Source organism: Miscanthus floridulus, chromosome 1, assembly GCF_019320115.1.
Source record: "Miscanthus floridulus cultivar M001 chromosome 1, ASM1932011v1, whole genome shotgun sequence".
NCBI classification, from domain to species: Eukaryota; Viridiplantae; Streptophyta; class Magnoliopsida; order Poales; family Poaceae; genus Miscanthus; species Miscanthus floridulus.
The window spans coordinates 62,280,195-62,352,283 of record NC_089580.1 but is presented as its reverse complement, the minus strand read 5'-3'; the positions used below and the strand labels follow the sequence as shown (position 1 = coordinate 62,352,283).

At 44.9% G+C, this 72,089-nt stretch overlaps 2 protein-coding genes across 2 annotated transcripts; one reads left to right on the top strand and one right to left on the bottom strand.

Moving 5' to 3' along the window:
* The first annotated feature begins 17,591 nt into the window (after nucleotides 1-17,591).
* Nucleotides 17,592-21,990, top strand: LOC136485164 (uncharacterized). Its single transcript, XM_066482103.1, has 2 exons — nucleotides 17,592-18,230; nucleotides 21,137-21,990. Exons 1-2 carry the CDS (start codon nucleotides 17,868-17,870, stop codon nucleotides 21,785-21,787), a joined length of 1,014 nt encoding a protein of 337 aa, XP_066338200.1. The 5' UTR covers nucleotides 17,592-17,867; the 3' UTR covers nucleotides 21,788-21,990.
* A 300-nt stretch (nucleotides 21,991-22,290) lies between these two features.
* On the bottom strand, nucleotides 22,291-33,247 carry LOC136485153 (endoribonuclease Dicer homolog 3b-like). Its single transcript, XM_066482095.1, has 26 exons — nucleotides 32,820-33,247; nucleotides 32,560-32,743; nucleotides 32,356-32,469; nucleotides 31,752-31,886; nucleotides 31,510-31,579; nucleotides 31,078-31,142; nucleotides 30,837-30,968; nucleotides 30,543-30,695; nucleotides 29,614-29,749; nucleotides 29,396-29,501; nucleotides 29,112-29,304; nucleotides 28,880-29,040; nucleotides 28,519-28,734; nucleotides 28,011-28,276; nucleotides 27,248-27,522; nucleotides 26,659-27,167; nucleotides 26,471-26,568; nucleotides 26,148-26,356; nucleotides 25,850-26,059; nucleotides 25,040-25,522; nucleotides 24,673-24,954; nucleotides 24,117-24,443; nucleotides 23,726-23,812; nucleotides 23,556-23,631; nucleotides 23,037-23,148; nucleotides 22,291-22,688 (listed from the first exon to the last, which is right to left on the bottom strand). The coding sequence occupies exons 1-26, from the start codon at nucleotides 33,245-33,247 to the stop codon at nucleotides 22,460-22,462; spliced, it is 5,256 nt and encodes a 1,751-aa protein (XP_066338192.1). The 3' UTR covers nucleotides 22,291-22,459.
* Nucleotides 33,248-72,089: the final 38,842 nt, after the last annotated feature.

Sequence of the window (72,089 nt, the reverse complement as noted above, 5' to 3'; positions counted from 1 at the left end):
CACTGGCGTTTGCATTGCTTGGACAGCAAGTCAAGAAGTTTTCTTTGATGCGAAGGGGGAGTAGGAGTTTCGAATGAATCAATCACAACAACATGATGAGTTGACCAAAAACCCCTGTTCCTCTCTCACATATTAGAAACATGGTAATAAGCCAATAAAATATGTACTCCTATGTAGTACTACTCCGTCCCAAAAAGAGTCGCTATGGGACTCGTGTTGGTCAAATATTTCTAAGTTTAATTAGGTTTATAGAAAATATTAGCAACATTTATATTTCTAAATACATTTATTATGAAAACATAATCAACGATCTATCTAATGTGATACTAATTATGTACCATGAATATTAATATTTTCTTTTATATATTTGGTCAAAGTTAAAAATGTTTGATTTCTCTGGAAGCAAGAATGATTCTTTTTATGGGACTGAGGGAGTAGGGAGTAACTATTTTGCTGTTAATAACCTGCAGTTTACTATACTATATATGCCGGTCACAGGCTCTAGAAAATATTTGGTTCTTTCCTGAGTTCTCTTGATGTTTGGATAAAGATCAAGCATGAAGTAATAATCACTGTTCAAATATATTATTTTACTGCTATCTTCATCCTAAAATATAATGAATTTTAAGTTAAGTTTTATAGAAAATAATATTACCAGAGAGATAAATTATACAATTATATTTTATATTGTGTCTAATGATGCTCATTTGATATAATAGATATTGCATCTCATTTCTTTAAGTTTAGTTAAATTTATATTATTTTGATTTAGAATAATTTAAGATCTATTATATTTCAAACCGAACGTAGTAACTTACCTATTTGGACCCCATAATTTAAAGTTTAGTTAGCTAAAATTAAGGGTTAAACTTTAGCCACTAAACTTTAGACAAGGGAGCTGTTTGGATCCTGTGATAAAGTTTAGATCTAACTCAATAAAAAAGATTTATATATCCAGTCCGCAACCTCTCTTCTCTCTCTCTCTCCCTCCCTATCCAACTCTATCTCACCATATCCTTCGTTCTCTCTTGTTGCATGATATAGGAGGGCGCAATGCTAGGGCAGCAGTGGCAGGCCTAGTGCTGTGCGGGGTGTAGGGCCGCAAGCCCGACTGGGTAGGTATAGCGGTAGTGGTGGCACGCCCTCCTCCCACAACACCTCAACCGTGGTAGTGTCTATGGCGCGATGTCACACCTCGGCGATGGCGTTGAAGCTGCTCTCCCCAAGCACATGTGTCACCGTTGTGCTGTAGAGGGGTGGTGGCGGCGGGATAGGGCTCTAGATGGAAGGGCGGCGGTGGCGGATGGGCGTGATGGTGGGAAGACTGGCACGACAGTGGGGGAAGCCGCGAGCAAGTTGGGTGGCCAGCCGAGCGATGAGGGTGGAGATGAAAAAACAAGGATGAAAATTGTCTTTTTACTAGAGAAAAGCAAAACTTTAGACCACTTTAGTACACTTGCTTGGAGACTCTATTTAGAGTTGGCTAAATTTTACATAATATTTAGACCACCTGCTTGGAGCCTCACGAGATAAAAACTTTAGGGGCTGAACGTTGGGCCATAGGATTCAAACAGGATTAGATGGATAGCAAATCATGGCAATTTAATTCACGAAGAGTCATGCATGACAACTGGTCACAAGTCAGCAGAGCCAACTATGGCCCTGTTTGGAACAAAGATATGCAACCACGCGGTGTGGTATCCCATCCACGGCTTCGTGGTTGCAATATCGGGAATCTACGGTATATTTCATTTTATGATTTTTCTCCTTATGGGTGGGCGGTTGCAAGAATTATGGCCACATGAAAGGTCCTAATATGGCTAGAGGAGGGTGAATAGCCTATTTAAAACTCTACAAATTGACTAGAGCAATTAATTAGTAAAACAAATGGCGTAATATAATTTTGCTCTAGCTCTATAAGGGTTGCAAGCCACCTATCCCAACAATTCTAGTTGCTATGATCACTAGGCACATAACAAGGCTATGTTGCTACTCACTAAGAGCTCTCAAGAAAGCTACACTAAAGAGCTCCACTAGATAAAACTAAACCACAAAGCAAGCTCTCAATTCTAGCTACACTAAAGAGCTTGCTACAACTAGTTTGGGGGAAAGTAAATGGAGTGAGTAGGGTGATTATACCGCCGCGTCGAGGGATGAACCAATCACAATATGAATATGACCAATCATCGGGAGAAATCCAATCACACAAAAGACACAAGATTTTTCTCCCGAGGTTCACGTGCTTGTCGGCACGCTAGTCCCCGTTGTGTCGACCAACACTTGGTGGTTCGACGGCTAATAGGTATCACACACCTAGCCCACCACAAGGGGCATCGCAAGAACCTACCCACAAGTGAGATAGCTCAATGACATGAACAATTTTACTAGAGTTTCCTTTGGCACTCCGTCGGGAAAGGCACAAGACCCCTCACAAGCAACCGATCGAGGCCGGAGATAATCACCGACTCTGCTCAACGATCCTCCAATCACCGGGCCGTCTAGGTGGCGATAAACACCAAGAGTAACAAGCTCACACCCAGCCCAAATCACCCAACTAGTGCCATAAGATGATGCAACTCAATGCAATGCACTAGAGGCTCTCCAAACTCACTCAAAATGATGAAATCAAGTGAACAAGTGAGTGGAGTGTGTTGCTCAGCTTCTAAAGGGTGTGCACAAGTGTATGAAGTGTCAAGAGAGTGGCCAAGGCCGGCCACGCCCTCTATTTATAGCCACACAAGCAAATAGAGCCGTTATACCCTTTGGAGCTGTTTTTACGAGGTCACCGAACATGGCGGTGCCAGGCACCGGACATGGCGGTGACATGCCCAATGGTCGAATTTTAACGGTCACAAACTAGCCATTGGGGCACCGGACAGGGTGGCGGTGACCACCCTACCGAGCCCCCCGTTTTCCCTACTCTCTGGATAAAAAGAGGCGGTGCACCACTGCACCCATGGTGGTGGCCATGGTGGTGCCCCCCCCCCCCCCCCCCCCCCGCATTCGGTGCTCTCGGGTGAAACACGTGAAAGGTCCTAATGGCTAGAGGGGGTGAATAGCCTGTTAAAAATTTCTACAACAACACTTAACAAACCGGTTAGACAATTATGAGGCGAAGCAAGTGTTGCGCTAGTCTACTAAAATAGCAAGCCACCTACCACAATTCTAGTTTATATAGTTTCTATCCACACAATAGCTATGACACTACACTAAGTTAGTGTGCTCTCAAAAGCTAACTAAAGAGCCACACTAACCAAACTAACAAGCTCTCACAACTAGCTACACTAAAGAGCTTGACAACTAGTTTGCGGTAATGTAAAAAGAGTGAGCAAGATGGTTATACCGCCATGTCGAGGAAGGAGCCAATCAATCACAAGAATGAATAACAATGAAGACCAATCACCTTGGAATCAAATGATGACACAATAATTTTTTATCGAGGTTCACTTGCTTGCCGGCAAGCTAGTCCTCGTTGTGGCAATTCACTCACTTGGAGGTTCACGCGCTAATTGGCATCACACGCTAAACCCTCAATAGGGTGCCGCACAACCAACACAAGATGAGGATCACACAAGCCACGAGCAATCCACTAGAGTACCTTTTGACTCTCCGCCGGGGAAAGGTTAAGAACCCCTCACAATCACCACGATCGGAGCCGGAGACAATCACCAACCTCCGCTCGATGATCCTCACTGCTCCAAGCCATCTAGGTGGCGGCAACCACTAAGGGTAACAAGCGAATCCTATAGTGAACCACGAACACCAAGTGCCTCTAGATGCAAACACTCAAGCAATGCACTTGGATTCTCTACCAATCTCACAAAGATGTTGAATCTATGATGGAGATCGATGAGTGGGAGGGCTTTGGCTAAGCTCACAAGGTTGCTATGTCAATGTAAATGGCCAAGAGAGTGAGCTTGAGCCAGTCATGGGGCTTAAATAGAGAGCCCCCATGAATAGAGCCATTGGGCTCCTCACTGCACTGAGCACGGGGCGACCGGATGCGCCGGTCGATGTGACCGGATGCAGGACCCTAGCGTTTGGACGCTCGATGCTTGCCACGTGTCCCCTGCTTCAAACGCTGATCGCTTAATCTCCATGGTCATCAGTACATTTAAGTTGTGGCTGGAAGCGCTGCTTGAAAGTGACTGGACATAGGACCTTAGTGTCCGGTCGTTTCCAGTAAGCTTCCATTCACGAAAAATCACAACCGGACACGTCCGGTCATGCCCGACCGGACTCACCCAGCGTCCGGTCACTTGGCGTCTCCTCTGTGTGCTGCCACGTTAGTAGGACCGAACACACCTCGTCAGCGTCTGGTCACTAAGTGACCCAGCATCCGGTCAAAGACCGACGCCAGCGTCTTCACGCTTCCACTGACCGGATGCACCAGTCCTACCGAGATCAACGTCCGGTCACTTACAGTGACCTCTGTCTTTTCTGTATAGAGCTTCGGTGGCACCGTCGAACTGTCCGCACTCTATGGGCGGACACTCCACCAGTGAAGTTTCTAACCCTTGCTCAAATGTGCCAACCACCAAGTGTATCACCTTGTGCACATGTATGTTAGCATATTTTCACAAATATTTTCAAGGGTGTTAGCGCTCCACTAGATCCTAAATGCATATGCAATGAGTTAGAGCATCTAGTGGCACTTTGATAACCGCATTTCGATATGAGTTTCACCCCTCTTAATAGTACAACTATCGAACCTAAATGTGATCATACTCACTAAGTGCCTTGATCACCAAAACAAAATGGCTCCTACCATTTATACCTTTGCCTTAAGCCTTTTATTTTTCTCTTTCTTCTTTTCAAGTCCAAGCACTTGATCATCACCATGGCATCACCATCATCATGTCATGATCTTCATTTGCTTCACCACTTGGAATGTGCTACCTATCTCATGATCACTTTGATAAACTAGGTTAGCACTTAGGGTTTTATCAATTCACCAAAACCAAACTAGAGCTTTCAATCTCCCCCTTTTTGGTAATTGATGATAACCCTTTCACAAAGATATGAATTGAAATTCAATTGAATCCATGTTGCTTGTCCAAGCATATTTACTATGTGTAAAAGGATATGGACAAGTTTCATGAACTCTATATGGTAGCAATTGCTCCCCCTATATATGTGCTAAGAGTTTGAATTGTAGCTCGCACATATGCTTAAATAGGAAATATAGAAGACATTGTCTACCAAATGATGCTAAGGTATAAAAGATGGACCTTTGAAGCGTGATACTAATCGGAGTGCACCAATATACCATCCTTAGCACCATGGTTAGCTTGATACTACTTAGAAATGAAATCACTAGATAATCTATGCATGCTAGTTTTTCATTTCATCATTTAAACCTACAACTAGCATACACCACACAAGCATGGATATTGAAATTTAAAACTTGTGTCATGCAAGCAAACATATGAAATGCACATTCAAATGCACCATACAAGTTCATGAGCTTGCTCCCCCTACTTGTGTGCTTAAAATTTTAATTGATGATCCTTTTCCTTTGTCATATCTCTCCCACTATGTCAAGTTCTCCCCCTTTGTTGTCTTTTCATTATCTTAGTACACTAATATCTTTGTTTTTCTCCCCATATACTAATATCTTTGTTTTTCTCCCTCTTTGTCATCAATGACCATAAAGGTTCAAATGTAGATAGGTTAAGATTATCAATGTCAATCAATGGGGTGAGGATCATTTTCCCAAATTTGGTTCAATCTAGATCATTTGCCAAAGATATTTAACTCGATTTGATCCAAGGACAAGCTTCTTCACACCTCCAAATAAGGGTTATCTTGTACCATGTTGAGTTAAACACTCAGAGCTCATTTTCTAGATTAAACACTAGGTTTACAAGCCCACAAACATGTCATATGCTACCACTAGACCAAAATAACCATAGAAGCAATAGTGATGCCATATAATCATCAAATTCATTTGATTTTCATGAATGAGCCTATTAAATATGAAAGATGTCTAGATGCACTAAACAAGTCCTTAGCAAGGATGTATGCCATGTCAATCAATTTTTACCTTGAATTGCTCGAAGGAGAGGCATGTCATATAAGTGGGGGGGGGTTGCATCAACACATATTTGAGAAATTCAATATGTTCAACTCATTCCTTAGCTTGCAAAACCTTTTCTCATCCAATGGCTTGGTGAATATATTGGCAAGTTGATCTTCGGTGCCCACACTCTCAATGCAAATGTCCCCTTTTTGTTGGTGATCTCTAATGAAATGGTGGTGGACATCAATATGCTTTGTTCTTGCATGTTGAACTGGATTGTTGGTCAACTTGATTACACTCTCATTGTCACATAGCAATGGCATTTTCTTGAAGTTGATTCCAAAATCACTTAAAGTAGCCTTCATCCAAAGTATTTGTGCACAACAACTACCGGTGGATATGTATTCGGCTTCGGCGGTTGATAATGAAACACTATTTTGCTTCTTTGATGACCATGAAACAAGTGAGCTTCCCAATAATTGACATGTGCCTGAGGTGCTCTTCCTTTCAACCTTGCATCCTGCATAATCCGAGTTAGAGTAACCAACTAGCTCAAACTTTGCTTCTTTGGGATACCACAAACCAACATTTTGTGTATGCTTCAAGTACCTTAATATTCTCTTAGTAGTCTTCAAATGACTTTCTCTTGGCGAGGCTTGAAATCTTGCACACATGCATGAAAGGTCCTTGTGTGGTTTTGGTAATTGAGTGACAACCTAGGTGGACTAATTGTGTTTATGTGAGATACACAGGTGATTAGTCCACAGGTACATATGTGTGAGCAACATATGCCATGAAGGTGAAAATGGCTTGGAGATGTTGCAAAGCTCACACATGTGATGATGAAGGAGCTCATTGCACATGAGACATGACATTGAGTCATGTGATCAAGGTGGAGAAGATCAAGACAAGACTTGGCTTGATGGGCTGGTTGCAAGCATGAAGGGCAAGTCGGAGGCTTTGGAGCGATGGACCGTGTGGCGGTGAAGCTTGAGCAAGACTTGGTGCTGATGGACGAAGGCAACAGTAAAAAGCAAGTGAAGTTAAGATCGATGAACCAATATGATCACATGATGATATGAAGTGGATCATATCATTGTTGATCATGTTGGTGAATATGCAAGGCAAAGGTATAACCTAGGGCATTTTATTCCACCGGTCATAGGTGTGTAGAGAAAGTTGATGACCGGGTTTAGGATAGATGGCCGTACTATCAAGAGGGACAAACTTATTTGCATATCGGTCATCTAAGTGCCACTCAAGTGATCTAACTTTGCATCATTACTAGGATTAAGTGGCATGGCAAGTTGAGTGGCTAATCCTTTGAAAAAGGTTTGTGAAAATGCTAACACACATACACATGGTGGTGTACACTTGGTGGTGTTGGCACATTTATAAAGGAGATGAAGTTGGAGTTGATGTGGATCAACTCAGCGAAGGAACAGAGGCAAGGGTTCGAACTCCACCGGCGCCCTATACAGAAAAGATAGGGTCTCACAGAGTGGACCGGATGCTGGGGTCCTGCGTTCGGTCAGTGGCTACAGAGAGCGTGCAGGCGTCGGTCTTCGACCGGACACTGGCGTTGGAAGTAACCGAACGCTGACAGGGTGCATCCGGTCAGGCTGACATATGGTGAAGTAGGTAACACAGAAAAGTTGGAGAAGGACCAGACGCTGATGCTGCGTCCAATCATGACCGACCGGATGCGTCCGGTCATGACTGGTACCTTACTGGAAATGACCGGACGCTGGGGTTGCTGCGTCCGGTCAGTTTAAGCAGCTACATCCGGTCATCACTTGACCATTGAGATCAAGTGACTGAGGTTGAATGAAGGCGACATGTGGCAAGCATCCATTGACCGAACGCTGAGGTCCTACGTCCTGTCGATATGACCGACGCGTCTGGTCAACCCGAAAAATGCCCAATGAAGGGGTAACGGCTAGTTTAGCCTGTGGGGCTATAAATAGAAGGGGTCTCGGCCATGGTTGGTGCTGAGCACCTCGAAGGACTTTGTGTCCATGCTTGAGAGTGTTTGGGAGCCCTCCATCTCACATATGCTTGATAGTGATTATCCAATTATGTGAGAGAGCGATTCTAGTGCGATTGCATCGTGAGGTTGCATCGAGTGGCACTAGGTGATCGAGTTGCAAGCTGGTGGTACTTGTTACTCTTGGAGTTTGCCACTTCCTAGATGGTTTGGTGGTGGTCTCCGTTGAAGCCCGCAAGAAGCTTGTGCGGTGCTCTAGAGAAGAGCTTTGTGAGGGGCATTGTGCTCGCCCCGCGGGAACCGCGAAGAGCAACTTTAGTAAAGCGTGTCATTGAGCTACCCTCATTTTTGGAGTAGGTTTTTGCGGTGCCCGACGTGCGGGCTTGGCGGGTGATGCCAATTAGCCACCGAATCACCAAGTGAGCGGTCGACACAACAGGGACTAGCGTGTTGGCAAGCACGTGAACCTCAGGAGAAAAATCACCATGTCAACCTTGTTCTTCCCGTTGGTTTGCATCATCATTACACAAGCTTGAAATTACTTTCATATACATTGTGCTTGTGTAGTTGCTCTTGTATTTAGTTAAGCTTGTGTAGCTCACTAGTTACCTTCTTGCTTGTGTAGCATAGAAGTGGCTCCCTTGCATGGCTAATTTGGTTTGTGTAAACTTGTTAGTCACATTGCTTAGTTTGTGTAGCTAAGTATTTGCGCTCTCTAATTTGGCATTGATTGCCTTGTTATTGAGCATTGCTAGTGAGCTTAGGTGGCTTTGTGCTTTTGCTTACTAGCATGTGTAGGAGCTCCCTTTTTGCTTAAAGTACTAGTGGCATAGGTTTGTGTGACCTTACTTCTAGAATTGGTTAGGTGAGCTCTAGCTATCCCGGTACCTTTGTTGCTTAATTAGTATCTTTGGAAGGTGCTAGAGAACATAAATAGAGGGGTGTAGTTTTGGCTAGACCGATAGTTTTAATTCCTCACTTGTTTTTGTTAGCCAACACGATTAATTTTAGAAAGGACTATTCACCCTCCCTCTAGTCCGCCATCTCGACCTTACAATGCATACATTAAACATGACATCTGGTCTTGATGCGGTCACATAGAGTAGGCTTTCAATCATAGACCGATACAATTTTTGATCCACCATATTGCCACTTGCATCACTATCCAAGTTGCCATTTGTTCCCATTGGTGTTCTAATGGCTTTACTATCACTCATGCCAAACTTCTTGATCATGTCCTTGATATACTTGCCTTGACTCACAAAAGTACCATTCTTCAATTGCTTGATTTGAAGACCAAGGACGTAACTCAACTCTCCAATCATGGACATCTCAAACTCATTAGCCATCATCTTTCCAAACTCAACACAAAAATCTTGATTGGTTGATCCAAATATGATGTCATCAACATAGATTTGTAACACAAATAAATCTTTACCAATCTTCTTGATGAAAAGAGTGGGGTCAACCTTGCCCATCATGAACCCTTTAGAGAGTAGGAAGTCTCTCAATCTCTCATATCATGCTCTAGGTGCTTGCTTCAAGCCATACAATGCCTTCTTCAACTTGTACATATGATCGGGCTTCTTGTCATCTTCAAAATTGGGAGGTTGCTCAACATATACTTCTTCATTGATGTAACCATTGAGAAACGCACTCTTAACATCAATTTGATAGAGCTTGATGTTGTGGGCACAAGCATAGGCTAGCAAGATTCTAGTTGCTTCCAATCTAGCAACGGAGGCATATGTTTCTCCAAAGTCAAGACCTTCAACTTATGTATAGCCTTGTGCTACCAATCTTGCTTTGTTCCTTACTACTATCCCATCTTGATCTTGCTTGTTTCTAAAGACCCATTTGATTCTAATCACATTATGTCCCTTTGGTCTCTCTACTAATTCCCATACTTGATTTCTTGTGAAGTTATTCAATTCTTCATGCATAACATTCACCCAATCAACATCCTTCAATGCTTCATCTATCTTCTTTGGTTCAATGGATGACACAAATGAGAAATGCTCACAAAATGAAGCCAATCTTGATCTTGTTTGTACACCTCTAGAAATATCACCAATGATAGTGTCTAATGGATGATCCCTTGTAATATTGGTTGGTTGGAGGATTGAAACTTGATTGCTTGCACTTGCTTGATCATTGGGTTAAGATGATGTACTAGCCACTTGATCTTATTCATTATCATGAGAACCACTTGTGCTAGCTTGATTTGTATCATCTTGCACATTTGAGTTAGAGAGCACTTGCACTTGATCATCTTCATCATCATTCACTTGCCTAGGCCTCAATTCACCAACATCCATGTTCTTCATAGCATTTGAAAGTTGAATGCCTCTAACATCTTCCAAGTTCTCATTCTCTTCTTGTGAACCCTTGGTTTCATTAAATTCAACATTATGAACTTCCTCAAGAGTACCACTATCTAAATTCCAAACTCTATATGCTTTGCTACTGGTTGAGTATCCAAGTAGGAATCCTTCATCATATTTCTTATCAAACTTGCCCAATCTAGTGCCTTTCTTCAAGATATAACATTTGCAACCAAAGACCCGAAAATATGTAATGTTGGGCTTTCTACCATTCAAGAGCTCATATGGTGTCTTCTCTTTCAATGGGTGACAATAGAGGCAGTTGCTACAATAGCAAGCCGTGTTGATAGCTTCGGCCCAAAAAAATTGACTCACATTGTACTCACTAAGCATAGAACTTGCCATATCAATGAGTATTCTATTCTTCCTCTCAACAAGGCTATTTGATTGTGGAGTGTACTTGGCCGATAATTGATGTCTAATTCCAAATTTATCACACAACTCATCAATTCTAGTGTTCTTGAACTCACTACCATTGTCACTTTTAACTCTCTTGATGGTTGTTTCAAACTCATTGTGAATGCCCTTGACAAATGATTTGAATGTTGCAAATACATCACTTTTGTCCACTAGAAAAAATACCCATATGTATCTAGTATAATCATCCACTATCACAAAGCCATATTTATTTCCACCAATGATAGTGTATTGTGTTGGCCCAAACAAGTCCATATGCAATAACTCAAATGCTTTACTAGTGCTCATCATGCTTTTCTTAGGATGTGTTTCCAACTTGTTTTCCGGCTTGACAAGAGCTACAAAGCTTATCCTTTTCAAACACATCTTTCAAGCCTCTAACTAAGTCATGCTTAACCAATCTATTCAATTGTTTTATTCCAACATGACCAAACATTCTATGCCATAACCAATCCATGCTAGACTTAGTGAACAAGTATGTAGATAATTTAGCTTCACTAGCATTGAAATCAACCAAGTATAGATTCTCATATCTAAAGCCTTTGAAGATCAAATTAGAGCCATCTACACTTATGATCTCTACATCATCTACCCCAAATATGCATTTGAATCCATTATCACACAATTGAGCCACGGATAGCAAGTTGAAATTTAAGCTCTCTACTAGCAACACATTGAAAATGCTCATGTCATTGGATATTGCAATCTTACCGAGCCCTTTGACATTGCCTTTGCCATTGTCACCAAATATGATACTATCATAACCATCATTGCCATTGGTGTTGATTGAGTTGAACATTCTTGCATCACCGGTCATGTGTTGAGTGCACCCACTATCAAGAACCCAATGCCTTCCTCCAGCTTTGTAATTTACCTACAAAAGAAGATCAATTCTTTTTTTGTACCCAAACTTGCTTGGGTCCTTGAAGGTTAGTGACCAAGCTCTTTGGCACCCAAATGGCTTTCTTCTTTGAGCCCATCCATGGTTTACCAATGAACTTAGCCTTTACACCATTTGCACCCTTGGTAAGCATATAGAAAGAATCAAGCTTAATGGAGGATACATTAGCATTTTTGCTCTTGTTTTTGCATTCATGCTCTTTATGACCAACTTGCTTGCAACTAGTGCAAAACCGACCATTGTTCTTCACAAAACTAGTCTTGTGAGGAGCAAAGGCTGGCTTGCCTTTCTTAGGGGTATAGTCCAATCTCTCTTTGTAGAGAGAAGCTCTTTGGCTACCCAAGCACATAAGCAAGCGGTCCTCACCACCATAGGCCTTAGCCAAGGTGTGAGTGAGCTTATTGACCTCCTTCTTGAGGGTCTCATTCTCAACCATTAGTGAGGCATCACAAGTGAAACCATCACAACTAGATGAGGTGGAAGTAGAAGTACTACAAGAAGGGTTAGCGGAAGGAACAATGATAGGCATAGATAATGGTTCATCAGTTATATCATAAGTTAAGCCTACATTGCAAGTTTCAACATGCTTCTTTTTATTTTGCTCATCAAGCAAAGAGGAATGAGCCTTTTCAAGCTTTTTATGAGCCTTGCCAAGCTTCTCATGGGCTTCCTCTAGCCTCTCATGAGATGCATTGAGCTCATCAAATGCTTGCTTAAGGGCTTTTAGTTCCTTAAAAAAGCTTTTGCATTCCCTTCTCTTAATGTTAAAGTGTTCTTTAGCATCTTTTAGCATGTCAAATAGTTCATCCTTAGTAGGTTCATCATCATCACTATCACTTTCATTTTAATTTTAATTTTCATTTTCATTTTTTATTATCATGTTCTTCATCACTTCCATCATCACAAATTTGTACCTTAGTGGCCTTAGCCATGAAGCATGATGGAGTGTCGAAGAGAGAAGGCTTCTCATTGATAGAAACGCTTGTAAGTGCCTTCTTCTTGGTGGCCTTGTCATCATCACTATCATCATCGTCACTTGAGGAAGCATCACTATCCCAAGTGACCACATATGAACCACCCTTCTTCTTCTTCTTGAAGGTCATCTTGTCCTTCTTCTCTTTCTTTTTCTTCTTCTTGTTCTTCTTGTCATCATCTTTGTCGCTATTGTATAGGCATTGAGCAACAAGATGATCTTTGCTTCCACAATTGAAGCACCTTCTTGACTCTTCCTTGTTCTTGGATGAAGACTTCTTTATTCTAGCACGGTAGCCCTTCTTCATCATGAACTTTCCAAATCTCTTGACAAAGAGAGCCATCTTCTCATCATCATCATCATCCCATGAACCATCATCTTCACTTGATGTATCTTGCTTTGCCCTGCCCTTGGATGATGTGGCCTTGAATGCCACACTCTTCTTCTTCTCATCATTCTTCTCCTTCTTTTCTTCCTTCTCATCATCATCTCTATATGTATCATCGATCATTATATCTCCTAACACTTGGTTTGGTGTCATGATGTCCAAACCACTCCTCACTAGAATAGTGACTAATGTGCCAAATCTTGAAGGCAAGCATCTGAAGAACTTGTGGGAGAAGTCCTTGTCCTTCACCTCTTCTCCAAGTGCTTTGAGATCATTGACAAGCCTATGAAACATCTCCGGCACACTCTCATTCTCCTTCATCTTGAAGCTTGCAAACTTCTCTTTGAGAATATATGCCTTTGCACCCTTCACGGCTTGAGTGTCCTCAAATGATTCTTCCAACTTCTTTCAAGCCTCATGAGCCATCTCAATGTTCTTGATTTGCTCAAATATTCTCTCATCCAAAGCATCATGGATGGCACTAAGAGCAATGTCATTATTTTGGAGTAGTATTTCTTCAATGGCGGTGGGAGCCTCTTCATCTTTAATCTCAATCTTTGTCTCTACCACCTTCCAAACTTTCATATTGATTGACTTGATATAAGTTATCATCTTAGCTTTCCAATAAAGATAATTTGAGCCATCAAATTGGGGTGGCTTCTTGGTGTTGTTGATTTGAGCTATTTTTACACTAAAGGTTGTTAAGCCTCAAATCACGGTGATCTCGGCTCTGATACCACTTGAAAGGTCCTAATGGCTAGAGAGGGGGGTGAATAGCCTATTAAAAATTTCTACAACAACACTTAACAAACCGGTTAGACAATTATGAGGCAAAGTAAGTGTTGCGCTAGCCTACTAAAATAGCAAGCCACCTACCATATTTCTAGTTTATATAGTTTTTATCCACACAATAGCTATGACACTACACTAAGTTAGTGTGCTCTCAAAAGCTAACTAAAGAGCCACACTAACCAAGCTAACAAGCTCTCACAACTAGCTACACTAAAGAGCTTAACAACTAGTTTGCGGTAATGTAAAGAGAGTGAGCAAGATGGTTATACCGTTGTGTCGAGGAAGGAGCCAATCAATCACAAGAATGAATAACAATGAAGACCAATCACCTCGGAATCAAATGATGACACAATAATTTTTTACCGAGGTTCACTTGCTTGCCAGCAAGCTAGTCCTCGTTGTGGCGATTCACTCACTTGGAGGTTCACGTGCTAATTGGCATCACACGCTAAACCCTCAATAGGGTGCCGCACAACCAATACAAGATGAGGATCACACAGGCCACGAGCAATCCACTAGAGTACCTTTTGGCTCTCCGCCGGGAAAAAGTCAAGAACCCCTCACAATCACCACGATCGAAGCCGGAGACAATCACCAATCTCCGCTCGATGATCATCGCCGCTCCAAGCCATCTAGGTGGCGGCAACCACCAAGAGTAATAAGCGAATCCCACAGCGAACCATGAACACCAAGTGCCTCTAGATGCAAACACTCAAGCAATGCACTTGGATTCTCTACCAATCTCACAAAGATGTTGAATCTATGATGGAGATGAGTGGTTAGGCTTTGGCTAAGCTTACAAGGTTGCTATGTTAATGTAAATGGCCAAGAGAGTGAGCTTGAGCCGGCCATGGGGCTTAAATAGAGAGCCCCCATGAATAGAGCCGTTGGGCTCCTCACTGCACTGAGCATGGGGCGACCGGATAAGCCGGTCGATGTGACCAGATGCAGGACCCTAGCGTCCGGTCGCTCGATGCTTGCCACGTGTCCCCTGCTTCAAACGCTAATCACCTGATCTCAACGGTCATTAGTACATTTAAGTTATGACCGAACGCGCTGCTTGAAAGTAGCCGGACGTAGGACCTCAGTGTCTGGTCGTTTCCAGTAAGCTTCCATTCGCGAAAAATCACGATTGGACGCGTCCGATCATGCCCGACCGGACTCACCCAGCGTTCAGTCACTCGGCGTCTCCTCTGTGCGCTGCCACGTTAGTAGGACCGAACGCACCCCGTTAGCGTCCGGTCACTAAGTGAGCCAACGTCCGATCGAAGACTGACACTAGCGTTTTCACGCTTCCACTGATCGGACGCACCAGTCCTACCGAGACCAGCGTCCGGTCACTTATAGTGACCTCCATCTTTTCTGTATAGAGCTCTAGTGGCACCATCGGACTGTCCGCACTCTACGGGTGGACACTCCGCCGGTGAAGTTTCTAACCCTTGCTCAAATGTGTCAACCACCAAGTGTATCACCTTGTGCACATGTGTGTTAACATATTTTCACAAACATTTTCAAGGGTGTTAGCACTCCACTAGATCCTAAATGCATATGCAATGAGTTAGAGCATCTAGTGGCACTTTGATAACCATATTTCGATACGAGTTTCACCCCTCTTAATAGTCCGGCTATCGAACCTAAATGTGATCACACTCACTAAGTGCCTTGATCACCAAAACAAAATGGCTCATACCATTTATACCTTTGTCTTGAGCCTTTTGTTTTTCTCTTTCTTTTTTTCAAGTCCAAGCACTTGATCATCACCATGGCATCACCATCATCATGTCATGATCTTCATTTGCTTCACCACTTGAAATATGCTACCTATCTCATGATCACTTTGATAAACTAGGTTAGCACTTAGGATTTCATCAATTCACCAAAACCAAACTAGAGCTTTCAACACGGCGGTGGCACCGGACAACCCATGGCAATGACCGAGCGGTGCACCGCCATGCCCGTGGCGGTGTACGCCGGCATGTCCGGTGACCACCCCAAACTGGCCGCTCTCAGCCCTTCTCTATCGAGCCCAGGTGGGCACCGCCCTAGGGGTGGCGGTGCCACCCAAGCACCACCACTAGCTCTCCGAGTTGCAAACTTTTGCGCGATTCGATCCACATCAACTCGAGCTACTCTCCTCAAGCGATGCTAACTCTCAAAGTGTTTTCTCAAAACATATTAGAGTCAAGTTAGCATTTCTCAAATCATTTTTTATAAATATTTTCGCTTGCTCTCCGAAGTGTACTAGGCCTAAATGCAATGGATAAGGTCCAACACCTAGTGGCACTAGATGACCGAATTGTCTAGTTAAGAACCCCTCTTAATATTATGGCCATCTATCCTAAATGTGATCACACTCTCTATAGCGTCTTGATCACCAAAACAAAGTCCCTATTTATACCTTTGCCTTTAGCTCCATAGAGTTTTATTTTTCTTTCGTCTTTTCCAAGTTGAGCACTTGATCATCATCACATGTGGCCATCTCAACATTTCATGTGATCATCACCTTCTCTTGAGAGCCACCATGCTCCATACTTGGATTGCACCAACCTAGCTCATCTTACAACTCATGACAAAGGTTAGTGCTAGGTTTCATCAATTATTTAAAACCAAATTAGGGCTTTCACCACCGTCATGCGTTTGTCGGGATTTTTCTGATTCTCGCTGTGGGGAGCCTAGGAATCCTATTATAATCGGTTCCAAACAAGCCTATAAGAGCAAAGGTATAGCATGTAATCGCCAATAGTTCGATAAAAAGTTGACACGAGTGATATCCGCACGCTAGCCGTGTATTATGTGCGGGCCACATCGATAGTGAAAAAATGCATCCACTTTCTTCTTTACTAAGAGCAAGGTCAATAATAGAGCCAAGTTGTTTGGCTACAAGACAAGTTATAAAAAGCCAAGTTATATAATAAGTGTCTCATATTTGTCTTTAAAAAGTCTCTCTCTCTCTCCTATTCCTCCTTAGAGCGAGGCTAATAATACAACCATCTGCTGACTGTATGAATCCTTACAGCCTACCTATCAGCCCACTCATATACTGGTTATGTCTCCGTAATTAATATCTAGCCCACTTGTCTTTTTCACAGAGTTTCTTGTTTCTTGTGTCCAAGCCGGCTATAAACTTATAGTTCGCTTTTTTTGTCTTCTTTCTTCTTTGCTCCACCTCAGCATTTAGATTGCTTACAACCCATTATTTTATTTGCTCTCACAACCCTTGCTATTTGGGCCACTAATACACATGCTTCCGTGTCCAGTTTAGTGGTTACATGGGAGCCAAGCTCTCATCTCTCTTCTCTCTTCTCTTCTTCACGTCAGCATTAGCTTAGCTATAAACGCATTATTGTACCTGCTCTAAAGAACAGCTTCCATTTCCCAGAGCATACATTCCACCTCGTTCCTGAGTTGCCAATTCCAAAACAATTGTTAACCCGGCCCGGTTCGTTTATAAACATTTTCATTGCCAGCTTGCGCGCAGCGTAGAAAGGAATAGTTTGCGCGGCTAGCTCCTCCTCGCTGGCGCCAGTGTTTGCCCCTTGCGCGCCCGGTCGCTACAAAGCGGTCTCCTCCACGTTTTTCTAATAGGCGACCGTGACTTTTAAAAAAAAAATTCCTCGTCGCCTTAGCTTTCGCGATCGAGCTGCTCTAGCTACTACCTCTACGTGCCAAGGCTGTTCGTTTTCGTTCCATGAGTTGCAATCATGATCCCCGAAGCAACACAGCGTGCTCGCCTCCCTCCTATAGAAAACTGATCGATCTCTGAGTCCTCCTCTTCCAAATCCGATCGATCAGCTCACACATATGACCTAGCGTAGCTGAAATTCTTTATCCGGTCAATTCAAGCCGCCAAGCAAGATTACAAGAGACACAAGAAGCTTCCAAAAAACCTCTGATTACTTACGGCGGTGACATGTCTCCAGTCTCCACGCCGCCGGCCGTCGTCGTCCCCGCCGGCTGGTCACAGCGAGCCATGCTCTAGCTGGTCACAGAGGCGGGGACCACCATGTCTGTGCTCAACGAGGATGGCGCCGCCGCCGACGATTCCGACAGGCAGAGGTGCTCGTGCCTGCCGGCGTTCTGCTTCTGGGGCGCCTCCGGGTCCGGTGGCGGCGCGCAAGCGAAGAGGAGGCGGCGTCGCAGGCCCAGGTCCAGGCTCAGGCTGGCGTGGCCGTGGTTTCGGAGGAGCGGTAAGGGGGACGCAGGCGGCGGCGGCGACGACGGCAGCAGCGAGAAGGGGAAGAAGCGGAGGAGGGGCGGGAGGCGGCTGCTGCTGCTGCTCACGACGTCGCTGCAGCCCAAGAAGGCGCTCGCGTCCGTCGTCTCCGGGGACAGCAGCACCCTACTGCCAGTGCCAGTGCCGGCCAAGGTACGTCTGATCCGCCGATCGATGGTGGAGGGAGTGGAGGTCGATTGATCGCGTCATGGGCGTGATCGGTGCTCGCTCCGTCGTCGTAACTCGTGACCACGAACGACTATTCACCACTGCTTGCTCGATCGATATCGATTGTGTGCTTATTAACTACTTTACTGTTAATATAGTTATTAGTGCTTAACTTTGACGTCGACTGGATATATCAAATATCATCCTTGTCATTTGTGGTGAGTAGGTGTGTGGTTTAACGGGATCGACCGGCGTCGTGGCGTCGTGGGCATGGGCGCGGGGCCAACCGCGGGAGGCTGACCAACGCCGTCGCCGCCGGCCTCTTTCCTTCTCTCTCTGCCGCGCGTCACTGTTGTCACTGTTTTCACGCGACACAAACGCAGAATAAATCTCTAGCATTGCAGCAGCAGGTAGTGAGGAAACGGCAATGGCAAGAAAAAGATACCGATAGATCACTTCAGTGTTTCTAGCTATTTCACGCTCCATTTATTATTTTTTTGTTTCTCGTCTCCATACCCCAATCTATGGGTCCCTTTGGCACCACTCCCATACCACCCTGGCTTCCGCTTCCCATTGGTCCTGCTCCCTCGCGCTCCATACTCGGAGCGGTGCTGTTTGGTAGGGCTTCCATGGCTGCTCCAGCTCCCAACCACGGCGGAGAGGATGAGGGATGGGCTAGATCTACGTGAGAAAGAGCACAATGCGGGGAAAATGGACACAATGGCAATGCTTCTTGTGGGATCGATGGGCGAGGCAACTACTGAGTGGAAGAAGATGGATATGGGGGAGCGCGCGGATCCTGCAGGAAACACCTGATCTAAGTAGGTTGCCGCCTGATCTGAGCACGAAAGTTGGAGATATGAGGTGGAAGGGGAAGGCCATGGTCGGATTCAGTGCGAGGAAGGAGATCGGGGACGGAGAAGACGACGGTGGAGATAGGGATGTGGAGCTGCGGACTTCTCTCTCGCGCAGAGAGGGGAAGTTGAGGGCGTTGGATTTTTTATTTGGCTATGGGACCTAGCTTTATGGACAGCCGGTCCAGATACATCGTGAGTTGCAACTTAGAGCCTCTTTGGCAGGGCTCCTGCAGGGGCTTCAGCTCCGGCTCCTGCAGGAGCTGTGCCAAACACCTGTTTTGGAAAAGAGCTCCGTATGGGGAGCCGGTCAAGAGCTGGAGCCATTTTTTTGCCTGCGCAGGAGAAGCCTAAAAAACGAGCTTCGCGCGGCTCCTTGCTGTGGGTTCATGTCGTCTAGTGCGAAGGAGCCGTTTTGCCAAACATTTTCTAGAACGGCTTTAGCTCCTCCAGAGGAGCTGCTCCTTCAGAGGAGCCAGAGCCAGAGACATTTTCAGACGAGCCAGAGCCCTGCCAAACAGACCCTTAATTATAGACCTCTGCTGTGGGACCCACCTATATAGACCAGTTGGTCCATATACATTGAGCTTGCTCTTAGGTGTCCAATAGATATATAGAGACCTTAATCCATGGTTAGAAATCAATACTCTATTGGATTTAAGCTACGTCCGTACTCTTAATTTGCCGCTAAGCAGCCATAGAATTAATTATGTATATACGCGGCCACACCAGGTTTTTCAATTCAAGCTTTTCTTGGGCGACAGGCCGACAGCAGCAAGCAACGCAATACTAAAATTGTTCTGGTCAGAATTAATCATGCATGTCATTTTCACGCCATGATGCCAATGGCCGCCGTTCATGGCGCGCGGCCAAACTAGCGGACCGGACCGAACCAAGCATTCTCTGTTGTAAAACAACCGGTAACTGGAGCAAGGCATCTTCTTGTTCTTGCCTGGGGCCTGGCCCTTTTGAATACCAATGTTAAAGTCAACTAGTTTAATTAATCTGCAGTTCTTCACTTCTTCAAGTTCGCTAGCTATCTACAAGGTTGTCCATATCACTAGTACTAGTTTAGCATGTTAGTTGATAACCTCTCCAATGATCTGACTATAACATATTATTATAGACTGACTACTATACTATAGCTATTATAGCTTTTATTACTCTCCTTGTCATGTAGCATTAAGCTAATAAAATGTGTCGTTGATCTCTTGTAGCTAGGCCTTGTTTAGATGCCATCCAAATTCTAAGTTTTTTCACTCTCTTTCTATCACATTAATTTTTAGCCGCTTGCATGGAGTATTAAATGTAGGTAAAAAAAATAACTAATTACACAGTTTAGTTGAAAATCACGAGATGAATCTTTTGAGCCTAGTTGGTTCACGATTGGACAATATTTGCCAAATAAGACGAAAGTGATACTATTTATCGGGTTCAAAAAATTTGCAAAGTGAACAAGGCCCTAGTTAACGTGTCATTGTCGGAGACTGCCATAATAGTACTTTCTATATCGATTTGGCTTTGAGATTTTGCACACAGAATGTGTCTAATCTGCTAGCACTAGTTCAAGTTTCTGAAGGGGGTTCGACACTTGCTGACGCCATCACATTACACCATTAGGCACCATCAATAGAGGCTAACACTCTTAGTGGTTATAGTACAGATAAAGTGATCCACATAAACTCGAAAATGTTGAAACTACTATTCACACAATGCAAACTATCACTACTTATAGTTTGTATAGAAACTTTTTGCCTTTATCATGCCTCGTCTTTATTTTCTCTCCCTGTTCTTTTTTAGCATAGACTATCTTCTCTCTCCCAAACATACGTTTTATAAACCACTGTAACAAATATAGAGCACCTACTTTTTTTATCCGATACTACCTATCTCTTAGCTTTGGGGAAGGCCTGGCATTAAGGCAACCACACAACTAGCGCTTTACATGTCATCACACGATTCAGTGCATGCATCAATATTCTCTAACGGTCATCCATGCCATCGCTTAAACGCTCATTGCCATGGCGCACTCCGCAGGTGAGCAGTTACGGCGACGCCAAGAAGCAAAGCAACCGCAGGCCACCACGACGGCCAAAGGTAGATGACGATGCGGCAAGCCGCAGCCGACAACCGCAGGCCTCGGCAACTGCTGCGACTGCGAGCACCGGATGGGCCACGGCGCCTGCTCGTTCTCGGCCGCCGGAGACGACGAGCCAGGCGCCGAGCCCTAGACCAACCGACGGGCCCGCTGCCTCCGGCCGAACCTGGCGACCGCCGTCGAGGCGCCACTCGCTTCGTCAGCCCGGCGACTGCTCCAGCAGCGGCGGCGGCCTGTGGACGGCGGCGACGACGCTGGGCGTGCTCGTGCTCCTCGGCCGCGTCGCCGCCGTGGTCTTCCTATGCTCGTGCCTGTACAGCGCACGCTTCGTCCGGGCCTGGGCTGCCGGCGGCGCCAAGGCCCAGCTGAGAAGCGACGGCGTCGATGGCGTTAGTAGCAGTAGCCGGCGCTTCAGTGACCCGGTGGGGGTGGCCGCGGGCGACAAGGTCGACGTGGCGGAGATGTGCGCCACGGAGGAGTGGAAGAAGAAGGTGGTGGTCATGGCAGGGTTGCTCGACAGGGCCGGCAAGACACCCTCCTCGCGCTTTGGTAGGTCATCACAAGAGGACGCTGTAAATGGTGCCATTTAGTTAGGGCTTGAACGGTTTTGGGGAGACAACGTGGTGTGCTGGTGATGAACTGATGACAGGCTGGTAGCAGTCTTTTGCTTTTATTTTTGTCTATGGTGAAATTGGCAATTTGACACGATTGGATGTTGCTCAATCGGCCCAATGGCTGGCTGGTATGGGATTGTGAGGACGACATTTGTGAGTTCTGGGAACGGCCTAATTGGTTTTGGGGTGGAATTTTTCACCATACGTTACACGTGGGTCCAAATCGTATAATGCAAAATGTTTTGCTTGGCCTATCAAATGAACCGTTGTTTGTATAAGCTTTGAGAAGACAGAAAAGTTCTTATGCCGCTCCCAATATCTGTAGAGCTCTACAGCGTGTTCGTTTCGGCTGAAACGATCGTAGATTATTACTACTGGCTGGTTTGATGCGAGAGAAAAATATTGTTCTGACTTATAATCCACGATCGAGCGAACAGGCTGCTAGCATGACTGCATGAACTCAAGTGTCCAGATATTACTGCTAAGGCAATGAAAGGAGATGTACTACTATACCACTATGCCAGCAAGTATACTTTAACGCATCCTATAGTCACTTGTCATATCGAGTCTCGGAAACCTCTTCAACACAAATCACATTGGGAGCTGAGGGAGATAATACCCTCCCACATTAATCAGTGTTGTCCCCCATTAACTGGCATTACGATCCATGTTGCTTGGCTGTGTCTTGCATATGCAGACCTTGAGTTCTTCAAGTTTCTGAAGCATTACTAGAGACGCTGAATCCTGAGAACTCTTCTTGTCAGTCCGGCGCTCACCTTGAAGTGTAATGACTGTCACATCAGGTATGTGCAAGGTGATAGTTGAAACGAAGCTATTGAAGTTTGTGGTTGTAACCCCATCCAGAACAATAGGAGTCCTGTTGCAGCAAAAGTAAAATAAAAACAAACACCGTGAAAATAAACCAAATGTTGCTTAAATCATCTATCAGAAAATATTCATCCAGAAAAAATCGTTGCTCAGATATATAATTATGCAGATGATTGTTTAGGCTTCATGAATAAATAAACTAGCATCATATATATGAACACTAAACCAGCTAATTTTCTGAAGGTAGTTTTGTTTGAACCATGATTCTTAAAAGGTAAAAGACAAAGAAAGACAAAAAGTTCCTGAAGACCAAATGAGTAAGAATCACCAAAGCTCTTGTGAATGAAGTATCACATTCTTTTACAAGAAAGTAATGTTTGGGGATTATTTGACATACCTAAACCTTTGTTCCACAAATTCAAATTCTGGAATTGGCCACTGCAAACTCTTGCATAGTCTAAAAAGTGCAGTCCGAGGTCCACCTTTATCCATTTTGAGAGGAAGAACAACTGAAATCATATGAAAGGCCATGGCATCTGAGTACTGTTAAGTATTTTGTGGCTGCTAGAACTAGGTACAGAACAAATCTAATTACTAATATTTCCTATTTGATAGCCTGGCCAGTGAGTACCATATACTCCATTCGTTCTAGATCATAGTTCACTCTAGCTTTGTCCTAATTCAAACTTCCCTAACTTTGAAGTTCTAATAAAAATATATCAACACCTCAAGTTCAAGTAAATGCACTATGAAAAATATATTTCATGGAGAATTTAATGAAACTAATTTGACGTTGTAAATGCTGATACATTTCTCTATAAATTTGGTCAAAGTTAGAGAAGTTTAACTTAGGATATAAAACTAAAGTGAACTATAATTTGGAACAGAGGGAGTAATAACCAAAACAGGGCATTACCTGCTGCTCTCACTGAGGAAAGACCTTCTAGGCTAAGACTGCCATTCACGTCAGGACAATCATGCCGTGATTCCAACTACAGAGATGCGATAATATTCATTACTCAGAGAATCAGAATTAAGTTCAATACTTTGATGTGCCATTTTGTGGAAAACTCTCTATAAGCTTACACTTGTCGATTCCGATTGCAGTTCTGAAGAGACAATATCCAATTGCTTAGCCTTAGAGAAACATTGTTTAAGAGAAAGACCCCGTTTCTGCATTCAGGGAAAAAAATTTAAAAACCAATTCTAGAATAGTCCACAAAACATACTCCCTCCTTCCGAAAATAGATAACGCTCGAGAGGCAGATTTTGCCTGCAGTTCAAGCCACCGGTTGGAACCGACATGGATTTCCGACAGGAAGGAGTAGCATCTATTGCCAAAGCAGCGATTACAATAGAATAGAAAGTTACACCCAAGGTGTGTAGTTGGGCTACCCATTAGCATCACAATGGACCTGCCCAACCCCTTGAACTAGACAATTTCTTGATATTTTTGTTTCTGTTTGAAAAGATATACCTTCATGTCGACCAAAATTCGGGCTGCTGCCTTTGCCTTTGCACTTTTCCTATTTCTGTCATGCCCTTGTGCTATCAGCAGTTCATCTCGCAACTGCACTGTCATCTCTATAATTAATTCTTCTCCTTTACTAGTACATTTTGATTTTATGAAGCAACCAAGGTGACTACATAACTCCAGCAACTCCCGATAAGGTGGCAATGCAAGCTTATCAGGGGTAATCATTGGAGAAAGTAACGGTTCAACAATCTTCCAAACCAGATCAACATTAAAATTTACATCTATAAATATTGCACCAGTAATACTTTCCATGATGTCTCCAAGAACCTGTTCAAGGAAATTAAAATTAGCTTTCTAATTTGTGTCCATACTGTTGGCCTTGGAAAGTTCTACGTTGCTGAGTAAAAAGAGATAAACATTGCACAAACAATAAAAGCACAATTTTTATTTGGGAATATGAAGGAGAGCTCCATGTTATTCACTCAAAGATATAAAAACATAATAAAGGAAAATAGGCTGTTAAGCCAGGAACAGAAGTAGAACTAAGTTTTCTAACCTTAGGTGCTTTGCATGTAGCTTGTTGAAGGAATTCATTCTCTTTACCATGGTACTCCAAATTGGACCTGACATATTCTGTTACTTGCTCCAAAAGTATTCCAGATCCATGCTGTAGATGATTATGAATATTGTTTCTTACAACTGCTTGTGCAAAATTCTCATTACTAACCAAAGAGGAACGCAAGTCTGTTAATTCTCCAGGATCAACATCAGTGTGGGTAGCATAGAGATGCCGTGTGATTAAGAGATCCAACACAGAATCACCAAGAAATTCCAGTCGCTGTTACAAATCAGAAATTAAGACATGTATATCAACGTGACTTAAATGCAATAAATCTAATGTACTAAAACTCTGTTTCACTGACCTGGTAACAATAATCAACTCCTAATTCCTGTAGAGATGGATGTGATATGGCTTCAAGCAGAAGGCCTTTGACCGAGAAGTTGTACTTCAGTTTTGCTTCCAGTTCCTCAATATCTTTTAATTTTGATAAATAGCACATTCGAGATGCATTAGAATTAGATTTTGCTTTCTGCACTAGTTCCATATCACACCTGACATCAATACCAAACCACCTAATAACCCAAATTGCAGCAGCGATGCCACCACCAACATAATATGCTCCAACTAGTGCTTCAACACAATCAGATACTGTTTTTGAGCACATCCATCTGTGGCCTCTGTCACATGGTTTTCCCACAACAAAAGATGGATCGTCTCTGATATATCCTCCACTAAGAGGAACAAATGCAGTTTCGATTCCACAGTTACAAGGAAAAGGGCGCAATGATATCTGTCCAGGAGCAACCCAACGACGAGGATCGAATGCAGTATCACGTATGTAACCCTGAAAGCATTAATAGATATACATTCAATAAAAAAAACTAATAAAAAGGAAAGACTTCAAAGAAAAGATGACACCAGTGATAGGCCTATGATACTACAGATGGGTAGCACAGAACAGGAAAAAGTGTAACTGGATTCATCTATTCCTTCTGGACTAAACCCTCTGGAAAATGTCAACTTTTGTTAAACGATGACAAGGAATTATTGGTGTCAGGTGTCACTCTCACACAAAACTGTTAAATTATTATGTAAAGAATATTGACACGTCCAATTATGAACTTCAGCAAAATGACACCACACAAATGGACTTAGGCTTGAAAACATCTACCTGCAGGGATCGCCTTATTCCATGTTTATGCAGTGTCGCATTGCATACCGCCTTGGATCTCATATCAGAGAGATGGCCTTCATGTTTCATTGGATATCTTAGGAACAGGTCACATCCTATTACATATTTCAGTACTGAGTCTCCTAATAACTCCAACCGCTCCAGAGAAAAGGTCTCGCAGCACCTTAAAGTTGTTATAGCTTCCAAAATCTAGCATGAAGAGAAGTCAGATTTCTGATATATGCATTAATATCCTTAACAAATAAAACAATATGTAATATCATGAGAGAGAACAAACCAGAGAACTTGGTATGCGTTGAGTGTAACTAATGTCGCTGCGAAGCTGGCTGGCTAACATTAAAGACTGAACCCGATGCATTACAGAAGGGAGCAAGTAAAATGATTTGAGAATATCAGTTGTGACATCAATGTGGATGAGTAGTTCAGGTGGGACTCGGGCATGAATTTGCTCTTTTTCCACGAGCAGAGAATTGCCAGTTGAACCATCTGCCATAAATTGGATGGAATGTCGTGTAAAAGCAGAGCCAAAGTAACACAATTACTAACTCAAATTATACAACAGAGAAGGGAAAGAATGCTACTATATCGAGGTTACAGTACCTTGGTATTTCATTTTTGAAAAAAGTAAATTGTGTGCATTGTGACTTTGCTTTAACAGCAACAAAGGTTGCCCTGGATGGTGAATAACAATACCGTACCTACATATAGGCGAGAACAGAGAAATTAGTGAGCAAGCATAACAGAGTGGATCAATTCTTGAATTGAGAAAATAAAAAATGAGCAACTACTTTTGATGGTAGTAGTCCACGAATGAAGCAAATGGTGAAGCTTTCCCATTATACATCTCATCGAATGAGTCGTCTGCAGTTGTATCTAAAATCAAATCAAGGACAGAATAGATCCTCCCAGTATGAAGAGATAGCACAACTGAATCTTTGACTGCGGAGAAATGAAGAGATTTATTGGCCAGATGAATGATGTCTTCTCCCTTGTTGCTTCTTTTATGTGAACATAAGTTTTCATAGTTGAGATTTCCATCTTCTAGATACAAATTTCTCAACTGCTCCACTGCACCAGAGCAAGACTCAACGGCTTCCCAGTATATGTTTAGATCATGCTGTATATGTGAAGAGTTCCTCAAAGGCAAAAGTAAGTACATGTTGTCTGAGCCCCATCGTATTTCATGACCTTTTCTGAAAATAAATTCCCTTTGCAGTCCACTCGTTCGGGAACCATGAAATAATCTACCAAATATACCATTGAAGAAGAATTCTTGGAATAATTTTCCTTTACGCAGCTGAAAAAAAACTATGAAAAGTAAGACATTGGTAAACTTAAAAGAATTCTAGCAACAGGAGTTACAGTTTATTGAACAACCTGCTCTTTGTTCAGTTGAATTTTTCCACAAGGAGTTATGGTGGTGTGCACCATTTTATTAGGTATAAGGAAGAGATCTATTTCTGAATGTGCCACATCATCATCAAGTACTGATTCCATTAAGAGAACGAACCCAGCATAAGTTTCACCTTCTTGATCACAACAAAAATCAAATGTGTAAGTATTCAGAATGACAGTTTCACTTTCATGGATCCAGTTTCCAGACAGACCATGAACATTTATCGTTCCATGAAGCTCCTTTCGTTTAGTTGTTCCTGCCAAAATGGTGAAAGGGCAATGAAAAAATATAAAATCTTCTTCTTCAGAAGAAGCACTCACAGATGTTGCTAATACTTCATGGGCATGCTACTGCAAACTAAGTATTCAGTGCATTGCTCATTCAAATGTCAAAAATAACAAATGAGAGAGTAGTTACATAAAGGCGACAGGGTTCAATGGTCTGGAGACATTTTCTTAATAAACAAGTCCACAAAGATAACAACATATATGAAGAGAGTTTCTGTACAAGTAAATATGATGCAGCATGCAAGGCAACAACAGATTCAACCATCACTAGTTCATCAAGTTCTATCCTGGTATGCAGAAGTTTCATGCCTGTTCTGAGTCACAACCACTATAAACAGACTCACTCACTGTACAGTATTTTATTGTTGAAACAGAGCTAAATATATGAAGAGGTGTTCCTCTCAATGAAACATTGATGTAAGCACGAAGCAACACTTGCAAGACATCAGAACCATACCTGGTCCAGAAACACATTTTTTATCTGTTATGTCTGTATCGATATCCATAGGCTCTTCAGTCAAGGGTACTAGATGATCATCGAGTTCTCCCAGCTCGTGCAGTTTCTTGCATGCCTCCAGGCATACAAGCTGCTTGGCTAAATTACATGTACTGCTTGGAGGACCAACTATACTTCGAAATGCAGCATTGGGAGGCATTGTCAAGGTACATTGATATGACCCATCTTTGATACCCACCTCAAAGCAAGGCTTTGGCAAGTAATACCTGGAGAGGAGTACTATCGTGAACCACCATGTTTTTATGCAACGAAAATACAGCAAGATGATGGGGTAGGAGGTGTAGTTATTCCATTATGTGTGACATTTAAGTTTGATCAACTTTTCAGCCCACATGCAAATACTACCCATAACAGGAACAAATACAATTGATAGTTTAAGCATAACAATCATGCTTATGTTGAAACGCAGATCAACGAACACATAAGCAGATTAAAAGCACAAGCATACCTATCTTTAGGAAGCTTCTCACAATATTTATAAATTAGGTTGACACAACATTCTGCGGTGATAGTTGCTCCTGTTGATTCAACATGGTACATGTACTTCTCTTGGAGAGGCAAATCAAGTGATGGGGTATTTGGTTGTTTATGCAGTGCGAAGGTTTTAACATAGTATTCAGTTCGTATTATACGAAATATGTGTTCCTGCTGCACCAAGTTACCCCTGAAAGTTCCAGACAAAGCATATAAGAAAGGTTTAAGAACATGTGAAACTCAGGACAGGAAAAATATTGGTGACCATATAAACTTTTTTATAGCTAAACAGTCCATATCAAAATAAAGTTGATTAAATGCGGCAATCTTTGTACCTTTCAATCATAAGAACATAACTTGAACTGCTTCTTCTGGCACGCCCATGAGACTGGACATAGCTACAAACAGTTCTGGGTAAGTCAAAGCGTATCACACAGGAACAGTTAGGTACATCAATACCCTCTTCAGTGACATCTGTTGTAAAAAGCAAATTCACCTATAAATTGAAATAAAGGTTAGTATATCATTTGAATATTCCAATCAAATTTCACAAGTAAAACATAGTACCTTCCCAGCTCGAAACAAATCCAAAGTAAATCTCTGTACTGCTGGGCTCAAAGCATCTTTTGATGTACTCCCTCCAGTCAAGTATGAAATTGAAAAATGAGAGAAGTTCACATTTCCTCTCATAAACCTTTCAACAGCTTTGGCTGTCATAATTCTTTCTACAAAAATCATGCAAAGAACTTCCTCTGACGAGCTGTGGAGAAAACACATGTAAATGTATGTTTGTACGAACAAAAGACTAAACAAAGGAATAAATAAACATCTTAAGTGGACTAAGGTATTACCCAAATGATTTGAAAATGTTGATCAGTGTCTCCACTTTAGAAGAAATATATCCCCTCTTAGTTAGTTCCGCAGAACCAGATTCTGATTTCATCAGCTCCCCATAACCTATTATAGAACGATGCCATAAGAATTAGAAAGCAAATATTGATCCATAAAAAGCTGTAGTTTCAAAGCTGATGACAGTATAGTAAGAGTTCAGTAAAATAATGCATCATACCCTGTGGCAAAAATTCTTCAATAAAAAATAAAGCTTCTTTGAAATAGGACACCTGTAAGTTGAGGCTCACTTTAGAAAATAGGCAATCTTCAGAATCACCTACAGTATTAATGCTTTCATTATATATCTTCACCACCTGTCAGAGAAATGTAATAAAGAGTTAGCATATAAGCATTCAAATTGTACAAATAGTTACTCTGGTTAATAAGATTGCTATATAAATACATGTATGATTTTCTAGGAGCGAACAACATAGTCCTTCAAAACTGAAAAAACAATCTAAAGAAACGAAATGCTACAGGTGAATGTTCGGAACATAGGATCAGGACCACATATTTTCTAATACAAATGGTATGGTATGGTAATATGGTTTGCAGTGCAAGTGCTACATTATTAAGACTGCCAGGGAAAGAAACAGAGAATTTTCATAAAGGAGGGCAAATGTATTCACTGAGTGGAGCCATTTTTCTTTTGTGAAACAAGAGAAAGGGTATCTTAATGGTGTTCCTATAACAAAGGTGACCTATTAAATTACGCTTGCCAATTTCTTTTTTCTTGAAAAATGCAGGAGAGCTGCGCATCATTATATTAAGAAGTGAAAAAAGGGAAAGAACCCATACAACAAACCCCAGGCCAGCCAAAAGGCATGCCCACACACTCACACCAACTCACGCCAACTCACACAAAACTCCCCCAAACTCTCTGATCCTTAGGATACTTGCCAATTTCTTAATCCAATATATTCCCTGGCTGGGCAAGAGTCAATGGCATTAGTTAACAAATGTGTAGGAATGTAGGAGTCACTAAGGACACATAAACTTATGCAGCTACTAATCAATATCAATAAATAGAATGTAGCACAATGCCAAATGGACATTATAACCCTTCAGGAAAAAAAAGAAACACTGGGTGCTTAAATAAAATAATACCTCCAAGGTAACAATTGGACCAAGAGTATTTAGTCCATACAATATCTTCCCATGGTACCTGGACAAGCTCTTTCTCGACATCTCCAATATACTATCAGTGTCTTCAAATTTATTAGGAGATGATTCTTGTAGACTAACCAATAAACCATCAAACTGCCCAATAGTACAATGTTTAGATATATAAACATATGCGTAAGTACAAGCAGAAAAAGATACTAGGTATCTAGACTGGCTACTAAAAAAAACACATTTTTCTAGTGAATCGGAAGAAATATAGTTGGTTGGTTAAATCACCTCCTCGAACAGCATCTGTAGTTTTGATTCCAGATCATCCAAATCAAACAAGTAAGGATCATAGTATTTATTCACAATTTTTGCACCAGTTGAAAAGCTCTCAAGTTCATTCCTATCTTCAACATTATATACCTGGGATAATGTGTAAGATATTTAAATCAGTTTGCTGCTGCAAACTTGGGTTTCCTAAAAGAACTCAAGAAAAAAATTAAGGAAATTTTGGCTGCAAGAGAGAAAGAACCTTGGCATCCAATACTAGCTCAAGTTCAGCAATCTGTGCTTCACAATCTTCTATAGTAGAAGCTCCTGTAAAAATATAAGGTTTTAGAAATAGAAGGTTGTAGTAAATACTAAATGCAAAATAGAATAGCATGGCACATTTAATGGTAGGAATGTGAATCCAAGGTGACAATATATTCGAATAGGGCTCCCGTTCTACACCTTGCATGACCCTACCCAAATAATAGCTAAGGATCCAAAAATGTGAACCTACCATAATTAGTAAGAAAAATATATGCCTAATGAAACAGTCAGATCAGAAACAACTTTGACTCAGAAAATCAGTCATATTACAGTCATACAACATGATAATTAAAATAACAATAAAGAATAATTGCTGAAACGATTGACAAAAGAGAAATTACACATGACTGTCATATACTGAAACTCCTACCCTTTTTAGAAACTGGAGATGCCGTCATTCCAAATATAGATGGCCTCCATTCAGAATCAATGTAAAACTCCTTTAAACACAAGCCGGGTTAGAGACATTAGAACTTTTGCATGACACTTATTTAGAAAATGTGATCCTAAGGCCTAAGCAATCCATGTACTATACAAAAATTGCAAGAGAGTATGGAACAAAGCCTATCTAAAAATAAGTCAAACCAAAGAATGATCTTCAAATTGTGTTACCTTCATTATTCGTGAGTATGGATGGTTTCCACAAGCACGATGGCATTCATCAAATATTAGCAAGCTCATCACACGCATTGTTAGAAAAGCATGCCTGAGAGCGTCCAATAATATCTGTGGTGTCATAACAACAATCTGAGAGAGAAAAAACAGAAAGAGTCATTGCTCAAATAAATACATATTTTGAATCCGAGATAGTACTTTGAATTTGAACTGAAAAGAGACGAAAATGCATTAAAAAGCCATTTAAGTTCAGATATGCTCATCACAGTGGCATATTTACAAGGATTATGAGAGTTTGCGAATGTAGAGAAGTATCCATGTAGCAACGGAAACAGAGAGAATTTTTCATATGTATTTGTATTTTGAGCCGGGATTGAAGAATAATTTTAGTCAAGAACTCCTGCATTTATGAAGAAAATAACCTAAATCTATATTCGACTCAGGACGAGCACGACTGACAAAAGGCAGTGTTATCAACACTACAGGACGATTGCTGTTCCAGGCCATTAGTCAAGCAGTTGGTACTCCGTAAATCTCAAAGTGATCACAATTGCTCAATTACTGTGTAAGCATAGGGCCTTCGGTGAACCCTGGCGCTTACCTCGTTAGTCCCAATTGCTTCCTTCCAGCGCTTGGCGTTCCACTCGCCAACCCCCGATGCCCCATGGCACTCCATCGCGTCGAGGTCTGTGTACTCCCGAATCACCTCGAATTGCTACAGCACAAACACGGAAAGACAACCCCTTCAGCCTCCACCCACCACATTCCCGCGTATAGAAGACAAAATGGGCCACCAGATGCGCACCTGGTGGACGAGGTGCACGGTGGGCGCTAGGAACACCACGATCCGGCGCGGCGCCTCCCCAGCGCGCGCGCGGAGGACGTGCTCCCGCGCGAGCATGATGGCGACCATGGTTTTCCCGGTGCCGGTGTCTAGCACCGCGATGGTGTTCCCGCGCAGCGCCGCAGCGAACACCTCCACCTGGTACCTGCACGCTAGCGAACCCACATCAGCTCAGGCCCTGCCACACGGCCACGCAGTGCGAGATCAGAGTCGATCAGTACCCCCGCGGCTGAAGCTGCTTGTGCGGGAGGCGAGGAGGCGGGAGCTGCGCCGGAGGAGGTGGGGGCGGCGGGTCGGCGTCCTCGGACGTGGCGGCGGCCGCCATTGGTTCGGTGCGGGTGGAGTGGCTGTGGCTGTGGCGGTGGCAGTGGGGAGCGCATGGCGCGGTGGGGGTATATAAATCTGCAGCGAGAGACACGGCGGAATGGGGAGAGAGGAGCTGAGCTGGGGGAGAAGGCGAAGTGCGTGAGGCGGTGGGTGTGGGTGGCGCCTTGGCCTGTGTTCGTTCGTTGGCGGGGCCCCGGGCGGCGGCGGGGTGTTTGGTTCTGGGGAGCAGGCGGCCGCTACCGTTACCGTTGCGGAGGCGGACCCTGGAGGTGCCAGGTACGGACGGGTTCCCGCTGATGGGGCGGCTGGCACGTGGACCCATATGTCAGATGGCACGTGCCTGCGAAATGAACGCGAAATGTCCTTGTTGGCAAATGGTTTCGCCTCAGCCAGTCAGCCTTCCGTCGTGATGATCCTCTCCTCCATTCTTGTGTTTTAGTTTTCCCTAATAGAACCGATGCTTTTGTTAGTAACGGGCTGCTCTGCGTCCATTCACTTGAAATCTGATTGGTTGCTTCTAATCTTCTATTAGCTTTAGCTTGCATTAGATCTTATATAAGTATGAATCTAAGTCAAGCTAAAAGTACATAGTGTCTTGATGTTTGGTTGTTCTATGCAAGCAAACCACATTTGATAAAATTATATTTTGTTCATTATATTGTTTCATATAATCACATTCATGTTCTAGTTAAGGTCCCAAGTTTCTATTAGAGGTAAGTAAATGATAATGTTTTGTTTTTCCTGTGCACGTCAGCTTTTGCAAATCTGCGTTGTCTCATATGACCAAATCTGATGTACTAGCTAAGGGTGTGTTTAGATCCAAAAATTTTTGGATTTTGGCTCACTGTAGCATTTCGTTTGTATTTGGTAATTAGTGTCTAATTATGGACTAATTAGGTTCAAAAGTTTCGTCTCGCGATTTCTCGACCAACTGTGTAATTAGTTTTTTTTTTTCGTCTACATTTAGTACTCCATGCATGTGCCGTAAGATTCGATTTGACAGTTACTATGCAAAATTTTTTGGCAACTGAACGGGGCCTAAAGCGATATTGTACATGCTTTGAGACTGTGTGGGGCGAAGCCCAATATGGAGCCGTGGGTGCCCAGGCACCCCCTCCAATTCCAAAAATTCTGAAGGATTAGGAAAATTCGGCCCTATGGGCACCCCCGCGGCCCAAGACGAGGCACCCCCATGGCCCAAGAAGCCCACTGCGCCACTTCCTTCCGGGCTCAGGCTTCCAGCTGAAGCGTCGCACGCCCAGGAGGCGGACTCGCGGTTCCTGACACAGTTCCACTTGACGCCTTGCGCCCTCGGCTGCCTCGCGAGCGGTGAGTCCGAGCCGCCGCCGCGCTGCGGACGCCGGTCATGCCGCGCCGTGCGCCCCTACTGCCGACTGCCATCCCGACACCGCCGTCCGCTCCGCATCGAGCTGAGCGTCTAACTCGCTGGCCGCCTGGCCGGTGGCCCGTGGCCACCCCCTCCCTGACTGCGGTCCCTGTCCGCAGTCCTCGTGGCCGCCCCCTGCCGGCTATCCCTGTCACTTCCATCAGCCATTGCAGCCCGGACCCTGCTGCTACTGGTGAGTGTTTTTGTTTATCCTCAAGTTCATCCTCAATCAAATTATTTATATGTGAATTTGTGAACTACAATTTGATTATGCAAATGAATGAATTATGGACGCGGCTATTTTTGGAAACCAACGGCAACCCTGAGTGCATCAGTCCAAAAACTTTCCGCATCAAGCAACTTCTATTATTATTCCCTCCCCTCTGGCGCCAACCAACCAACCCGCAGCAAGATTGGCCCCCGCGGACCTCCCAATCCCTCCCCTCCGTTAATTAGCACAGGCACCAAGCATCTGGTTCCACCGCCTCCGCCTCAGAGGAGAAAAAAAAGGCAAATCTTCCTAATTCTGCCCGTCACCAGTATACACAACGGCTACAAGCAACCAAATTTAACTGGCAATAATGCAGAAACAGTAAGGCCATGTATGTATGAGTTATTTTGCCATTACAAATTTACAATCAAGATCCACAATTTTCTGATTGGGTTTTCCCCCACGAAATAAGATCTGACCCCCCCCCCCCCCCCCCCCCCCCTCCAAAAACACACACACACACAAGCATCGTACAATATTCTTTGCCCCAGATTCACATCTAACAATTATGAATGCACATGCTGGTTTGCACAAGTGCCAGCTCGATTTTTGATGTTCTTGACTTGTACTACCAAGCTGAGTGCGGACTTTGCCTGCTTATTCACTAGATCTGCTTCAACTGCACTGCTGTTAGTGTCCCCCTCCTCCCTGCAGAAACACAGACAAATAAAACAGCGTGATTTAGGACAGAGTATGTGCATAAAAAAGCGTGATTATATGCAGAAAAAATGCTACCTGGTTTTTTGCTTTGTTGAATGAATATATACGCCCAATGGGGGTGGAAAAACTACCTAGGATCTTGCATTAATTTGCCTAAGGGATCATGGATTTGAATTCCACCTGATTTTGATTTTCTGGACGAAGCATATGGAGCATCTCAAGCAAACACTTCCTTTTGTACTCAACTAGGCCCTATGATTTCTACCATTTCTGAGATAAGACTATCTCTTGAGTAGACTTGTCGGTGTTTCGTAAACCGGACTATTAAATTTATACGATTGCCGCGCTGCTCTAGGAAGACAATGATAACATCCAATAGACATGAGGATTTATACTAGTTTAGGCCGGAGCCCTACGTCTAGTCTCAGAGAAGATCGAGTGCGTGTTCCTCGCTTGAATGCTCTGAAGTTCTTACAATGGGGGGTGCAAGAATAGTGAAAGTGGTGGTAGAACCTATGCTAGATGAGGGGCAGCCCGAAGAGAAGCTCCAGGAGCCCTACTGCTATGTATGGAATGGTAGAGGATGAAGACTGTGAAGATATGTGAGCTCTGGCTGCCCTTATATAGAGTTCGGTGTCCCGGCTTGTTACAAAGAGGAGGTTCCCCTGACCGAAGGGTTAAGAGCCTGAGGGAGGTCCTAGCTAACTTGGCTTCCAAGCTACGCCATCTTCTGATGCTTGCCTGGGCGTGGCTATCGTCATGGTTTTGTGGTCATGTCGCGGCAGGGTCTGATGTGGTGCTACTATGCTGGTCATGGCAGCACTGTAGCCATGGTGATAGTTCGTCAGCTGTTTTGTGCAACATGGCATCTGTCATGGTCTTCGTCGTCGTCTCCAGGTTCTCCGGGGCGTCGTACCCGTAGTAGGTAACCGCCCTGGGTCGTGAGCTGTCCTGTGCAACGTGGCATCCGTCATGGTCTTCGTCGTCGTCTCCAGGTTCCCCGGGGCGTCGTACCCATAGTAGGGAACCGCCCTGGGTCGTTGTTCGCCTGGTCGCTTCGTGGAGCTGAGGGCCATGACCCCCATCGTTGGAGTCAAGGCGCTCTGCCTGCCGAGGAGGTCTCTAGGTCGTGACCCTTGTCATGGATCCCATCTCGTAGCGGGTGGGATCGTACGTGCGTCCTATCGGTCCGTATTCGGACGGTGGGTTTCGTACCGCTGCCACCGCTTGTGTGGTGTTGTCTCGTTAGTGCGGCATGGCATAGGGATGACGTCTGACCGGTCCGAGGTGACTGCTGTCCCCTCGGTCCTTATGAGGTCAGTGCGGCGTGCCTGTTCTTGTGAGAGCAGACATATTGAGCCGCGCTCAATCTCTCCTCGTCCTGCCCCAAGGGCCGTGACGGGGGAGAGGTTGCGCGTCTTCCACGTGGCTAAGGCAGGAGAAGGGGTCGTGGCCGACTCTAGCCTAGGTGTTGGTTCGGCGTGCTCGTCCTAGCTGGGCCTCGGTCGCTCGGGCCATTATTAACCCAATGAGTTGTGGGCCGCGTGGCCTGCCAACTAATCGGCGCCTTGAGACACCCCGGGGTCATAACCCCGACAGTAGCCCTCGAGCGTTTTTGCGATCACGAAGTGATCATGAAAGAGCTGATATGTGTGTTCCACCAGTGAGTCAACCGGCGGTGCGAGGAGCCATCGCTTCCTTCCTCAATTAAACGAGAGTGCGCGACTGTCTCCTACCTGGCGCGCCAACTGTCGGTGTTTCGTAAACTGGACTAGTAAATTTATACGATTGCCGCACTGCACTAGGAAGACAATGGTAGCATCCAATACACACGAGGATTTATATCGGTTTAGGCTGGAGCCCTACGTCCAGTTTCAGAGAAGATCGAGTGCGTGTTCCTCTCTTGAATGCTCTAAAGTTCTTGCAATGGGGGGTGCAAGAATGGTGAAAGAGGTGGTAGAACCTATGCTAGATGAGGGGCAGCCTGAAGAGAAGCTCCAAGAGTCCTACTGCTATGGATGGAATGGTAGAGGATGAAGAATATGAAGATATGTGAGCCCTGACTGTCCTTATATAGAGTTCGGGGCCTGGGCTTGTTACAAAGAGGAGGTTCCCCCAACCGAAGGGTCGAGAGCCTGAGGAAGGTCCTAGCTAACTTGGCTTGTAGGCTACGCCGTCTTCTGATGCTTGCCCGGGCGTGGCCATCGTCATGGTCTTGTGGCCACGTCGCGGCAGGGTCTGACGTGGTGCTACTATGCTGGTCGTGGCAGCACTGTAGCCATGGTGATAGTTCGTCAGCTGTCCTATGCAACGTGGCATCCGTCATGGTCTTCGTCGTCGTCTCCAGGTTCCCCGGGACATCGTACCCGTAGTTGGTAACCGCCCTGGGTCTTTGTTCGCATGGTCGCTTTGTGGAGTTGAGGGCCACGACCCCGATCATTGGGGTAGGGGCACTCTGCCTGCCGGGGAGGACTCTAGGTCGTGACCCTTGTCATGGATCCCATCCCGTAGCGGGTGGGATCGTACGCGCGTCCTGTCGGTCCGTATTCGGACAGTGGGTTTCGTACCCACTGCCACCGCTTGTGTGGTGTTGTCTTGTTATTGCGGCGTAGCACAGGGATGGCGTCTGACCGGTCCGAGGTGACTGTTGTCCCCTCGGTCCTTATGAGGTCAGTGCGGCGTGCCTGTTCTTGTCAGAGCAGACATACTGAGCCGCACTCGATCTCTCCCTGTCCTGCCCCAGGGGCCGTGACGAGGGAGAGGCCGCGTGGCTAAGGCAGGAGAAGGGGTCGTGGTTGACCCTGGCCTAGGCGTTGGTTAGGCGTGCTCGTCCTTGCTGGGCCTCGGGCGCTCGGGCCATTGTTAACCCAATGAGTTGTGGGCCGCGTGGCCTGCCAACTAATCGGCGCCTTGAGACACCCCGGTGTCATAACCCTGACAGAACTAAATTTGAAGATAACGAGGAACTTTCAAGTGCTGCTCCCACCACCCAAGTTGCTGCTCTCTCACCCTAAAATGCTATTGCTACTGCCCACCAGATGCAACCATCCAGTTACATTTCTATTTGGACATCAACATTAACAAATGTACAAGAATCTACCTGAGGGCCGAGGCTTAGGCCTATGATCTAGAAAACTACTTTCAGAAACTCAGTGCCTATCACTTTTATTAGAGTCTAGGCACCCAATTGACATGCAAAAGAAGAGCGAATACATGGTAATTTTTACCATGCATTTTGTTTCAATGTTTCAGTTACTTTTGGAAGCCCTGAAATATTCTGCCAGTTTCAGTATTAAATGTTTCACAACAAATGTGCATTGTGTTAGGCAAAATAGTGTTAGGCGTTAAGCATTGATATTGTTATAAATTAGGCAAAACAGTGGCTGATAAAGCAATAATAGTGAGACAACCAGAAATGAAGGCCGATAGCTCAGGCATGAGGAGAAATTGGTGCACATAGTTTTAAAATTTAGACGAGCAAGGTTAGCTGTAAAGGTGAGATCGGCGAGTGCATATGTGGCGCCGCTCGGTCGCTCGGAGGAGGACCTGGGATGGTGACACGGTGAGGGGCACCACACCAGCCGGATCCAAAGGTCATGGGGATAGCAAGATGTAAACAGTGCATTGAACTGTTTAAAATACATGTGCAATAGCAAGATGTAGCAACTAAAAAAGAAGTACCTCAAAGTGCTAGGGGATGTTCCTGGAGCCTCTATTGGTGATGAGCAAGTAATGTTGTAGTGGATTGCATTTTCTTAGGCAATTTAAGTGTCATCCGTTAGGCAACAATGTCTTCCTCAATAGGCAATTTAGCCTATTCTTACTAGTCAAGAGACAATGTCTTCCTAAACAAGCAATTTAGCCTAGTCTTACTAGTCAAGAAGACCATCACATCGTGATAAACAAGCATGATTAGACACAGAGCTGTAGGCATGAAAAACTAATGAATGCAACCCCAATTCAGTATCCCATACCTTATCTGCACCCAAGTATGTAGATTTGACACTAAAAAATCATACAAAATCTACAGCCATTTACCATTTAAGGCTAAGTGTTGCCTTCAACCCAATTATAAGATGCTCATATAACTCAAAACAAGTCAAAAGCTCGATTCGGCACCATGGTTTACCTTTGAAGTGACCAGCTCCCACAGAATGACACCAAAGCTGAAGATGTCTGCCCTGTGATCATACGGCTTATGGTTTATTACCTGGTAAGACACGCAACTCTAATAAGCATGGTGCACATATAAAATATCTCTACTTGCACAGAAAGAACTCCCTTCTGAGACAAGTGCGACAAGTAAAACTAATCTTCCTATGTCTTGTACGTCTTGACAGATGAAATATAGCAAGGTAAGTTGCATTAAAAAAATACATAGCAAGGTAAAACATAACTGTGTACACGTGCATACAGCCATGTTTTTGTGTCTGGTAAGACGAGCTTCTTATGAGCACACTAGATGACTCGAAGAAATCTACACACCTCAGGCGCCATCCATCTGTAGGTACCACTTTCAGCAGTCATGTCTCCCTCCTGAGATGGATTCCTTGAGACTCCAAAGTCCGCAATCTTCACAACCTAATTTTCCAAGACCATCCAATGCTTGATGAACCTTGAATTAGTAATTAGTAAATACAGACTCAAAACAATACGCATACATAATCAGAGCCCATCAACAAATTGACTCTGAAACTTGCAGGGTATCATTTCAATGATAACTTTTACAGATATGTATAAACGAACTGCACATGCATGCTTCCCGGGCCCTGGCCATAGTTTTATTATCTACTGAAAGCTACCAAACACCACAAAGTACTCACCATAGTGCCTTCCAAAAGCAAGTGTTATAGTGGCTTCTTGAATTAGATCACGACCACCAACGGTGACGCTGATGTTCTCCATATGTATATCCCTAACAGCTGGCCCACCATCATTACTGTGGTTTACATAAACAGGAGGCATTCCAGCCCTAAGTGCCTCCATCTCCGCGACATGCATTTGATATTGAACCTATACCAGCAAGCAGGACAGTCCATAGATGAAAAGAAGAGCATAGTCAGGAACGAAAACTTGCGTCTGCAAAAAAAATAAGAACAGAATGGGGAAGATGCTGAACATCAGATGTATACTACCAAGAATTGCATCATGTGGCGATCTAAGAGGAGTTGTCTGCAAAATAGATTACCTCTCTTTGCCTCTCCTCTTTTCTTTTCCTCCGTTCAATCTTGGCTTTATCGCATGAAGACAGCAGCGGTCCGTCGAATACGTCTGGTTGTGGCTTTTTTGGTGCGACATCATCGTCCATCCCCGCATTCATTCGTAACGGTGTAACAAGGCTGCGTATAACTTGTTTGGGTTTCACCAGACCATCCTTTCTAAACTTTTCACAAAGCATACTATAGACCTATAGTGGACCAAAACAAGACACACGTAAGTGCTTCTGCATTTAGGTATCAATCAGCAATCTCTGTATTATCCATTTCCCAAGTGGGATAGATTTCCTCAATGGCTCTCAAGGCTCTCTGTAGATATTATAGCATGACCAAGGGAAAATATGCAGTAGGTGGCACCATAGAAATGAACATCTAAATTGCAGAAAGCATCAGGAAGCCACCCTTATGCAGGAGAATGCAGGAGGCGCGGGGAGAGCACGAGGCCGCCTGCGCAATAAAATCATTTGCAGGTGCATAGATCTATGGGGACAAGGCGACACATCAACGCCGGGCAAGGTAGGGGTGGGTTGCTAGTGTAGAGGAGCAGCAGCCACTGCTCTGATGCGCACGCGCCACCGTCGATGCCCCTAATGCGCGCGCAGCCAAAGCTGCCCTTATGCGTGCGCATCAGATGCCACTGCACTGATGAGCGAGCCTCCACTGCCGCCCTGATTAGCGGCAGCCATGCCCTCCCCCATTGCCTAAAAAAAACCGCAGCTGAGCCTAACCCTAACTGTACTCTAGCCATGTCTCAATTCGAGAGGAGGGGGAGGAGGCCTACCTGGCATGGATCCACCGCCTCCGCTGCCAGATTTGCCATGGCCACCACGATGGAACCCTATGCTCGTCGGAGAGAGGAAGGAGCCACGTTGGGAGGAGGCGGGTGAATGGTCCTAATGGCTAGAGGGGGTGAATAGCCTATAAAAATTTCTACAACAATACTAAGCAAATTGGTTAGACAAATATGATGCGAAACAATTCTTGCGTCGGCCTACTAAAAATGCAAGCCACTTACGACAATTCTAATTACTATAGTCTCTAAGCACACAATACTAGGTCACTACCACTAAGTTAGTGATCTCTCAAAGACTGACTAAAGAGCATCACTAACCACTACACAAGACATAAGCTAGCTCTCAAAACTAATTACACTAAAGAGCTTAGCTACACTAGAAAATGTAAATACAAGGTTGGGTAGTGATGTTTATACCACCGTAGCAAGAGAAGATCAATCAATCATAATGAAAACCAATAAAATCCCGGTGACAAGATGACACAATGATTTTTCACTGAGGTTCACTTGCTTGCTGGCAAGCTAATCCCTGTTGCGGTGATTCACTCACTTGGAGGTTCACGTGCTAATAGGCATCACACGCCTAACCCGCAATCGGGTGTCGCATAACCAACACAAGATGAGAATCACAAAAGCCACGAGCAATCCACTAGAGTACCTTTTGGCTCTCCGCCGGGGAAATGTCAAAAACCCCTCAATCACCACGATCAGAGCCAGAGATAATCACCTTCCTCCACTCGACGATCCTCGCTGCACCAAGCCATCTAGGTGGCGGCAACCACCAAGAGAAACAAGCTAATCCTACAGTAAAACACAATCACCAAGTGCCTCTAGATGCAATCACCCAAAGCAATGCACTTGGATGCTCTCATTTCTCACCAAATGATAAATCAATCAAGTAGGATGAGTGAGAGCGAGAAGGCTATACTCACTAGTATGTATTCTCAATAGAAATGGCCAAGAGAGTGAGCGAGAGCCGGTCAAACCACTTATATAGGCACCCCCACGAAATAGAGCCGTTAGGGTCAAGGGGAGTGCCCCTGCGCACTGACCAGACGCGCTGGTCGGGATGACTGGACGCAGCCCAGATAGCGTTCGGTCGCTGTGATGCCACCACATGTCCTCTGCGTTTAACCTCAGCCGCGCGATCCCAACGGTCGATAGCCTTCCTCGAGCGGTTAAGTAACGATCGGATGCACTAGAGTCGGGACCGGACGCGTCGGTGCCAGCCCTGCTCGCGTGCGCGCCCGCACCACCACCCATTGGCCGGACGCACCGCTACTCGTGGTAACACAGCGTCAGGTCACTTCTAGTAAGGGTCCAGAGGGGGATTTTCACGATCGGACGTGTCGACCGGACGTAGCCCCGAGTCCGGTCCTCTCTGGCTCGCGCGGAAGCTTACGTTAGCACCTGACCAGACGCAGGTCCTACACGTTCGGTTACTTTTATTGTTCATCATCTGGTCAAAGGACTGAGGGCGGCCTCCACAGCGCGCCACTGACTGGACATGGCTGCTGAGTTCGGTCGCTACCAGAGCAGCGTACGGTCACCTCGAGACAGCCCCTTCTCAACTCTAACTTCGCCACCCTTGATCAAATGTGCTAACCACCAAGTGTATCACCTTGTGCACGTGTGTTAGTATTTTTTTACAAATATTTTCAAGGGTGTTAGCACTCACTAGAATCTAAATGCATATGCAATGAGTTAGAACATCTAGTAACACTTTGATAACTGCATTTCGATACGAGTTTCACTCCTCTTAATAGTACAGCTATATATCTTAAATGTGATCACATCCACTAGGTGTCTTGATCACCAAAACAAAATGGCCCTATCAAATTCACCTTTATCTTGAGCCTATTTTATTTTTCTCTTCTTTTCAAATCCCGGAGCTTAATCATCACATGAGTTCACACCATCACCATGATCTTCATTTTATGTGGTCATCTCCATCCATGAGTGCCACCTAACTCCTTCACTTGGGTTGGACCAACTTATCTCAAATACACACTTAGATCATAGGGTTAGTCCAAATAGGTTTCATCAATTAGCCAAAACTAAACTAGGGCTTTCAATCTCTCACTTTTTGGTAATTGATGACAACCTCCACAAAGATATGAAATGAATTCAAGTTTGAATTCATATTGCTTGCTCAAGCATTTTTACCACGTGTAAAGGATTTGGACAAGTTTCATGAACCCCTATTGGTAGCATTTGCTCCCTCTACATATGTGCTAATAGTTTGGATTGAAAGCTTGCACATATGCATAGATTTGAGTTATGAGAGTGTAATATCTACCAAATGATGCTAAGGTATAAGAGATGGAACTTTGAAGCATGATACCAATCGGAGTGCACCAAATATACCATCCTTAGCACCATTGTTAGTTAGATATCACTTGCAAAGACAAGAACTAGATACCTCATGTGATCAACATTATAAGCAAGGCTCTAACACCACTTGTGAAAATAAAGCAAGGCATATCTAACTACCACCTATGCATGCTAGTTTTTTATTTCATCATTCAAACCTACAACTAGCATAAACCATACAAGCATGGAATTTTAATTTAAAACTTGTGCCATGCAAGCATACATATGAAATGCACATTCAAATGCATCAAACAAGTTCATGAGCTTGCTCCCCCTACTTGAGTGCTCAATTTTTTTAATTGATCCCCGTACTTTCATGTTTCTCCCCTTATGTCAAAGTTCTCCCCCTTTGTCATCTTTTCACTATCTTTGTGCATTATTTCTCTCCCTTTGTCATCAATGATCACAAATGTTTAATTTTAGTTAGGTTAATATTATCAATGTCAATTAATAGGGTAAGGATCATTTTCCCAAAATTTGGTCCAATCTAGAACACTTGCCAAAGATATTAACTCGGTTTGATCCAAGGACAAGCTTCTTCACACCTCATTTCAAGGGTTATCTTGATCATGTTGAGTTAAACACTATTAGCTTATTTTCTAGATCAAACATTAGGTTCACAAGCCCACAGACATGTCATATGCTACCTGTTGACGGTAGTTAACATATATCACAAACCGTCAATCTACCTTGCATAAATGGCTAAAATGGATCACCAACATAGACTTAGGGGTTTAAACTGATAAATTTCATGAGTTTTGGTGAATCTATGTTTCCAGCTAGATTTAATCAGAAAACCGCCAAGGATAACCTATTTATCAAAAGAAATCACGTAATTCCGCCGTGTAACCGACGTGGGAAGACTCTAAAGACTCTAGGAGGCTCTCCACCGAAGCGGAGCACATGTCATTAGCATGTGGGGCCTAGCCCCACATGCAGGCCGCCCAGCCCCTAGGGGTCCCACCTGTCAGCCTCCTTGCCATGTCAGTTCTCCACCGCCTCCTAGGTTGCATCTACGCCGTTTATTCAAGTCGGTTTGATCTGAGGGCTCATGATTGATGCTCTGGCCTATATATACCTTCCTGCACTCCCTCAGGGCATGGAGCCAAGTTCGATCCTAAGAGCCGAGAAGTCAGAAACCCTAATTCATATCTCCACTAGGATTAGAGCTAGCAATGAAGAGAAGATTAGTCTATAATAGGATCTAGTCTTGTATTAGACATAGAAAGATATTGTGAGAGGAAAGAGTTTGGAGGAGTCCCAGCCTGTTGGTGCTCTCTCTACGACTTATACCATGGCGGAATCATGCTCTTCTTGACCTTGCTTCTGAGATTTCTCTGGCAATCGACTTCTAATTCAAGTAAGCATCTTGTTCATATTGTTCTTCAGGTCTGTGACTCTCTTTGAGTACTTTAATTCTTATAGCTCTTGGGTTAAAGTAGTATTCATAGTGTAAGCGTGGTGCTTAGACTCAGTTACTCATAGATGTACCCTATTTTCCAGATTGGTGGTAGCTCGCGAGGGTGACTCTTATAGCCTTGTTAAATTCTTTGTAGTCCACCTCCCGTTAGTAGGCCTAGCAAAACTTTGTTACTATAGGGAACATACTATGCTTGTGTTCTCTCTAGTAATATCCTCAGAATTGAACAATAGAAGTCAAAGCTTACCGAAGTTAGAACTAGAAGACCTTAGCAGTCTCCTCTACGCTCCTATTATCTAGCCTTGATTGTGAAGTTGGGTTAAGTTAGATTTGGTTATTCTCACACATGTTTCCTCGGGTTTGATATAAAACTGGGTAGTCTCGGTGAAGTGCTACATCGATATAATATATTCGTGCGCTTATGAATTATTCTGTGTGCATTAATTTATACCAACAAGCATTTCTGGCGCTGTTGCTGGGGAAACAGTTGTTGAGTTAACTTCGAACCTAGCTTATCCTTGTATCATTATTCTTTTATCCTTTATCTTTTCTTTTATTTTTACCATAGATCTAGAATCCATCCCTATCTACCAATATGGTGCACCCACAAGCGCACGCCTATAGCCACAAGAGTCTTCAAAGCCTATCCTAACACCTAGCTATGAGCTACGTCCGTGTTTAATTAACATGGTTCAGGATCAACCCTTTTCGGGCGAAGATGATGAAAACCTCTATTCCCACCTAAATGAGTTTGAGCAGACCTATGCATGCTTACGCATAGCAGACATGTCAGATGAAACCTTACGATGGAAGCTTTTTCCGTTCTCTTTGACGGGAAAAGTAAAACATTGGTACAACCTCACTATAGGGAGTAGACAAGGAGATTGGGAAGCCTTGTGCTCTAGCTTTTGCTTGCAATTCTTTCCCATCTCTAGGGTAGTCAGACTTCATTCAGAGGTTCTATCTTTTAAACAAAAAAAAGAATATCTAGGCACGACATGGGAACGCTTTAATACTCTTATTAATACTGGCTCTGACCTTGCCATTTAAGACCCTATTCTTCTTCAACATTTCTATATGAGTCTTGATAGGAAAACCTCGAAGCTTCTTAATACGGCCTCAGGAGGCTCGTTCTTGCATGTCTCCACCTATTCGGGGAGGAGCATTCTTACGAAAATCTTAGAGAACATCCCAGAAGAAGTAGAAGAGAAGCCATTAGAGGAGGAATCTCAGATAGTTGAACCCGAATCTTTGCCAGACCAATCACAAACCTTAGCTATCCCATATCCTGAACCACCAGAAAAGGAGGAAACTCCAATTTCGGATTTCATGCTTGAATTCAAGGATGAACTTTTTGATAAATATGGAAATACCTCGAATTACCATACGATGAGGAGACCCTAGAAGTCTAGGAAATCATCATCCCATGAAGAACCTTTAGACCCTTCTGAGGAAGTTTTCCTTAAAAAGACTACGAAAGAGCTAGTGTCCATTATAAGCAATGAATGGCTAGAAGAATCAGAGCTTTTCTTTGATGTGATTCTCTTAGATTCACCTTCTATATCCATTCATTGCCAAATCAACAAAGCTCCTTTCTATGCTCTTTACAATCCAGTTGTGGGTGTTAATATCATGTCTACATTTTTTGTTCATGGTTTATTGAAACGCATGCCATTAACCCCAACAACAAAGTTATTGAAAGGTCTTTCAGGACATGTTCTCCTAAATTTGGGGATCTTGTATGTCCTTCCTATCTAGGTAAAAGGAACCAAAGTTCATTTGAGCTTCTATATCTTTGATATTATGGAGTTCGACCTGTTGATAGGACAACCAATTGAAAGACTTATCCAAAAAGGATAAACAGGAAGTTGAATATAAGACTTGGAAAAAACTTTAAGCTTTCTATACCCATTACTCATTCTCTAAATGCTGAGACCGAACCAATCCTCGAGGAAGACCCAATTGAAGAGGTTAAGGTTGCATCTCTTGATGATTTGATCGAACCCAACCTTGAAGATGATGCCCAGTTCTTCATCGAGGAGGAAGATGAAAATCCCATAGATCCTGAACCTTTAGATGAATTGCTAGAACCATCTAAGCCAACCATTGAGCTTAAACCCCTGCCTTCTGATCTTAGATATGCTTTTCTCAATAATGATCAGGATTCTCCTATAATCATAAGTGATAAACTCTCTCAGGAAGAATCCCTATGCTTGCTAACTGTCTTAGAAAAACACCGTTATGCTTTTGGCTACTCGCTCCAAGACCTTAAGGGAATTAGTCCTGCTCTTTGCACCCATCGCATCTCTACAGATCCTAACTCTATACCTTCTAGGGAGCCCCAACGTAGGCTTAATAATGCGATGAGAGAGGTAGTTAAGAAAGAGGTTTTGAAACTCTTGCACGCTGGGATCATCTATCCTGTGCCGCATAGTGAGTGGGTAAGCCCTGTTCAAGTTGTGCCTAAAAAGGGAGACATGACTATTGTTAAAAATAAAAAGAATGAATTAATCCCCCAAAGAATCGTCACCAGATGACGGATGTGTATTGACTACCGAAAACTTAACAAGGCAACAAAGAAATATTACTTTCTGTTGCCCTTCATTGGTGGAATGTTGGAGCCACTAGCGAATCACTCTTTCTTCTATTTCCTTGATGGGTATTTAGATTATCACCAGATTTTGATCCATCCAGATGACCAAAGCAAAACCACCTTTACATGTCCATATGGAACTTATGTAATGCTCCAGCTTCTTTCCAAAGATGCATGATGTCTATATTTTCTGATATGATTGAAGAAATCATGAAAGTTTTCATAGATGACTTTTCTATTTATGGAAAAACTTTAGATGATTGTCTTGAAAATTTAGACAAGGTTTTGCAAAGATGTGAGGAAAAGCACTTAGTCTTTAATTGGAAAAAATGTCATTTCATGGTTAGAGAAGGCATAGTGCTTGGACATTTAGTGTCCGAACGTGGGATTGAAGTAGATAGAGCTAATATTGAAGTAATTGAACAGTTATCTCTTCCCGTAAATATAAGAGGGATCCATATTTTTTTTGGTCATGTGGGGTTTTATCGCCGCTTCATAAAAGATTTTTCTCATATTGCTAGACCACTTACAAATCTTTTGGCTAAGGATGTTTCCTTTGAATTTGATGATGCATGCCAGAAATCTTTTAACATTTTTAAGAAAGCACTCATCTTTGCACCAATCATTCAACCCCCTGATTGGTCGCTATCTTTTGAAATTAGTTGTGATGCTAGTGATTATGCTATGGGGGTTGTTTTGGGTCAAACTAAAGATAAAAAGCATCATGCAATTGCTTATGCTAGCAAAACTTTGACAGGACCTCAACTTAATTATGCAACAACTGAAAAAGAACTTCAGGCCATTGTTTTTGCTATTGATAAGTTTAGATCTTACTTAGTAGGAGCTAAGGTGATTATTTATACTGATCATGCTGCTTTAAAATACTTGCTCATTAAGAAAGATGCTAAACCTAGACTTATAAGATAGATTTTATTACTCCAAGAATTTGATTTAGAAATAAAAGATAAAAAGGGAGTAGAAAATTCTGTTGCCGATCACTTGTCCAGAATGTAGTTTGAGAATTCGTAGGAACTGCCCATCAATGATTTGCTGCGGGACGACATGCTCTTCAAAGTCATAAAATCCTACCCCTGGTACGCAAATGTTGTTAATTTTATGGTTGTTGGTTATGTACCACCAGGGGAGAACAAAAGGAAGCTCATCTACGAAAGTCAACTCCAAATATGGGATGAACCGTACCTCTTTAAAATCAGCTCTAGCGGCTTACTCAGAAGGTGTGTACCGGCATAAGAAGGCATTAAGATCATAGAATGATGCCACTCATCACCATATGGAGGACACTATGGCATATTCCACACTCATTCGAAGATCTAGCAAAGTGGATTCTTTTGGCCAAACCATGTATGAAGATACGAAGGACTTCATCCAAAGATGTGGAGCATGTCAGAGGCACGGGAATATCAATTCATGAGATGCCATGCCACTCACCAACAACCTCTAGATAGAGCTCTTCGATGTCTGGGGAATCGACTATATGAGACCTTTCCCAAAGTCAAAAAAGCTATGAGTATATCTTGGTGGCAGTTGACTATGTCTCTAAGTGGGTTGAAGCCATGCCATGCAGAGCTGCTGATGCTAAGAACTCCAAGAAGATGTTTAAAGAGACAATATTTCTAAGATTTGGAGTTCCGAGAATGGTGATTAGTGATGGAGGCACTCACTTCACTGACAAGAACTTCCACAACTACTTGACGAAGCATGGGATCCGTCACAGTGTTGCTACTGCATACTACCCTCAGACAAGTGGCCAAGTAGAAACATCAAATAAACAAATCAAGAACATTCTGCAAAAGATGGTCAACGAGATGGGGACTGCATAGAAGGATAGACTATCTAATGCATTATGGGCTTATAGAACGACCTATAAAACACCACTTGGAATGTCACGATACCAACTTGTTTATGGAAAGACCTACCATCTACCTGTTGAGCTAGAATTCAAAGCTCATTGGGCCATCAAGCCATGGAACATGGACTTTGAAGCCGCTGGAACCTAGAGAAAGATGCAACTCTCTAAACTTGATGAATGGCGTGAAAAAGCATATCATAACGCCAAAATATACAAGGAGAGGATAAAAATGATGGCACGACAAGAGGATCAAGAAGGAGTTTGCCCTAGGAGATAACATATTACTTTTTAATTTCAGGATTAAATTATTCGGGCACGAAAAACTTCGAAGCAAATGGGAAGGACCATTCAAGGTGATAAACACTTTGTCGCATGGAGCGGTAACACAATTCAAAATGACGAAGGTACGTTATTCAAGGTAAATGGCCACCGCTCAAGATCTTTCTAGAATCTAAAAAACCACCTAAGGATTTGGATGAAGTAGATTTTCTGATTTTACCATAGATTTACACCACTGCCATCCTCTTTACGTTTCGCAACGCATAAATACACTTTTCAGGATTAGATAAGGATTAGAAACCAACGTAAGAAAGATCACCGCGAGTCACCACCATGTGGGGCTGGCCGGCCCCAACCCTATATCGGCTGGCCCACTTATCAGCCTCCTCGTGAGCGGTCAACTCTCTCGTGTCTTCTAGATCCTTCCTTGTTAGAATCCCATAGTTTTTGCCGCATTCGCATATTCCTTCATTACGAGACCCTTATGGATAGATCTTGACCCTTGTTGCAAGTTGTTCCCCCCTATATAAATGATCCCCTGCTTGCCTCCATAGCCATCCCATCAAGGCCTCCTCTCTCCAATAGTGACAAAGCTCTCTTCTTTTCTAGTCCCCATGGCTAACAAAGAGATCATCCCCTATAATTTTGATCTTAGCAAGAAGCCCAACGCGCTGGCACTGAGCGTCGTTCCTCTAGAAGTTACTCCCTTTCGCTCAAGCTAGTCTTACTTTGCCCAAGCCATCCGTCGTCTAGTGATCGCTCCGCTGCCGCCACATCCACTTCTTGAAGACAAGCCACGTCAACAAGAGTCTCGTCTAGACGTCCAGAAGCTGATCAAGGTGATGAAGGAGATCAACCTCCTTCTGAAGGGACATGAGGTGCTAACTGGAGTCAAGATCAATAAGTTTGGAGATGTTACATATGCAAAATACAAGTCGGTCACCCCTCGTACCACCATTGATGGAGTTCGGGCTATGCCGGAGCAGATCAAGGTTGTTCCCCCGAAGGAGAGGAAGAGGAAGGCGCCATCACCACCTATCCTAGAGGTTGAGAAGCATCCAAGGATGACCATTGCCCTCTTAGAGAAGAAGATTGAAGACCTCTCCGATGTTATCTATACCTTAGAGCAAAGGGTCGACGAAGAACATGTCTACCGCAAGAGCCTACAACATGATCTTAACGCTTTAAATCATTTTGTTGCTAAGATAAGGAAATGTGAATTAGGTAGTTGATAATAAGGCACGAGTGGTTAGGTCAAGTGTTTAAAGTTAGTTTGTTTAGGTTACTCGTTTAGCTCAGATTGTTAGAGTGATTGAAGTTTGTGTTTAGTTTGTGCTTGTGTAATAAAGTGCCTTATAATATTAATGGAGTCATATTATTATTATTACCTGCTCTCTATCTCTATTTTGGATATGTGTTTGTCTCCACATTGTTGTGTATAAAGGTGTCGGGTTCATAAATGTAGGGTCCCTCGTGGACCGGCTTCCCAACAGAGACTCGGCCCAGCGGGTAATGTTGCAAACAACGCGCAACTCATGGGCCAGCCTAAATACCTAAACGACAGGCCAAAAGGATGATCCAATCACCGACCGGAAGGCTTGGCCGAGGAGGAATGACGCCCGTTTCTGACTCTGGCCCAACTCTCTGACTAGAGCGCTCACTTCGGTCTCCATCCCGCCTCTAGACGGCCTCTCCGACCGGAAGGCCTGGCCAAAGCACTACTTCTGACTCTGATCTGCGTCTCCGACTGGGGATGCACCAAACCCCTGCTCATTGCTCTTCTTCGACTGGCGCATTCAGAGCCGACTGGGACTAATCGACCAGGGACGCCCGCTCGGTAAGGACTAGGGAACGGACGGGAAAAGTAAGGCAGGGCGCACAAGTCAAACCGCAATACCAGGGACTGTACCCTACACACCTGCCAGGTAGTACCCTGCGCACCTGCCAGGCAGTACCCTATGACACTCCTAGCACGACAGAACCCAAGCAGTGTTGTAGGCGCTGACCTTTTCCCCTACAGTATTGTGGGCGCCATTAACTCCCTTACGGTAAGGCTCCCCCACATGCCTCTGGGCATCAACTGTGTTCTAGGCGCCGGCATTAACCGTACCAGGTGAATATGGTAAAACCCCTTGCATGTCTCCAGGTATCAATAGTGTGGCGGACGCCGACGTCTGCCATACCCAAAGAGGACAACACGACCTCCCACGTGCATCTGATATTCAACAGTATTGTGGGCGTCTACCATCGTCATGTACCCGCCGACGTGAGCAACAAGGGTTAGTAGCATACGTACTCTCCCTCTCACTTGTAAGGCCATACCCTTCATCTATAAAAAGGGATGCGCTCTCTTTCAACATTCAGGGTCATTAGATCGATCAAGTTCACTAGCACACAACAGCAGAACCACTAGGTTCAAACCACGCGCACATGCTCGAACACTTAGCTCATAGCAGGGCTCCTGTCGCTTTCGGTCCCTCTGACCAGAGTTCGACCGGACCTCTTGTACACCCATCTTCCTCCTTCTCGTTTGTAGCCCCACTGCAAACTTCAAGCACCTGGGCTCAGGAATAAAGTCACCGATCGAGTTAAACTGGACGTAGGGCACGTTGCCTGAACCAGTATAAACCCTATGTCATTGAGTGCTAGGCCACCTCCGATCACAACGTACGACAAAACTATAAATATTTACTTATTGGTCACTTTCTGTACTAACAGTTGGCACCGTCCATGGGGAAGACGTTGTACGTTCAACACTTTTTGGTCATCGGATGGCCCACTTTTCCACCACCTTCGCCATGGCGGGCTCAGGCGATACGACTCGCTTCGGCTCACTGGAGTTTTCCGCACTCCCACCTGTTGGGATGTGGGTTTCACCCGTCTTCGAGCCGTCCTAGGCCTTCTTCTTCGGAAGCCTAGACTTTGTCGCCGATCGGCTCGGCGTACTACACCTCCGCGAGGAGGCACTCGTTCCGGTGCCCGTCGGAGGGGCACCCTCCATCGGCTCCAAGACGCACGACGACTTCAACGACGAGGCATCCGTGCTTCATTCCGAGCAAACTCTCCGCTCAAACCCCACTTTGAGTAATGTACATACTGTTATTTACTTGCAATTCTCTATCTTTCGCCGATTATCTGGAGGGACCCCATTGTCCCTGCCGCGATCGCCATGCGACCGGTTCCCCTACAACCTCACGTCTCTCGCGGACGCGTACGCTCGGGGGCTCCAAAGGATGCCGACGCCGCCCCCTCTCATGTCCGAATTCGTGGGGATGGCGAGCTATGCTCCCACCTGTTTCCTCGTCCTCATGGATGACGATGTTGAGAGTGACAACTCCAGCATCGGCGATGTGGCACCTAGCCACCGTCCATCCCGGGAGTGCGCTATGGCGGACGCTTCGGGGTAGCCACCGGTGGTAACGGAGTCCTTGCAGACTCACACCCCTCCAGACCCTCATGCGGAGACCCCCGTGCTCACACGGGAGCACGACGAGGAGCTACGACAACAGCGGCTGAACCAACCGCCGACTACGCCAGCGCACTCGGCGCCCCACACTGTGCTCCATGTGCATAAACCGACGAGCGATGCCCGGGTTCGTGCCTGTCGGGTCCAGCGCAACACCATGGATAGGGGGAATGATCCCCCATAGTTTGCTCGGGCCAATTAGAACATCGCCGCTGCGGCAATGCTTGTACACGGCCTTCCTGAGCCGAATGACCCCTAGGAACAGGCGATCCACCAAAACCTTCGGGCACTAGTGGAGACCGCCGCCGTTCAACAGGCGGAGAGCTCCGCATCACGACACCGACTCACGGCCTCTCTCCCCACCAGGGGAGTGGGGACGCACTAGATGAATCGCTCCACCCACTGACCGCTATAGCAAGCTGTCGAGCGCGGCATAGGAGTCCGCATCTGCGCCTCGTCTTGACTTAGCAACCGCTCCACACTGACCGCCTGTACACGAGCGGCTTGGGCCGAACCAAGATGCTCAGAGCGTCATCAGCACCCAGAGTTCTAGCCTAGATGGCCCGGGACCATGGGCCTTTGTCCGACGCATCCAGCGAGCATCGCTCCCACAGCGCTCCAGCGGAGGCTGAGGCAAAGGCAAGGCCAAGCGCTAGGATGAGGACGAGGGCCCCTCCACGCAGAGGGGGAAAAAGAACAGAAAAGATCGCCGCCGACCGGCCAACTCCGCGTCGGCATGACTGATCACACGGGCAAGCAGCCCCAGCAGGACCTTATGGGCCACTTCCATGAACTCATGGAGAGCCCGTGCACTAACCATGCCTACCCCGTCAAACACCTCTACAAGGACTGCGAGCTCCTCAAGCGCCTTCTGCGACAGGCCAGCGGGCCAAAGGAAGAAAAAGGCAAAGAAGCAACGGCCAAGAAAGGGGTCATAGTGTGCAAGGATTCGGAGTACGAAGGTCGAGGTGATCTAACCGGACGCCTACCGACCGAAGGACGACAACGATGACATTCTCACCAACGCTTGGAACAGCTATGTCATTTCTTCCCCTAAAATTCAGTCTTACCATTGTTTACTTAACGTTTGCTCCTATAAAAACACCCCAACCCGAACACTTTTGGCCTGGGTCGCTCGGGGCTCCATGTGGGTGCACTACTATCTCTCTTTTTCGTTTACTATCATATGGTGAAACTCCTTCCTACCTGAACAAAAGGGTAGTTCGTTCCTTTAAATTGCCTTACGTAGCTTTGCTTTAAAATATTCCGACCGATCGCGCCCTGGCTCTACGTATGGTTACGAGCAGCTGAGCCTCGTGGGCCACGCCCGGGCTCCTAAGGTTGCAACCTATAGGACAAACGGGCATGTACAAAAAAGAAAGAATAAAAAACAAAATTATGCTAAGGTAAAACAAATGAACGAAAGGAACAAGCTTCCCCGAACAGTGTGACTCCATCACAAAAAGTGAAATCGATTGTAGTCATTGAGTACACAAGAATGTTTAGACGGGCTCCCCCATGAACTTAAACTTTTTGCATCTACTAAACTACTTATATTTTACAAGCTATTGGGGCGGCTCGGCGACATCTGCTGTCGGTGCGACCGGCGAAGGCGTGGGCTGCTCACTCCCTGGCGGGATGACATTCGGCTCAGTTGAAGGCGGGGCGATGTCCACCTCCGACCCATGCTCCGTGCCATCTACAGGCTGGGCGACGTCCGCCCGACGCACGCTTTCGGCCATGTCCTCATGGTAGGCATCCATCACCCACTACACAGAGACTTGCTCTGCCACCAACCTTGTGTGCAGCAGCAAGCTCTCCTCGAGCGATTGGATGTCCTTCGTGCTCAAGCCGTCGGCATACCCGCTGCAGATAGTGGCAAAATCTAGGTTCAGGTGGTATGTTGCCACCGAAGTCAACACCCCGACGCTCTGTAGAACAACCCGTGTGTGATGAGGGCCTAGACCTCATCCGGGACCTCCCTAGCTAGATATCAGGTGCACTAGTACTTGGCGGCGACCTGAAGACCTCCGAGATGACGAGCTAGGCAACATTGCGGATCTGGTCAAGTTCCCCCTCGAGGGCACGTCGCTCCTCAAGGGACTTGGCCAGCGCCTCCGCATTCTGGCCAAACGTCGCCTTGACCGTCTCCAGGTCCCGCTCCAACGACTTCACCTTTTTGCCCAGCTCTGGAAGATGGGCGACATGCTCAGAAACAAGCTAAAGGAAAAAACCAACATGACAAAAAATAGAAAAGGTATGTACCGAGATGGAAGCTCTCGAGGACGGAGAGTCCCTCCGTCTGTCGAGCCACCTGCTCGCGTAGCTGGGCGTTCGCCTCCTTCGTCCCCATCACTCGGCCCTGAAGCATGAGCACTTCCCGGTCTGCCTTCGACTGGGCCTTTCACTCTGACTCCAGGGCCTTTCACGTCGACTCCAGGGCATTCCGCTCTGACTCAAGGGTCTCCAGGCATTTTTGGAGCACTGCCTCGGTGTCCGCTAGGGATTTCTACAGCGTCGCCTTGGCCTCCGCTTGGCGGGCCTTTGCCGCCTCAAGCCCCCGCTTGGTGATGGTCACCTGCTCCGCCGTGCGCTGCTCCTCCGCCCGCACCACAGTCACCTCGACCGCCCGGTCCTAGGACTCACGGCAGGCGGGCTCCAGCTGACGCTCAAGCTCGGCCATCCGGGCATGCTCCATCCGGAGGAAACGAGACTTGCGGGACAACATCTCCTTCAGACCCTACGAAAACGAGAAACAAGCATGCTAAGGCAAACCACAAGAGACTAAGAGATCAAGAACAAACACGGGAAACTCACCTCCGTGGCGAGCTACAGGTCGACCTTGACCAACTGCTAGGCAGACTTAACCTGCTCCTGGGCGTCCTCGAGCTTCATCGATAGCTTGGCGAGATCGGACTCCATGGCGAGTCCTTTTCCCCCAAGGATGTCCCAGAGCTGACACTCCTAGGAATCCCGAAGGACGAACCACACCTTTGAAGGGTCCTCGGGGTAGGGCCACTCCAAGTCACCCTCCGATAGCCCACAGGAGGGCCCAGCCTCCGACCGAACAACCACTAGCTCCCATGACGGCACCGATAGCTCCACCACGACATCTACTTCGTCGTCAGATGGGATCTCCACCACCTCGGTTGTGCGGGCCACCGACGAGCATTCCGACTCCATCCTAGCCGTGTCTCCCCCCGGCGCCTTCAGCTCCGACCGCGAGGGTGAGCCGTGCAGCCCTCCGCCCGGCGAGGCAGGGGGCTTGGTCTCCTTCTCTTCCGTCATAGCTAGTGGAGGAGGGGCCACAATGGACACCACCGACAAAGCCTCTGCTGTCACCACTAGGATTGCCGCCAGCATCGTCGCCGCCGCCGTACTAGCAACCGACCTGGGGAGCACCACCCCTAGAAGGGTAGGACTCGCCGCCACCACCCTGTTCCCCTCGTCGCTCGCTGCGACGCGCTACAGGGTGGGCCTCCAAACCTCCTTGCATGGGAGTTGGGGCGATGCTCAACCCCGTCATCGTCCGGTCGCTAACAAAAAGCACAAGTTAGTCATACTCCAAAAAGACTCAACAGCAAAAGATTGAAAAGAAACAAAGAAAAACATACCGGGAGGTAAGCGACATGACTCTAAAACCAATACCCAGGGTCGATGGGCCCGCAGGGCGAGGACCGCTCCCAGGCTGCAACCCGCGCCCCTCACTTTTTGCACCAACAAAAGGTAAATAGGAAACAACTGTGGGGGAGACACACTGTGACAACAAGACGAGATTCGATTGCAAAAATCATGAAATTCAAAAAGCATTGGACCAAAAACCATGCTCGCTAAAGTTGGACCAAAATGGGCCTGAGAGTGGGTCGCTCGGCCTCCTACATGGGCTAGCCAGCCCAGCACTTTGCCACCTCACCTCGTGCTACGTCCATGGTTAGGTTTGAGCCCAATACACTCTATTTTCACATGTTTCGCTTTCCATTTTGAATCAAATTGAAAATCCTTTGATAAATAAACTTTAAAACCCGAGGAAAGATTATTTCCGTCATGACTTAAAGATAGACTCACATAACACTTTTTCTAGAAGTCATGCTACTATTGGGAACTTATTATTAGGGACCCCATGATACTTAAGTTGTTGTAGAATGAGATATAGTAGAATAATGAGAACTTGATTCTTGTTGTCTTGTTATTGGAGAATTTTATTTCAAAAAGTTAAATGAATAGCTATGCCTCTCCTTTGTGGTAAAGCAATGTCCTACAAAGCCAAATATGATATGATAGATTAGGAAACCTTCTACATTTACTTCTTGTCATTGTATTGAGTTTGGTCAAACCTTGTGACCCTTATTGAGAAACTTATCATGCTCTCAAGATCAAGATCACGTACACTCCATATATATCCACCGCTCCTACACTGGGAGTACACAAAAACATGTTTTCCATCCACCCAAAAATATTCTACTCCTACATTGGGAATAGACACAAAATAAGTTTGTTCGGATAAATGCTCCAAGTTCTTGTAAAAGTCTCTCTTGAAAAGTTTCAAATGCAGAAAAAGAGGCATGTGCTATGCAAAAGTTATTCATGGAAATAAAGAAAAAATATTGAGAAAAATGGACAAGTGTCCGAAATATCTAAAACAATGGGTACTCAGATGCCCGCCTAAAAAATAGAAAAAATGAATAAGATAGCCCATGACTTCTTGTAAAAGTTTCTAAGTTTCAAACAAGAGAGGTATGTTTCAAGGAGCATAGTAGAATTAGGATAGCCACCATATACATATCTACACACATGCACATCTTGATCTAAGAGTATGACATTTTTCTCTTTGGATCCTTATTTTGACTTTAAAATATATGCAATGCAAGTATGTTCTCATATTCATCCTTACCTAAGCTCCACATAAGCTTTTTAGAAGTAGGCAAAAAGAAGGCAAAGTCAACCTATTTTCTGGATTAGTGGTAGCTCACGAGGGTGACTCTTATAGCTTCATTGAATCCTTTGCAGTCCACCTCTCGTTAGTAGGCCTAGCAGGACTTTGTTACTATAGGGAGCATACTCTGCCTGTGTTCTCTCTAGTAATATCCCCAAAAGCTTACCGAAATTAGAACTAGAAGACCTTAGCAGTCTCCTCTATGCTTCTATTATCTAGCCTTGATTGTGAAGTCATGTTAAGTTAGATTTGGTTATTCTCACACATGTTTTCTTAAGTTCGATATAAAACTAGGTACTCCCGATGAAGTGCTACATCGGCATAATATATTCGTGTGCTTGCGGATTATTCTATGTGCATTAATTTATACCAACACTACCACTAGATCAAGTCAAGCATAGGAGCAATAGTGATACCATATAAACATCAAATTCATTTGATTTTCATGAATGAGCCGATAAAACATGAGGAATGACTAGATGCATTAAATATGTCCTTAGCAAAAGATTTATGCATGCCAATCAACTTTTACCTTGGATTGCTCAAAGGAGAGGCATATCATATAAGTGGGGGGTGCATTAACACATATTTGAGAAATTCAATTTGTTCAACTCATTCCTTAGCTTGCAAAACCTCTTCTCATCTAGTGGCTTGGTGAATATGTCGATAAGTTGATCTTCGGTTCCCACACTCTCAATGCAAATGATTCCTTTTTATTGATCTCTAATGAAATAGTGGCGGACATCAATGTGCGTTGTTCTTGCATGTTGAACCGGATTGTTGGTGAGCTTGATTGCACTCTCATTGTCACATAGCAATGGCACTTTCTTGAACTTGATTCTAAAGTCATTCAAGGTGGCCTTCATCCAAAAAATTTATGCACAACAACCTCCGGCAGATATGTATTCGACTTCGGCGGTTGATAATACCACACTATTTTGCTTCTTTGATGACCATCAAACAAGCAATCTTCCTAAAAATTGACAAGTGCCTGAGGTGCTCTTCCTTTCAACCTTGCATCCTGCATAGTCAGAGTCTGAATATCCAACAAGTTTAAACTTTGCTTCTTTGGGATACCATAAACCAACATTTTATGTATGCTTTAAGTACCTCAATATTCTCTTTGTAGCCTTCAAATGACTTTCTCTTGGTAAGGCTTAAAATCTTGCACATATGCACACACTAAACATGGCATCCGGTCTTGATGCGGTTACATAGAGTAGGCTTCTAATCATAGATCGATACAACTTTTGATCCACCATGTTGTCACTTGCATCACTATCCAAATTGCCATTTGTTCCCATTGATGTACTAATGGCTTTGCTCTCATTCATACCAAACTTGCCTTGACTCACAAATCTACCATTTTTAATTACTTGATTTGAAGATCAAGGAAGTAACTCAACTCTGACATCTCAAACTTATTAGCCATCATTTTTCCAAACTCTTCATAAAAGTCTTGATTGGTTGATCCAAATATGATATCATCAACATAGATTTACAACATAAACAAGTCATTGCTAATCTTCTTGGTGAAAAGAGTGGTATCAACCTTGCCCATCATGAACCCTTTAGAGAGTAGAAAGTCCCTCAACCTCTCATATCATGCTCTAGGTGCTTGCTTCAAGCCATACAATGCCTTCTTTAACTTGTACACATGGTTGGACTTCTTGTCATCTTCAAAGCTAGGAGGTTGCTCAACATATACTTCTTTATTGATGTAGCCACTGAGAAATACACTCTTGACATCTATTTGATAGAGTTTGATGTTGTGGGTACAAGCATAGGCTAGCAAGATTCTAGTTGCTTTCAATCTAGCAATCGAGGCATATGTTTTTCCAAAATCAAGACCTTCAACTTGAGTGTAACCTTGTGCTACAAAATCTTGCTTTATTTCTTACAACTATCCTATCTTGATCTTGCTTATTTCTAAAGATCCATTTGGTTCCAATCACATTGTGGTTCTTTGGTCTTTCAACTAATTCACATACTTGATTTCTTGTGAAGTTGTTCAATTCTTCATATATTGCATTCACCCAATCAACATCCTTCAAAGCTTTATCTAGCTTCTTTGGTTCAATGGATGACACAAATGAGAAATGCTCACAAAATGAAGCCAATCTTGATCTTGTTTGTACACCTCTAGAAATATCTCCAATTATAGTGTACAATGGATGATCTCTTACAATATTGGTTGGTTGGAGTACTGGATCATTGCTTGCACTTGCTTGCTCATTGGGTTGAGATGATGTAATAGTCATTTGTTGATGTTGCACATTATCATGAGAGACACTAGCACTTGCTTGATTAGAGTCATCTTGCACATTTGAGTTAGAGAGCACTTGCACTTGATCATCTTCTTCATCTATCACTTGCTTAGGCCTCAATTCACCAACATCCATATTCTTCATGGCGTTTGAAAGTTGAATGTCTCTAACATCTTCCAAGTTCTTTCTCATCTTGGAAACTATTGGTTTTATCAAATTCAACATCATGAACTTCTTCAAGAGTACCACTTGCCAAATTCTGAACTTTATATGCTTTGCTAGTGGTTGAGTATCCAAGCAAGAATTCTTCATCACATTTCTTGTCAAACTTGCTCAATTTAGTACATTTCTTCAATATGTATCATTTACAACAAAAAATCCAAAAATATGCAATGTTGGGCTTCCTACCATTCAAGGGCTCATAAGGTGTCTTCTCTTTCAATGGGTGATAATATAAGCGGTTGCTACAATAGCAAACCGTGTTGATAGCTTCGGCCCAAAAGGATTGACTTACATTGTACTCACTACGCAAAGACCTTACCATATCAATGAGTGTTCTATTTTTTCTCTCAACAAGACCATTTGATTATAGAGTGTACTTGGTCGAGAATTGATGTCTAATTCTAAAGTCATCACACAGCTCATCAATTCTAGTGTTCTTGAACTCACTACCATTATCACTTCTAACTCTCTTAATGGTTGTTTCAAACTCATTGTGTATGCCCTTGATAAATGATTTAAATGTTGCAAATACATCACTCTTGTCCACTAGAAAGAATGCTCAAGTGTATCTAGTATAGTCATCCACTATCACAAAACCATATTTGTTTCCACCGATGATAGTATATTGTGTTGGCCCAAACAAGTTCATGTGCAATAACTTAAATGCTTTACTAGTGCTCATTATGCTCTTCTTATGATGGGTGTTTCTAACTTATTTGTTGGCTTGACAAGAAGTACAAAGCTTATCTTTTTCAAACACAACATCTTTTAAGCCTCTAACCAAATCATGCTTAACCAATCTATTCAATTATTTTATTTCAATATGATCAAGCCTTCTATGCCATAACCAACCCATACTAGATTTAGTGAACAAGCATGTTGATAATTGAGCTTCACTAGCATTGAAATCAACCAAGTATAGATTCTCATATCTAAAGCCTTTGAAGATCAAATTAGAGCCATCTACACTTATGATCTCTACATCATCTACTCTAAATATGCATTTGGATCCAAGATCACACAATTGAGCCATGGATAGCAAATTAAAGTTCAAGCTTTCTAATAGCAACATATTGGAAATGCTCAAGTCATTGGATATTGCAATCTTACCAAGCCCCTTGACCTTGCCTTTTCCATTATCACCAAATTTAATACTATCATAACCATTGTTATCATTGGTGTTGATTGAGTTGAACATTTGTGCATCACCGGTCATGTGTTGAGTGCACCTACTATAAAGAACCCAATGCCTTTCTCCAGCTTTGTAATTGACCTATAAAAGAAGATCAATTCTTTTTAGGTACCTAAACTTGCTTGGGTCCTTAAAGGTTAGTTACTAAGCTTTTTGGCACACAAATGACTTTCTTCTTTGAGCCTATAATTGGTGCACCAACAAACTTAGCCTTCACACCATTGACACCCTTAGTAAGCAAATAACAAGAATCAAACTTAATTGAGGATATATTAGAGTCCTTGTTCTTGTTCTTGTAATAGTGCTCTACATGCCCAACTTGCTTGCTTCTATTACAAAACCGACCATTGTTCTTCATAAAACAAGTCTTGTGAGGAGCAAATGTCGTCTTACCTTTTTTGGGGGTATAGCCCAATCCCTCTTTATTGAGAGAAAATCTTTGGCTACCCAAGCACTATAGCAAGTGGGCCTCACCACCATAGGCATTGCATAAGGCACGAGTGAGCTCATTGACCTTCTTCTTTAAGGTCTCATTTTCAACTATAAGTGAGGCATCACAAGTGAAACCATCACTCATAGGTGAAGTGGAAGTGGATGATAAGCTACATGAAGGGTTAGCGAGAGCAACAACAATAGGCTTATAGAAAGATTCATCAATTATGTCACATGTTAAGCCTTTGTCACATGTCACAATATGCTCCTTTGGATTTTGCTCATCAAGTAGAGAGGAATGAGCTTTTTCAAGCTTCATGTGAGCCTTGCCAAGTTTTTTATGGGCTTCCTCTAGCCTCTCATGGGATGCATTGAGCTCATCAAAGGCTTGTTTAAGGGCTTTTAGTTCCTTACGCAAGTCTTTGCATTCCCTTCTCTTAATGTCAAAATGTTCTTTAGCATCTTCTAACATTTCAATTAGTTCATCCTTAGTGGGTTCAACATCATTATCACTTTCACTTTCATTGTCATGTTCCTCATCACATCCATCATCACAAGTTTGTACCTTAGTATCCTTAGCCATGATGCATGTAGATGGAGTGTCGAAGAGAGAAGGCTTTCATTTATAGCAATGCTTGCAAGAGCCTTCTTCTTGGTGGTCTTGTCATCATCACTATCATCATAGTCACTTGAGGAAGCATCACTATCCCAAGTGACCACATATGAACCACCCTTCTTCTTTTTCTTGAAGGTCATTGTTGACGGTCGTTAACATCGATCATAAACCATCAACATAACTTGTATAAATGCATAAAAAGGATCGCCAACATAGGTTTAGGAGTTTAAACTGACAAATTCTATGTGTTTTGGTGAATCTATGTTTCCAGCAGGGTTTATCTAGAAAACTGACAAGGAGGGCCTATTCGTCAAAGCAAATCATGTTTATCCGCAGTAAAACCGGCGTGGGAAGACTCTAGAAGGCAAACCACCGAAGCGGATGGTAGGTGGCTGCCATATGGGGCCGACTGACCCCACCTGTAGGCCACTCGGCCCCCTAGGCCCATCTGTCAGCCCCTCCTTCAAATGGCGGTTCTCCACCGTCTCCTAGATTGCATCTACGCCGTTCTTTCAAGTTGGTTTGATCTGAGGGTCCAAAATTCACGCTCTGGCCTGTATATACCAGCCCCTGCCCCCTCCCTAGAGCCATCCTGAAACCCTAATTTATATCCTCCTCATTAGGATCAGAGCCAGCTCTCAAGAGAAGATTAATCCTCTATAGGATCTAGTCTTCAATAGAACTAGTGAGCTAGAGAGTGAGGGAAAAGTTTGGAGGGAGTACCGGCCAGTCGGTGCTACCTCTACGGCTTGTACTTTGGCGAATCTAGGCTTCTCCAAGTCTATATCTGAGATACTTCTGGTAATTGATTTCTGTTTAAAGTAAGTTTTGTGCTCTTTTGTTCATAGGTTCACAGTTCTTTTGAGTGCTCTAGTTCTTGCTAGCTAGATTAGAGTAGTAATTGTTAGCATAAGCGTGGTGCTTAGGCTATCAGCTACCTGAGCTTGCTCCCTACTTTCTAGTTGTGTGGTAGCAGTAGGAGTTGACAACCCTGTCTATCCTTTTTAGTCCACATCGAATTGAGCAGGTTGTTAAATTAGTTGGACCATAGTCGTGTCGGTAGAGTTATCTATTAGCAGTGCTTTACCGTTTAAGCGGCATCCCAAAGTGAACATTAGAATCATAAGCCTTGCTTTGTATAGGGCCATAACCATAGGAGTCCTCTCTACTCATACCTTAAACCTTGATTGCTATCCTTGGACAAACTTGCTAGACAACACACACATGTATCCCCGTGGATACGATACTCGATAATACTCCGGGTGAAAACTACTTTGATACCCGTGCGCTTGCGGATTTTCTCTGTGTGCCTCCACAGGTGTCAACAAGTTTTTTGGCACCGTTGTTGAGGAAATGGTTGCTGTGATTTCATCGAACTAGGTTTGTCCTTGTATCTTTTATCATATTTATCTTTAAGCATGGATAACATCATGCCTATCAATCAATTCACTGCTCCCATGGGCGCACAACTAGAGCCATCGGAATCTTCGAAACTTATCCTTACATCTGGCTATGAGTTGTGTCCGTCTTTAATAAATTTGGTCCAGGAACAATCGTTCTTAAGAGAAGGTGATGAAAACCCATATACGCACCTACGAGAGTTTGAGCAAACTTGTGCATGCTTGCAAATAGCAGGCATGTCACATGAAACTTTAAAGTGAAAGCTATTTTCATTCTCTTCGATAGGAAGAGTTAAACACTGGTATACCCTAACCATAGAGAGTGTACAAGGAGATTGGGAAGCTCTATGCTCTAGCTTTTGCTTATCTTTCTTTCCCATCTCTAGGGTGGTTAGCCTTCGAATAGAGGTTCTATCTTTCAAACAGAGAGAAAAAGAATCTCTTGGTGCGACATGGGCATGTTTTAACGACCTAGTCGATTCTGGCCCCGACCTTGGCATTCAAGACCATATGCTTTTACAACACTTTTATATGGGTCTTAGTGGGGAGACCGCGTAGCTTCTTGATACATCTTCTAGAGGTGCCTTCTTACATTGCTCTGCTAGTGAAGGGAGAAATATCCTTAAAAATCCTAGAAAACACCCCTACACCAGCGCTCATGATGATAGCCCAGAAGATGTAGTTGAGAAAACTCCTAGGGAAGAACCTATGATAGTTGAGCCTAAGCCTTTAACTACACCACTTGAAGCCTCAACTATCCTCCAAGTTCCCGAACCACCAAAGGAGGAAGAAATTCTGCCTTTGGAAAATATGTCTAAATTCGAGGATGAGCTCTTCTCGATTTTGGAAACACCTCAAATTATTATGCAATAAGGAAATCTTTGGCACTGTCAGCACCTAACCAGCATCTTCCTGACCCAACCGAAGAGAAGTTCCTTAAAAAGACTGTGAAGGAGTTGACAACACTCGTAAGCAATGAGTGGTTGGGAGAGTCCAAGCTTTCTCTTGAAGTTATTCGTTTAGATTCTCCTTCTACGATGAGAGAAGTTGTTAAGAAAGAGGTTTTGAAGCTTTTGCATGCAAGGATAATCTATCCCATGCCTTATAGCGAGTGGGTAAGCCCGGTACCAGTTGTACCAAAGAAAGGGGGCATGACTATGGTAAAAAATGAAAAAGATGAATTAATCCCACAACGAACAGTCACAGGATGGTGGATGTGCATTGATTATTGAAAACTTAACAAGGCAACAAAGAAAGATCACTTCACGTTACCCTTCGTCGATGAGATGTTGGAATGGCTTGTTAAGCATTCTTTCTTTTGTTTCCTTGATGGGTATTCTAGCTATCATCAAATCCTGATCCATCCTAATGACCAAAGCAAAACTACTTTTACTTGTCCCTATGGAACATATGCTTATCACATGATGTCTTTTGGATTGTGCAATGCTCTAGCTTCGTTCCAAAGGTGTATGAGGTCTATATTTTATGATATGATAGAAGAAATCATGGAAGTTTTTATGGATGATTTTTCTATTTATGGGAAAACTTTCAATGATTGCTTGGAAAATTTAGACAGAGTTTTGTAAAGATGTGAGGAAAAGCACTTAGTCCTTAATTGGGAAAAATGTCATTTCATGGTTAGAGAGGGCATAGTGCTTAGACACTTGGTGTCCGAACATGGGATTGAGGTAGATAGAGCTAAGATGGAAGTATAGAACAGCTACCTCCTACAAATGTCAAAGGGGTACGAAGTTTCCTTGGTCATGTGGGGTTCTATCGCCATTTTATAAAAGATTTTTCTCATATGGCTAGACCCCTTACAAGTTTGTTAGCCAAGGATGCTCCCTTTGAGTTTGATGATGAGTGTTTAAATGCTTTTCAAATCCTTAAGAAAACACTCATCTCTACACCAATCATTCAACCCCTGATTGGTTGCTGCCATTTGAAATCATGTGTGATACTAGTGCTTGTGCTGTGAGGGCAGTTTTAGGTCAAACAAAAGATAGAAAGCATCATACAATTTCTTATGCTAGTAAAACTCTGTGAGGACCTCAACTTAATTATGCAACAACTGAAAAAGAGCTCATAGCTGTTGTTTTTGCTGTTGATAAATTTAGGTCTTACTTAGTAGGAGCAAAAGTTATAGTTTACACTGATCATGCTGCTCTTAAATATCTCCTTACTAAGAAATATGCTAAGCCTCAGCTTATAAGATGGATCCTTTTTGTCGGGTTCATAAACCCGGGGTCCCTCATGGACCGGCTTCCACGCCAAGGCTCGGCCCAGAAGGATGGCATTTTCTTCTTCTGGACCGACCCAAGAGTTTGAACTCAACAGACCGGAGCACTCGCTTCAGGCCCTGGCTGCCTTCGGCCCATATTTCCGACCGGAGCACCTCAGGCTCATGCTAACTCCGAATGGCCTCTCCGATCGGAGCGCTGGCTTCAGGCCTCAGCCGCCTTCACACGGCCTCCGCTTGGAAAGCCTGACCCAAGGACCGCCTCCGACCTCAACCCCGTGTCTCTGACTGGGGTTCATAGAAAACCCTGATCATCGCTATTCTCCAACTGGCGCGCCAGAACCGACTGGGGACCATCCGACCGGGGACGCCCGCTCAGAAAGAACCAGAAGGCGTGTGGAGAAAGGCAAGGCATGGCTCACAAGTCAAAACCACTGTACCAGGGACCATACCCTGCACGAAACAGTGCTCTGCAGCCACCCTGACACAAAGTATTGTAGGGGCCACTAGAAACTCCCATATGGTAAGCCCCCACGTGTCTCTAGACATCGATCACGGTATGGGCTCTAGGATTTGCCATACCGGGTGAACATAGCGTAGCTCCTCACATGCCACTAGGCATCTAGAAGTATTTTGCAGATACCGGTGTCATCCTTCCTGAAGAAGATAGCTCGACCCCCGTGCACATCTGACATCCTACAGCGACATCGACGGTATTGGGGGGCTTCAACCATTATCCAGTTTTCATCACTGTAGGCAGCAAGGCTTAGAAATATTTGTACTCTCTCCCTCTCACCTGTAAAAAGCCATCCCCTTCATCTATAAAAGGGGACGCGCTCCCTCCGGCGAGGGGAGATAGACTTCTTCAAGCTCAGACTCACTAGATCGACATCAACACTCCTAACCGCAGGACCACCCAGTTCCGACCGCGACCCTTCCGGTCGGAGCCGACCGAACCTCTTGTACACCCCCTTCTTCCTCCTTCTCGTTTGTACCCCCACTACAGACTTCGAGCGTTTGGGCTCAGGAATAAAGTCACCGACCGACCCCAACTGGACATAGGGCACGTTGCCCGAACCAGTATAAATCCTGTGTCATTCAGCGCTAGGCCACCTCCGATTATAACGTACAGCAAAACTACAAATATTTACTAGTTGGTCACTTTCTGCACCGGCAGTTGGCGTCGTCCGTGGGGAGGATGCTGTACGTTCAACACTCTTTTGGTCATCGGATGGCCCATTTTTCCGCCACCCCCGCTGTGGCGGGCTCGGGCGATACGATTCGTTTCGGCTCGCTGGAGTTCCCCACAGTCTCGCCCGTCGGGATGCGGGTTCCACCCGCCTTCGAGCCATTCCAGGCCTTCCACTTCGGGAGCTTGGACTTTATCGCCGATCGGCTTGGCGTACTCCACCTCCGCGAGGAGGCTCGCGACCCGGCACCCGTCGGAGGGACGTCTTCCATCGACTCTGGGACGCGCAACTTCGATGGCGCGGCATCTGCGCTTCATTCCGAGCAAACTCTCTGCTCCTACCTCGTTGTGAGTAATATACATGCTGTTATTTACTTACTGCGCTCTATCTTCCGTCAAATACCCGGTGGGTTACCGTTGTCCCCATCGCAGCCGCCATACGGCCAGTCCCCCTATGGCCTTGCGTCTTTGGCGGACGCATACGCCCGGGGACTCCAAAAGGTGCTAGCACCGCACCCTCTCACGTCTGAGTTCGTAGGGATGGCGAGCTATGCTCCCACCTATTTCCTCGACATCATGGATGACAACGTCAGGAGTGACGGCTCCAGCATCGGCGTCGTGGCGCGTAGCCACCGTCGGTCCCGGGAGTACGCTGCGGCGGACGCCCCGGAACAGCCGCTAGGGGTAACGGAGTCCTTCCAAACCCACGCCCCGCTAGGCCCCCACGCGGGGACCCCAAGCTCACACGTGAGCACGGGGAGGATCTACGACGATAGTGGCCGCATCAGCCACCAACTGCACCAACGTGCTCGGCGCACCACACTGCGCCCCGTGCGTATAGACCGGCAAGTGGCGCTCGGGGTCGCGGCCGTCAGCCCTAGCGCAACGCTCCGGTTCGGGGGACCGACCCCCCATAGTTCGCTCGGGCCAGTCAGAACGTTGCCACTGCGGCAATGCTCCTGCGTGACCTGCCCGAGCCGAACGACCCTCGTGGATGAGCAATTCATCAGAACCTCCGGGCACTGTTGGAGACCGCCGCCGTTCAACAAGCGGAGTGCTCCGTGTCACGATGCCGACTTGCGACCTCGCTCACCGTCCGGGGAACAGGGACGCAACAGATGGGGCACTACACCCTATCATCGCCACAACCACCAATTGCGGCACAAGAAGCCGCAACCGCACCTTGTCTTGACTTGACGACCACCCCGTGCCGACCGCCTATCTACGCGCGTCTCGGGCCAAACCAAGACGCGCGCAGCATCGACCGGAGTTCTAGCCCTGATAGCCTGGAGCCACGGACCTTTGTCCAACACCCCCAGCAAGCGCCTTTTCTGCCGCGCTTCAACAGGGGCTGCGACAAAGGTAAGGCCAGGCGCCAGGATCAAGACGAGGGCCCCTCCACGTAGAGGGGAAAAAAGAACAGAAAGGATCGCCGCCAACCGGCTAACTTCGCGTCGGTCGCCGTGGTCGATCACACGGGCACACAGCCCCGGCAAGACCCTCCGGGCCACTTTCACGAGGTCATGGACAACCCGTGCACCAACCACAACTATCCCGTCAACCATCTCTACAAGGACTGTCAGCTCCTCAAGCGCCTGCTGAGGTAGGCCGGTAGGCCAAAGGAGGAAGAAGACGGGGAAGCAGTGATCGAAGAAGGGGGCGCAGCGGACAAGGATCCAGATGACTGAAGTGATCTGACCGGAAGACCGCCAACTGAAGGACGGTGACGACGACGATGCCCTCTCCGTGGACCTTGGAACAACTATGTCTTTTCTTCTTTTCCTAAGTTTCAGTCTTACCTTTACTTAGCGAACGCTCCTATAAGAGCACCCCGACCCGAATACTTTTCGGCTCGGGGCGCTCCACTAGGGGGCTCTACTACCCCTCTGTTTTTGTTTTTACCTTGAGTACTCTTTTACTTTCGCATGGAGAAACTCCTTCCTACCCAAACGAAAGGGTAGTTCGTTCCTTTGTTTTACCTTACATAGCTTTGCTTTGAAACATTCTGACTGATTGCACCCCGCCTTTTCCTACGGTTATGACCGGCTGAGCCTCGCAGGCCATGCCTCGGGCTCGCAAAGTTGTAGCCTACGGAACAAACGGGCAGGTACGAGAAAGAAAGAAATTTAAAACAAAATTATGCTAAGGGAAAACTAAGGAACGAAAGGGAACAAGCTTCCCCGAATGGAGCCACTCCATCACAAGAACAAAAACCAATTGCAGTCATTAAAACACACCATGAAACGTCTTACACGGGGGCTTCCCCATGAACTTAAAACTTTTTACGTTTACTAACTAAATTATATTTTGCAAGCTACTAAACCGACCCGGTGGCATCTGTTGGCGGCGCGACCGACGAAGGCGTAGGCTGGTCACCCCCTAGCGGCACGACGTTCGGCTCGACTGAGGCTAAGGCAACGTTGCCCCCTGAACCAGGCTCCGGGCTATCCGCAGGCTCAGAAGCATTCTCTCCACGCATGCTTTGGGCCATGTCTTGACGGCGAACGTCCATCACCCACTCGGCGGAGACTTGCTCTGACACCGACCACGCGTGCGGCAGTAAGCTCACCCCGATGGATTGGATGTCCTCCATGCTCAGACCTTTAGCATACCCACCGCAAATAGCATCAAAGTCTAGGTTCGGGTGGTGCGTCGCCACCGAGGTCAGCACCCCCGACGCCCCATAAAACAGCCCGCTCCTGACGAGGTCCTTGACCGCATCCGGAACCTTCGCCAGCTGGACCGCGGGCGCGCTGGTACTTGGCGCTGACCCAAAGATTTCCGAGACAACGAGCCGGGCAACGTTGCGGATCTGGTCGAGATCCTCTTTGAGAGCACGACGCTCTTCACGGGACTTGGCCAGCTCCTCGGCGTTCCGGCTGAAGCTCGCCTTGGACGTCTCCAGGTCTCGCTCCAGCGCCTTTACCTTTTCACCCAGCTCTGGAGGAAGGGCGACAAACTCAGAAACAGGCTGAGGGGAAAAGAAATCAACACCACGAGAAAACAAAAAGGTACGTACCGACGCGAGAGGCCTCAAGGGTGGAGGGATCCTCTGCTTGCCGAGCCACCGGCTCGCGCAGCCGGACACTCGCGTCCTCCATCCCCATCACCTGGTCACAGAGCACGAGCGCCTCTCGATTCGCCTCCGACTGGGCCCTCCGCTCCGCCTCCAGGGCCTTCTGTGTCGACTCTAGGGCGGCTCGCTCCGGCTCAAGGGCTGCCAAGGCCTCTTGGAGCGCCGCCTCGGTGCTCGCCAGGGACATCCGTAGCCCCACCTTAGTCTCCGCCTGACGGACCTTTGCCGCCTCGAGCCCTTGCTCGGCAACAGTCGCTCGCTCTGCTGCACGCTTGAGGAGTAGCTCTTGTGTGGAGGATTCTTCTGGTGGGCACAGACGGATTCTTGTATCGTTTTCGCTAGATGTTTATTTTCATTCCGTTGTTTAATTATCGCACTTTGAACTCTGGTATTATAATATATAATTTCCAAGAACTCTTGTTGTATGAAATGGACTAAGCTCGTACTCATTATTGGATTTTGGATGTAAAATGTGGATTGTTTTGAGTTCTCCCTTGAGGTGTGCTCGATGGAACTATCTGTTGTAGCTCACTTTCGAGATGATTAGTGTCTAGTGGAAGACGAGCACCTCCGAAAGCGTGTTATTCTGAGCGGTTCTATCGCACCTGCCCCCCTAGGCCCACCTGTCATGCTCAGCTTCAATGTCGGTTCCTCCACCGCCTCCTTGATTGTATCTACACCGTTCTTTCAAGTCGGTTTGATCCGAGGGCTCAGGATTGACGTTTTGGCCTATATAACCAGCCCCTGCCCCCCTCTAGAGTAGGCTGCCATAAGTCAAGAGTAGACCAAAAATTAGGGTATCCAGAGAGAAGAGAATAGAGCTCCAATTCTTCAAGTTTCTAGTATAGGCTAGCTAGCAAGGTTCAAGAAGTGTGTGGGCTATTGCTCAGGATTCTAGATCTGCCATCTGGAGACTGGTATAGCCATTGTATCTCTTTATTTAAGACGTTGTGCTACTTCAATATTATGTTGCTATTTATTATGTTCCTAGTTTGCTCTAGTAATATGCTTGATATAGTTATGATTGATGATGAATATATGCATATGTTCACAAAGCTCTTAGCTCAGTTCTCGAGAGAGTTAAGTGGTCGACATTATGTAAGCATGGTGCTTAGATATTGTTTGCCTATGGATGCATTTTGCACTCTAGATCATGTGGTAGATCGTGGATGTAACACTCCCATTGAGTCCTTTGTAGTCCACTTCCCATTTGTAGAGCACGTAGAACGAGATTGCGAAGGAACACAGGCTCTGTTCTTAATCTTCCTTA

What these genes read in the sequence shown, in the direction of transcription:
- LOC136485164 (XM_066482103.1), top strand. Translation starts at nt 17,868, where the DNA reads ATGTCTGTGCTCAACGAGGATGGCGCCGCCGCCGACGATTCCGACAGG. An exon ending in CAGTGCCAGTGCCGGCCAAG is followed by an intron (nt 18,231 to 21,136) that starts GTACGTCTGATC and finishes CGCACTCCGCAG; the next exon opens with GTGAGCAGTTACGGCGACGC.
- LOC136485153 (XM_066482095.1), bottom strand. Translation starts at nt 33,247, where the DNA reads ATGGGTCCACGTGCCAGCCGCCCCATCAGCGGGAACCCGTCCGTACCT. An exon ending in AAGCAGCTTCAGCCGCGGGG is followed by an intron (nt 32,744 to 32,819) that starts GTACTGATCGAC and finishes GCTAGCGTGCAG; the next exon opens with GTACCAGGTGGAGGTGTTCG. An exon ending in TTCAAAAATGAAATACCAAG is followed by an intron (nt 26,357 to 26,470) that starts GTACTGTAACCT and finishes AATTTATGGCAG; the next exon opens with ATGGTTCAACTGGCAATTCT.